This window comes from Aethina tumida, chromosome 6 (genome assembly GCF_024364675.1).
Source record: "Aethina tumida isolate Nest 87 chromosome 6, icAetTumi1.1, whole genome shotgun sequence".
NCBI classification, from domain to species: Eukaryota; Metazoa; Arthropoda; class Insecta; order Coleoptera; family Nitidulidae; genus Aethina; species Aethina tumida.
The window spans coordinates 1,768,219-1,826,666 of record NC_065440.1 but is presented as its reverse complement, the minus strand read 5'-3'; the positions used below and the strand labels follow the sequence as shown (position 1 = coordinate 1,826,666).

General features: G+C 37.0%; 1 long non-coding RNA gene across 1 annotated transcript; it reads left to right on the top strand.

Annotated features, from left to right (window-relative positions):
- Nucleotides 1–37,170: 37,170 nt before the first annotated feature.
- Nucleotides 37,171–37,898, top strand: LOC126266045 (uncharacterized). Its single transcript, XR_007548519.1, has 3 exons — nucleotides 37,171–37,355; nucleotides 37,410–37,542; nucleotides 37,611–37,898. It is a non-coding gene; the product is annotated as an uncharacterized LOC126266045 (long non-coding RNA).
- The last annotated feature ends 20,550 nt before the right edge of the window (nucleotides 37,899–58,448 follow it).

Here is a 58,448-nt window from a genome sequence, read left to right as displayed (position 1 = left end):
AACAAGATGAATTATTAAGTGGTTAGTACCAATTATTTATTTGGTATGTGAAGCGTTCAAACTTCCGATAATGTGATGTAATAATGAATTGTATAGTAGTATTATAGTATTGTAGAATTGGTTAAGGTGAGAAAGCCTTTTCGAATTAGATTTAAGTTCAATACGTCGGGTAAACGATAATTTAGAATGCGATGTGGAAGTCGTTGCCCGACAGAACCAATAGTTATTGGACACTAATTTGTTGTTAGTTCACGATTTCCGTCTTTAGGGATGAGGAGGAGCCGTGATGATGGGTGAATGTTGTTGTAAAATATTGAGTTAAATATAACTGCCCAATATAAAAACAAAGAGGTTGTCTTGTCCAGGAGCTGACCAGTGCCAATTTATTCTAGCGTTTTTGATGTCGTTACAATAATTAGGATTGGGTACGGCGGACGATTTCGCGACAAACGACCCTTTAGGAGCGTGGTAGTGGTCTTGATTTGTGAACCTCAACCCCCACCGACGCCCCCCAGTCACATACGGCCTCCATGTATACCACTCCCTTCTTCTCTCTCCAATCTATTATCACCTTCTACCAATATCAGCAAATCGTCCGCATACACGACGAACTTGGCTGCCCTGAGGGCAGCCACGCATCACATTCCTCCATACATTCCGCTGAGGACCTATCAAACATACCTTCCGACCTCGAAAATAACTCATCCACGTCTCCATCTCAACCACTCCAATCTGACTCAGTCTCTCTAACACTCACTCACTTCAGAATATCAAACGCTCTTTTAAAATCCACAATTATACCTAGCACATACCTATTCTCCGACACATCTACCTGGTCGCATAATGCAAACCAGGCGTCCTCTGTACCCCTGTCATACACAAATCCAAATTGCCACTGGTTATAACTACCATACATATCTATCATCCTGCCCACTAGCACCCACTCGCACACTTTCGCCAACGCACTAACTAGGCAAATAGGTCTATATGATCTCAACTCGCTCCTGTCCTTGTCACGTCCCTTAAGGAGAAGTACCACTCTGTTAGACTTCTAACACACTACACTTCAGAACGGGCCATTCAACAACAGTTTCTGCTAACTGAGTTTAAAAATTCCATTATATAATCCATATTGGAAACAAAATGCCCCCATAAATGCTGCGCCCAGCAGAGCGTCAGACATGTCCTAAACATCCGAGTGTACTGGGAAAGGCGCAATAACGAAAGGCATTATCCAATGTCACCGTTGCCAGATGTGGGGACCCGCCACATCTAACTGTAGCAGGGTATTCAAGTACCTGAAATGTGCCGGAGATCACGCAACATACAAGTGTGAAAAATCAAAGGATATCCCGGAAAAATGCTCAAATTACAAACGGGATCATCCCGCAAATTCTAAAGAATGCCCTATTTATAGGAAAAAGGTCGAACAGCTAACCCAGAAGACACCCCCAGCAACGAAGACACCGGAATGCCCAACACAATCAATCCCAGCGCCACTCCCCAGAAAGCAGGCGTGGACCACACGCAGTCTAGGACACTGAACATCGAGGAAACAAACTAATTTACACAGATTGTTTCAGAGAAGCACTGAAGAACCTGAACAGCATGCTAGTCAGAAACCAGTTCCCCTCCCAAAAATTCTCCGAAACAGCTATGGATTATAGATCCCAGGAAAAACTAAACATCATCAGCTGGGACTGTGGATCTATAAGAAGTAGGCTGTCCACACTGATCCTTCACAAACTCATAGATGTTGACAAACTTGTTGTCAAGAACTATGTTGTTTATCAACTTGACGCAACACACATAGCAAGACAAAGAATAGATGAGGTTGCAACATTAATAAAAAAATGCATATCATACACATGGCTAATGAACGTCAATTGCCCAGTGCAAAACTTAACAGTTAAACTGCACAACAATATTCCGAGCTCGGTCCCGTGCCTTGGCCTCCCGCGGAACCGTCTAGCTGCGAGGCCCGGGGTGCGCTCGCAAGGGCGTCCCGGTGTCCTCTTCGGCCGCCATTCAACGGTCAGTTCAGAACTGGCACGGACCGGGGGAATCCGACTGTCTAATTAAAACAAAGCATTGCGATGGTCTCAGCGGGTGTTGACGCAATGTGATTTCTGCCCAGTGCTCTGAATGTCAACGTGAAGAAATTCAAGCAAGCGCGGGTAAACGGCGGGAGTAATTATGACTCTCTTAAATGTTGTCAAAGTAGCTTGACGTGAAAATTTGTGCTCTGTAAAATTTGTCATGTTTGTTATTTACATTAATATTTTACAGACTGAGTGATTCTACAAGGTTAAAAAGGCAGCGTTTTATGGTATTGATATTATTTTGATATGGAAGAATAAGAAGAAAAGTAATTTTGATATCTTAATTTCTGACAGAAAGTGAACCGTCAATAATCATTGATTATGAATTATTGATTATAATCTCAAGGATAGTTAATTAACTATAATGAACTGATGGTATATGGTTCAAGACAACTCAACTTAAGAATAGTTAAGAAACTATTAGAAATTGATATTTAAATTGACATATAAATTGACAAGTGAATTGTCATTACTTAATTATTATTAGTTATTTATAAATTCATTGGAAAAGGTTATTTGATATCAACAACTTATTTTGACATTATAACCTTGGCGATATTAATGGTTTTAATATAAAGAATAATCAAATCAAAGTTTGATCAAAATCTAAGAAGATATACTAGGAATTGATATATTTTGGATACTGTAAGAAGTTAATTCTTAATATTATTTTGAATTATCGGTTTATTTGAATACGGTATCCTAGCTACGTCTTAATTAGTCACTGTCACCTTGATTACTTTGGAAATTTAGGTTATATAAATAGTTAATAAATATATGTATATATATATATATATATATATATATATATATATATTGCATATGTTTGCTTAAATTTCTTTTCTTTCTAACATTTTCTAACTCTTTCTCAATTTCTTGTTTTTGCTGCCTTGTTTTTGACACATTTGAGTCCTCCAACTTAAACATTAGTTTAGTTGTGTTTCTTCATTAGTAATTAATAAATGAAGAAATATATATATATATATATATATATATATATATATATATCACTCCCTTGTTAATTTACAGCATGATTAACTTCAATTCTAATAATTCAATTTCTGACAAGCGTAATTCTGTCGGTAGTAATCTTGCGAATATTAACAATGATCTAACTTGTACATCTTGCTCCAAACAATTTACTTCAAAATCTAAACTTCAAAAACACCTTTCCTCTCGTGAATGTGGTATAATGTAGTTTTTGTGAAAGAGAATTTAACACCTTTTCTGGAGTGCGACAACATGAGCAACGTGCTCATCCTATTGAATATACTACTGGTCTTCAAAATTCAAGTAATTGTTGGCCTGAATCCAAGTACCTGGAGACCTCGGCTCTCATTGAGGCAAATAACCCAAAAGTTTTCATTAAAAAAATGACCGACATCACGGGGTTAACTACAAATCAAATCAGGTATAAAAGACAAAAAGCAATTTATCAAGATTATTTAATTGCTGCACGTAAATCTATAAAAGAAAATGGAGCGATTCATTCTCCTCAAAATAATTGTAATTCCAAATCAATCTCTAATAAAATTTCTATCAATTCTCAAGTCGAACATAAAATTTCTATTCGTGATGACCAAATTGCTGGCCCTTCCTGGCTTGATGTCCCATTGATTGATAATAATATTTCTAATAACATGCTTGATTCCAAACCGGAATCTTTAAATTCTAAATTATCTTCTCAATTATCTAATCCCCAATTAAATGACAATAACTCATCAACAAATTCCTTTGACAATAAATTTAATAGTAATGAGGCTCTTGACTTTCATAATCATTCGGGTAAAGTATTATTCTCTCCAATGAGTTATATGGACCTTGATGAAGATGGTGATTCAATTCTTTTACATCCATCTATAAATTCTACACAAATTCTATTACCACATTCCAATTCCAATTCTCATTTAGCTAGACCCTCATGTCTTTCTTTACTAAAGAACATTCTTTTTCTTCCAAATTTCTTCTTTCCCCTGAACCAAGTAAGACCATTTATTCTATCAATTGTAATAATTCAATTGCCGGTCCATCTGATAATATGCTTAACATTGAGTTTAATGGAAACAAGTCGGTTCCTGCTTCACCCCCTTTGCCTACACTGAATGTTAGAAATTCTGATAATCTTAGTAATGAGGAATTCTTCATTCTTCATTAAATTAAATGAATTCCTTCCTAAATCCGACAAGCTTATAGTTGAAATTAATAAATTTGTAATTGATAATTTTTTAAACCCTAAACCCTCTCAATTTTTAGAGTTAATTAATTGTTGGTTTTCAAAAATTTCTTCTGGAACTAAAGTTACATATTCTAAGAAATCTAATCCTACTAAATTTTATAATCAAAGTAAAACTGGTTCAGGTGCTCGTGCTGCTTTATATAAAAAAAACACAAGATCTCTATAAGAAGAATAAGTCAACTCTGGTCGATTATATTATTAACGGTAGGTCCCTTGATAATTCAATCTCATATCCTTCAATTAAGAACATTGAAGATTTTTATAGACCATTACTAGAATATTGTTCTATTATTGATAGTGAGCCCTATAAGGAATTGACAACCAAAGAGACCTTTTTGCCAATTTCAATTGACCAGGCAAAAAAAGGGTGGCGCAAATCTGCCCCTGGCGTTGATGGCCTTACCACCCATAAAGTATGTTCAATTCACTCTTCTGTTTGGTGTGTCATCTTCAATTGCATCTATCTTTATAATATTCATCCTCCGTTGTGGTCATCAAAGGGGTTTTATCCAATCTGATGGAACATTAATTAATTTAATGATCCTTGAAGCTTACATACAAAAAAGATTAAAGGAAGGTAAAGCTTATAACGTTGTTTCTTTGGACGTTAAAAAAGCTTTTGACACCGTTTCGCATTCCAGTCTTTACAGAGCACTGTCCAGGTTTAACATTAATCCTAATACAAAATCATATATTCTGGACAGTCTAGCTAAATCGTCAACATCCTTTTCCATCAATAATATGTCTTCTAGTCCCATTAAAATTCGATGTGGTGTTAAACAAGGGGACCCCCTCATCCCTCTCCTTTTTAACATGGTTATTGACGAACTTTTGGAATCCCTAAACAATAAATTTTTTGGTGGCTCTCTCCCCGGCTCAGGTCATTGCTGTGCAATGGAATTTGAGGATATTATTATTTTAGATGATAACGTTGCTAATATTCCTATCATTCTTAATGAAATTGCGGACTTCTTTAAAAAACGAGGCAGGTCTTTGAACCCTTCCAAGTCGACTTCAATCTCTGCCATACCTCGTTTTGATAATAAAATTCAAATCCCCTCTAAATCCTCAATTTTTAATATAAATAATATCTCCATTAATATTACTGATCATTGTTCTTCTTTTCGATATCTAGGCCACGAATTTAATTATTCTGGTATTTGTAAACCAAGCCATTTTAATTTAAATCTATGGTTGAATAATCTTCAAAAGTCTGCCCTCAAACCTGATCAAAAGATATTTTTACTTAAAAATTTTGTAGTGCCTAAATTAATTTATGGTTTACAAAATCCCAAAATTAATCGTGTAATTTTAAATAATTATGATCGTATTATCAGAAATTTTGTCAGAAAAGCCTTGCACCTTCCATTGCATACACCAAACTCTTTCATTCATTCAAGCTTGCGTGATGGTGGTCTTGGTATTTTCGAAATTTTACATACCATTCCTTATTTGTTTAATAAAAGGATAAACAATCTAATGTTAAATTCCAATGATTCTATTTTTATGTCCCTTATAGAGTCTTCTTGGTTCAACTCCTTCCTTTCTAAATTAAATTCACTATCAGGCCCTATTACTCCAAATTTGCTATGGAAAGACAAGCTGGGTACCGGTCCCATGACCAAGGGTATTTCCGCTTCTTATTGGGACGCTTCGAGTCGTATTTGGTTATACGATAAACCTAAATATTGGATTGGGAAAGATTATGTGAGAGCTGTTCACCTGCGGGGTAACCTACTGCCTTCTAAAGGTCTACCTTCAAATCCTCCAGACCAACGTAGTTGTAGGGCGGGCTGTAACAGATCAGAATCACTATCGCATATTCTTCAGAAGTGCCCCCTTGTCCATTATGAGAGGATAAAGCGTCACAATGACATCGTCAAAATTATTAGTAAAGAATGTTTTAATGTGGGTGAGACGTTAGTTGAACATCACATCCGGCATGGAGACGAAACCCTGTTCAAGTCGGATATAATTGTACACTTAAATGACAAAGAAGCTCTCGTTATAGATATTCAGGTCTTTTGGGAAGGTGATCTGGGTTTAGACCGGTCGGTCTCGGGCTTGGCCGCGTTTCGGTAGCCGTTTAACGCTCCCGTGTGATCCGATTCGAGGACACTGCCAGGCGGGGAGTTTGACTACGCATAAGGACTGCGAAAGCACGGCCTATCGATCCTTTTGTCTTGGAAGAGTTTTCAGCAAGAGGTATCAGAAAAGTTAACATAGGGATAACTGGCTTGTGGCGGCCAAGCGTTCATAGCAACGTCGCTTTTTGATCCTTCGATATCGGCTCTTCCTATCATTGCGAAGCAGAATTCGCCAAGCGTCGGATTGTTCACCCGTAAAAAGGGAACGTGAGCTGGGATTAGATCGTCGTGAGACAGGTTAGTTTTACCCTACTGATGACCGGTCGTTGCGATAGTAATCCTGCTCAGTACGAGAGGAACCGCAGGTTCGGACATTTGGTTCACGCACTCGCTCCAGTCTGAACGCCTCTAAGGCCGTATCCTTTCTAGTCAAAGGTGGCAACGATATTTCTTGGAGTTCCGAGAGTCGAAAGGCTCAAAACAATGTGACTTTACTAGGCGGTCGACGTTCGCGTCTATCTTGCTAAGTTCGACCAGGCTTCTTGGCGGTTGTTGGAACTCGGAATTGTCTGCAGACGACTTACGTACCTGGCGGGGTGTTGTACTCGGTAGAGCAGTTTCCACGCTGCGATCTGTTGAGACTCAGCCCTTTGCTTAGGGATTCGTCTTGTCGGTTAGACGAGACCCCGTGTTACAGTTTTTCTGTTTTTGTTTTTAACATAGCAAAACGAAAAACTAACTATATATAACATCATCCATCACCGAAATTATTATATTATTATATGTTTCGGTGTTTGTCAGTTAGATGGGACCCCGTTCACATCGCGTACAGCGAAATGCGGCGGTGGCGACGTGTGTACGTACGTTATTCGTTCGTGCACGGACCCAAGTACATGGAGTGACGGTCTGTGTTTACGGAGGAAACAAAACGGCATGCGACGTCGTCGTCGACGACGATGGCGATAATTATTATTCGGGGATTCACCTTGTAGGTGTTGTTGCATTCTTTGCCAACATCATGTGCGCGAGATCGACGAATTATATGAAAACAACAACGACACACGTCACACAAAAACTAAGAACTATTATGCATTTTGGAGATTCGTCTTGTAGGTTAGACGAGACTCTAAGTTTTGTTGTTCCCTTTGACACACACACACAACACACATCACCACAATTATTTTATTAAATATTATGCTCAGTTGTTGTTGTTGTCGTTGATGATGTTGTGTATCGCAAAACGAAAACGAAAAGGTATTTATGGTTTTTCCTTTTTGTTCGAGGATTCGTCTTCTCGGTTAGACGAGACCTCGTTCGTGTTGTTGCTTTGTTTTTGTTGCATCTTGGCCCGCATCATCACTGTGGTTGAGAAACACCACACGTGCTCTGATGTGTGGCGAGATCCATCGACAACATAACACACGAAACACCACAACAAACGAGAAAGAGGAGGAGAAGAAAATTATTTATTTTTTTTCTCTCGGGGATTCGGCAGGTGGAAAATAAAAGTTAATGACCAAAAAACTGAACTAATTAACTTCACGAAAAAGTTCACTAACTCAAAAATACTGCAACCACCTGTCATAGGAGTCAGCATCGTGGAAAAGAACTGCGTCAGCTACCTGGGAATCAAACAGCACATCAATAAACTAAAGTCCAAAGTTTTTGCCCCGATAAGGGCAACCTACCCTCTAATCAACAAGTTGATCCTTTACAAATTGCTATTCCTACCAATTATAACGTACGGTTGCTCGATGTAGTGGTGCTCCATAACCAATACAAACATGCTAGTTCTTCAACGAATTCAAAACAAAGTCCTAAGACACGTTAAAAACGCCACAAGTTACGAAAGAGTTGAAGAACTACATAACGACACAGGACTGAAAATGATAGACGAACACATAACTGACATAGCCAACAAATTTTACAAAACAAAATTGCACTAACTAATCCACGAAACCCTTCCTTTATTTTATGAGCCACCATAACCTTCCCATCCTTCAATCTCAAATCCATATGACCAAAATGAACAATTTGTGACACACACAACATTCTCACAGAAATCAATAATCAGAGATTGAAAATGGGTTTTTTCATTTCCTTTTCCTATACCCCCACCCCCAATATGCTGTTGAGCCTAAAAACGTAAAAAAATAATATACCAAAGATACCTTAATGATAATTATAAACTGAAGGCCTTCTAGAAACACTCTCTCCGTCTGACGTATGAAATATTCTGACCCGACCATCGACCTACGTGTTCTCGGCGTCCCCGCCGGACCAATCTCATTTTATTTTATATACATATATAATAAATTGTGTAGAATGTATTGTTTTGTATTAGTAACGTTTAAAAAAATGTATTTTAGTTTTTTAGTCGTCGAAGCGGGCCAAAAATTTTTCAATTACAACCTGCATAGCTCCGCGACGGCACATCCGTACTACTCGGCGGTCACAACGGAAGAGTCTCTCAAAATGCAGTCGGATCAAACACTTTTTGATCGATATATACATACACAAATTAAGTATACAAAGTAAAATTTCTTCACGCACCATTGGTAGTCCCCCGGACCAGCGGTTGAGAATAGCTGTACTACCAAATTATAAATAAGTATTCACTTAACGAAAATCTTTTAAAGAAATTTAAATTTTCAATAGAAAACATTCAAAATAACGAAATTACCTTAAAATACACCTGGACGTCATACTTGACAAGAAACTCAGTTTCTCTTCCCAGGTCGCTTTGGTAAGGGGGAAAGCTCTAGCAGCCTTTGTTGCTTTGAAATCTTTCTTCCTTTCTAAACGCCTTTCCTCTTCTCTTAAGCTGCGCGTTTTTAACGCGACAGTCCGCTCTCTCTTCACCTATGCTCTCCCTATATGGGGCACCGCCGCTCCTTGGCTATTAGGTCCCTGCAAGGGACCTACATGAGACTAGTGAGGTCGGCCCTTGGGGTCCCATACTATGTTCGTAACAGACAAGTCTGTTTCGAATACAACATTTCCCCTCTTTCGGAGTTACGGCGCAAACATGCCCTCAATCTCCAGATATCTATCTTTCAACACTCTAATCCGGAGATTGCATACTTGCATGATATCCAACCCTGTGAATCCGACAGATGCAAGAGACCTTGTCTCTTGGCTGTCTAGGCCTCTGGGTCTCTTTGAGACATCTATTCTTTACTATGTTAGCTGTTAGCTGCAAACCTCTTTAACTTTTTCCTTCTCTCTATTTTCCTAAACCTATATGGTTCACTACTCTTAGGCCATGATCTTCGGATCGGTGCCCGGAGAGGGGTTTTTAGTCGGTTAGTCCGACACTGCCTTCAACTTCCACCAGAAGGCGTCTTGTAGATTTTCCCCTCTTTGATCCAATAATAATAATAATAATAATAATAAACCTTAAAAAACACAATCATTGAACTATTGAACAATTATGAAACAAAAAACATTTCTGAAGAAATTGAAATTTTAAAAACGAAAGATCTTTATAATCAATTAATTTTGATGTACAATACAGTTTTAGATATTTTAATTGTAAAAGAAATTCCAAAACAATGTCATCTACGATCAAAACATTTTATAAGCTGCCGGTTGCCTTCATACAAGGATATCATCTGGAACCAGTAAATATTAAATCAATATGTTGGATGGTTTCATTCAAATTCAAATTCAAATTGGAATTCCTGATTAGAAACAAACCATTCAAGCTCTTAGAACCATTTTGGAATATACGACCAGTGTTCCCGTTCTCATAAAACAACTAAAGAAAAATATCAGGATAGACAACTAATACATTTTGGATGTACGCAATCATTATCATCGCTATTGGTTTTCTCGTAAAAGCTTATTTGGTCAAGTCACATAATCCAGACGAACCTGAAGGACTCAATCCTCAAGGACCAACAAACCTTCGCCTACTACTCTCCGAGTCTTTTTCCTAAGGAGGGACGAATTATATTGTAATAAAAGACAACACCAACAAAAAAGGAAGCTGTCATCAGCAAATGGGCTCCGATTGCAAGGCGACGTTACTTTGTGTCGAGCATGGTAAAAACATTCATTCTATTGTAAGCAGAGCTGTATTAATCAGGTAATCCAATCTGTGTTGAAACTTATGTTATATAATAATGATAATAATAATAATAATAATAAAATTTGAAGTATTCAGTTAAAATTGCTTAAAAACGATTATTGGGATAATTGTGATAACTAAAATTGTAACCGGAATATTGCAGTCCCTTCCTTTTTTGCATTTTTGAATTTGTCCTCACTTTTTTCATAGACGTTAATTTTTGTGTGACTTCCAAAGGTATCATGCGTTAAAGGCAGCTGAAAACCTCTCCAACAAATATTCTGATTAGATAAAGAAGTCGTATTCAAGACTAGGCGCCGTTCCCTTTTACAAGGACAGCAGCATAAAACCGAAAGCAAAAAACATAAACGAAACTGAATGTATAAAATCCGACTTTATTAACATTTGCTCACCAAAAATACCATTTTGCCCGACAACACCCGGAGACAGGGTTTGTAAATCCAAACAAAACTACAAGCTATTTTAACAATTGCTGGATGTCTAAATATTAATTAAGTGCAAATTTTTGATATCTTCAATTGAGTATTTGGGTAAAGAAATTTCTACAGAAGGAATACGCCCAGATCAACGAAAAATTCAGGCCTTACTTGCCATCAACGAAAAATTCATGCCAAATAGTGTTAGTAGACCTTGCCGAGTATTTTTGAAAATTTGTGCCAGATTTTTCATCGAAAACAGCTTGAATAACCCAGCTTACTAAGAAATCAAACCTTTTGTTTGGGCTCAGGGCAAAATGAATAAGATGAAAGATGCATGAAAATAGAATGCGCGTGGTAGCATACTACAGCCACAGCACAATCGACAGCGACAAAAACTACCACTCGTATAAGTTAGAGATATTGACAATCTTTCAAGTTCTCAAACACTTCTAGTATTACCTTCTGGACTTTAAGTTTATCATTATGACAGACCGTAATTCAGTGAAGTCGTAACAAAAGCAGAACAGATAAGACTTTATCCTGTTGAATGGACCATTGACTGTGATATGGGGTATTTTTTGGATATTCTGGAAGGTGAGATAGTATAGTATTTTCTTTATTATTGTTAAATGTGTGTTATGGCCGTGTTAACATTTATAAAATTTAAGCTGAAGGACATGAAAATTATGTGTGACTAGAACAAGATTTTGAATTTGTTGAATGTTTGGTTGCAATTATGAATTATATTAAAGGTGGATGAGTGAATCCGGGTTGTGCAATAGGTCCACATGGAAATGATTATTTCATTTGTGAAAATATGAATCTGAGTTGTACTGTAGGTCAGTGTGGCCATTCAGCAAACCGGGTTTTTCGGGTCTAAGACGATTTTGGAGTGCTCGTTTTCGTTCATCACGTTCGGTTTCCGAATCGAAACGCGACTGCCGTGGATACGCATGCTGTTTTTAGTATCAGTTTTTTCCAATTTTATATTTACCTGCAAAGCGTTTTAAATAAGATTTGCGGTCGGCATTAATTGACGACCTTGCATTATTAGAATAAAATTTTGGAGTCGGTGTGAAATTAATAATATAACTACAATTATAAAATAAACAATGATAATAATGTAATAAACAATCAATATTTATTTATGGTTAAATTAATTGTAAAAATATATTATATAATTATTAAAATAATCTTATACAATAAAATTTCAAACACAAATGTGTTAATTAACTACCCGTTTTGTTAATATTAATATTGTTCACCGTACAAATTGTTCATTAAATTCTAAATTATTTAATACAAATGTATATTTAATATAACTATTAAAAATAATTATATATACATTATTGCAGATATCATCTTATTCGGTTTTAGGACTATAAAAAACGACAAACATTTATTTTATATCTAAAGTGTGGAAAATAATATTCAATTATAAAATTACTGATAAATCTTAAACATTGGTACTTTTTAGAATAAATTTGGTATAGATTTTATTAATTCCACAGCACGACTCGTTCAATAATAATCATAATAACAATTTAGTCAGATTAATGAAAACCAAAAAAAAATTTCTTTTATATTTGAAGAACTTCAAATTATTTACTGAATTATTAAGTTTGTTTAATTGAACTGATTTCAAATATTAATATTAAAAAAATATGTTGATTAAAAATAAATGTTGTATTTAATTTAAATATTAAACGAAAACTTTAAATTAATTTGAACCATACAATATAATTAAATATAATTATTTGACTTTTTTAAGAATCATTTTATAACTTGAAATAATTTACTTTTATTATAGTGGAAATGGAATACATAAAGATAAAATTATAATATTTATAATATTTTATTTTACTGGTGGAATATTCTCCGTATAGCCCTTAATTTAGCAAGCTTTTAAACACTTGTTTTGAAAGTACTACGTTGGGGTAAGATGGCAAAGTGCTTTGAAAATTGGTTCACATAAAAAATTGTGTCAGTCTTCATGGAGAATATTTTGAAAAACAAGAAACAATTAAATTTTGTTCATATACGTGTATCTCGAAACTGATCGAACATCCAAATGTATCTTCTGGCAGTCTTAACTATCATATTTGTCCAATAATTTAATAGTATTTGTACTTTGTTTGATGTATTTGTAATATGAATATTCCGAATACTACATTTGTGTACAAACTTATAATAAATATTTAATTTTACATTTGTTGTGTTATTTAGGTCCAAGATAGTTTTATTATTAAATTAAATATCATGTAAGACGTAGTTTTAATACTAATATTAAGCTACCTTAATTACTTTAAAGTTTTAGATATGTTTTATAGTTAGCTGCTGAAAACTAAAAATTTTATTAAATATTATTATATACAGTATCAAAAATGATGAACGTGTCTACTCGCGTATTGAGACGGAACATCAATACCCCTCTGTAAACAAAAAAGAAAGATATACATGCAATTATATTGGGCGGACCGGACTGACTGGAGGGGATCATTTGGTTTTGCTGCGTTTAGCATGCGGTTCGTCTCCGCAGACGAGTCTGTGTCTTTGAACACTTTATTTAATTATTTTTAGTTTTTTTTACTTATGCATTTTATTTATTTTATTTAATTTTTGGGATACATTTTTATTTTGAAAAAAGAACTTTTTTTTTAGAATACTTATTTTTGTTTTTAATATCGCATATGGAGAGTTATTAAATGCATTTGCAAAGATTAATTTATATTGTGCGCAAGCGCGCACTAGCACGGCGCATTGTCTCTGAGAGTGGGGATTCCTACTACCGGACAAAATTTTTCTCTCTTTGTCGTGCATCCATATCTTACAACATCCAGACACGAAGAGCATTTTTGGCGCTGTATATTATATTATTGTAATTGCTCTGATTTGTGATGAAGCTCGTGTTAAAGAAAATTCTGGACTATGATACATTTGTGTAGATCATTAGTCGTTCACTGAATAAGCGGTAATAGTATTGTGTTTTACTTTACTTTTAATTAATATTGTTAGTAATAAACAATAATTATTATAATGTACTTAAATTTTACTCAAGATATAAAAATATAATTTTAATCTTTATATACCATTTTATCATTGAAGTAAATTAATCTTTAGTAACGTATAATAGATAATTTATGTATAAATTAACAAATGTTTTATGGTTTTTACTTTCTTAAAACATAGTTTTTATTAAGAACAATTCAAACAATTCGTCAAAATATATATCAACAACAATGTTGAAGATTCGCATCGACTTCCATATATTCAAGTTTGTGTAACGCTATAAGAAACAGACAAATCTCTTGTTTACTTCGCTGCTAATGTATTTATTATAAACATGTGGGTCCAAGCAGTTCCGTTCCGATTCAGAAACCGAACCGTGCCGAGTCCAAAGGTGCCGAACGTGTCTCACAAAAATATCAAGTTCAGAGGGGTACGGTTTACTGAATGGCCACACTGCTGTAGGTTCCCAGAGAAATGATTATTTTAGTATGGATTATGTAACAGGTCAAAAAAGAAAATTCCACTCAGTTCCTCACACAACGTGTTGGTCAGCAGTATGAAGTTGACTGATCCCCAGAGAGCAATAAATTTAATTGCTAATACTCTATTGCTAATGAATAGTAGATTCTGCTTAACTGCAATTCGGCCGTCCCACATGAATGGATATATATCTTTCTTTGTTGTTTATCTTGTTGATGTTTTGTTTCAATCCGCGAGTATATCCAAGCAATTGCCTCATTTCTTAGTAACTAGTAATATTGTCGCTGAAAGAGTGACCAAACAGTTTCAAAAGAATATCGCTCCAAAATCGTTGTATTAAAATACCGATATATCTATATAGCAATCGAAGTGTACTACTCAATTTCTCGCTTGTCCTTTTGCAAGATACAACCTCAATTAACAACGTCTATATATAAAATAGAAAAATTGTAACCAATCAGAATCAAACACAAAGTGGACCCAGTGGATATTTAACCCCATTAGAATATAGGGCGTTAATTATATTAGGTGAAGGTGGACTAAATAAAGTCCCAGATTGTAAAGGAATTCCTGTAACTTCAGCTAATGAAATAAATCGATGACAATAAAGACAAGGAAATTACAATACAATAATAAAATGTAAACACAACGACAGCCAAACACCCAATCGTAAATATTTAAGAATTCATAAGATTTTCTAAAAGCTTTAGGAAGCTCAGGAGTGCAAATTGTAAGCTTATAGAAGTTTATAAATTCATTTATTGATATACACAGAATTGTCGTATTATTTTGAAAAAATAACGAATATTGTCAGGGACAAGGAAAAGGAAAAGTTGAAAGAAATGCATGACTAGCAGTTCAAATAAATCAAGTTATTTTCCGTTTAGGAAATGATGAAGGAGTGGTAATACATTATAGTCACAGTATATTAGTATCATTGGTCAATTTAGAATGATGGTTTAAGAAATAACTCAGCCAACAAATCATGTCGTTTTTAATGGATGCTTGAAATAATTGTCAAATAAACAACCCCAATGTTTGTGGAGAAACAGTTTATAAACCTTATTTTTGACAACAATAATGTACTCAATAATATCTTGATTTTAATATAATTTAAATAACATAAATCGTAATTTATACGTGTTGCTTAAAATATTACCTATTTTAAGTAACATCCATAATTACTTATTATTTTAATTTTTAAATTGAAGTGTCTAATTTTCAATATCGAGTACACAGATACTAAAAACTCATTCTCAAAAATGTTGATGCAGCAGAAGTGTATTCGTGTGAGTAGTGCAGAAAGTTAGACTCGTGACTCTTCACTGGAGTGTTCACAACGAACTTCGTACAGATCGTTGTGGTATTGGTAGTGCAGAATCTAGCTAGCTTTTAACTTTTACGCTATTAAGGCCTTTCAACGTCCAATGCAACTGTTATATTTCGCAGAAGCGCGTTAGGCACTGTATCCGTACATGTTAATGTTAGTTCATTACATTATAACATAAAATTTTGTTTTTATTCAGTGTGTAGCTGTTTTAAAATAGGATGCAAAAATAAACAGTATTATATTAAACATCAACAACGTGATTTGTTACTACTACCTTTGGTACATGCTTATATAATACCATACCGTCTATTGCGAAATTATTGCTACCACCTCAGTACAAATATATCACCACTACACCAATCTTATGTGAATGAAGCTGACACTGGCTGTACTTGGTATTTCTTTAATTAAGCAATGTATAGAATGGACTTCATCCAAAATCTTGTGACAATGGCTGTAGAAAATCGATACTGAATCCTTTCATTTAGACAGCTTGTTATAATACCTAAAATATAAATATAATAAAAGCATGCACAATGAAATTGTCATATTGAATCATCTTTCTATAACTGAAATATTTAAAATTGGAATAACAACAAACAACATAAAATATTTGTCTAATAATACATAGCTGAGACTATTGCAAACTATTGTAAATGTAAATATAAATGTAAATGTGAAATGTGAAATATGAAATGTGAAATGTGAAACGTGAAATGTAAAAAGTGTAAAGTGTAAAATGTTAATATAAAATGTAAATGTAAAAATATAAATATTTTTATATACCTAGAATGTCGGGAGTGCCTATTACATATCAACGCTCACAAGTTTAGAATAGTGATGAAGTTTTTGTCCAAAAAGGGCCTTTTGTTTTATAACATCCGCCATATCCGCTAGATTTACCACCAGCAGACTTCTGGCTACAGAAGAGATTCAAATTACAGTGATGAAGAAGTTGATTTCGAATAATATTAAATAATAATTACGATTTGTTTACCCGTTTCGCGTATCTGACATCCAAAGTCCTAATTTTTGAGATAGACTATGTATACCTTAAATGTATTTTAAACTAAACGAACTAAAAGTAACTATTTTACTGACCTTTGGTTTCACTTCTTTCATATCAGATTCTCTTTGATCATTCATATGTTATGAGGAAATTGAAACATTCTGGGAACCTCCTGTGTCCTATCGTCCATAACTAAAATAAAAAAATAAGGTTGAATATAAACAAAATATTAAACACCAAATAAGATTCAACATATTTAATAATCATTTTAAATTCTTTAAATAGTTAAAAATGTTTATAATAAAATAAGTTATAAAGTAAAACTCTTATTTACTAAAAATAAAGAAAATTGTTTTATAAAGTTTGCTAGAATATTCACGAAAGTGAATAATATGTTGCCAATATTTTCAAAAAGTTATTAGAGATAATTTATCAAAAGTTGTTCAAAACATGAATGAATGAGTTAATTAATTTGAAACAACTTATAAATATTGGGCAAAAGGTACTGCTTGTAAAATATTGTTTTTCAACTATTCTTCTAACATTTCGATCTTAATTAAATTGTTTGCAATACATTATATTGGTGGTATCATTTTATGGTACTTACATATATGTAATTATCTAATTTTTAGTCACAAAATTATTTACTATCAACAAATATTTTTATGATATCTTTGATTAATAAAATATTTCTTACAATTCATTTCTCAAATTACCATAATGTAATTAAAACCCGTGTTTCACATTATTAAAATTAAAGAATATTGATCAAATTAGTTAACGTTTAATTTTAAAGAGAAATCCAATAAATTGAATGTTTACACAAACTTAATGCGTAGCGAACCTCATTTCAATTATCTTTTTTCGTATTATTAAAAAAATACAGCAAAAACTGGTTCCAGGACTAGAAACCTTAGTAATTTTATGTAAAATGAATTTTAACTGAACTAAATTTAAATCTATACATGCCTACTTACTGTCCAGGTCCTTTCGACGTAAAAAAGTCATTACACATACTGATATGCCATAATTAGTTAAATATTTATTATTTTCAGTAATATTATGTCATTCTATTAAAAATTGTTTTTAACATAACAATTAAATCTCTTCATATATATTAAAATATATATTTATATTGGTTTATTTGAAAATAAAATTAAGCTTCGTGAACATTCATCGGTGGACTAAATGTAATTAATTACAGCTTACCGCACTTAAAATGAGATAAAGAAACTAGTATAATTTAATTCCTATATATAAGCAAGTTAACATAGGGCTAAATATATTCAATTGTTTAAATACTAGTTTACATTAATGAATATAAAATTATTTAATAGTAATGTGTTTCGTTAAACTAAATAAATGTATTTGTGTATTATGTTTCTTAAATAATTAAATGTAATTGTTACTAGTTTTTAAATAAAGTATAATTAATTGTGTGTGGGTTCGAAGAAAACACAATTCTTAAACACTAAAGTTTTTGCACCGACACGTGGTCCTTGGTTTTCCTCAGTTTAAATTAAAAATCAAACAAAAAACTCACAAACAGGAACACTCACTGTCTCCAGGATAATCAGTATTCCAGGGGATGACGAAGAAATACTAGAAAAGTTCCCCGACTATCCTCGTGCTTGATCCGATAACAATTGACATAAGCTATGTATCTTGTGCGGTATACGTTGTTTATGAACATACGACAAATAAATCTCGTTTCATTATATCTGCTTCCTTCTCCCTAACACGTTGAACAGAAGCTACACTTCAACGAGAGGAAACTTATCAAAATGTAACTAAACAATTTTAATAATAAAATATCAAAGATTTCATTAATTAATTAATTTTTAATCTGCGCGGTAGCGACGGCGGCGCATATTACAATCTCTATACTCTGTTGTGATTAAGAATACAACAGGTAAATCGATAAATCCCCAAAGTTCGTATATATATACATTGTGCAGAATCGGCTCTGCGTTCAACGTGTAATTACAAATTATACTAACAAGAGTTTATAGTAACAAAAGATGCTCAAAAGTTCTTTTAAAAAAGGATAATCCAATTCCAATGTATTACCCGCAAAGGAAAAAATGTCTGAAAAACATTTGAAAAGTTAACCAGGTTTGTAAATGTTCTATACAAAGCAAGCAAGATGTTTCATAACTCAATATGGAATATAAATATTATACATTTTCAGACCAATATGGGTAGCCCATGCTGAAGTTCAAAAACTTTTCTTTTTTATTTATTTTGTAGCCTATAATTAAAAATACAATTGTAAATATCTAGTTTGGAAAGTACCAATGAGTACTATTTTCAGGGTCTTCCGTATTTGTTGACTTGACAAGTATCGCCATCCAAATCCGTCGAGCCGAAAATTTACAAATAAACATAAAGGTTCAGCTTTTATTTCTAATTTTTTTACTTCATATATCTCTTTTACTTTAACCTTTAATTTTTAATTAAAAATAAACTAATGGAGAGACATTTTACTACGAATTAATCATAAACAAGCTATCGCAAAGAGGAACCATTGCTAGAACAAAATGGTTATCAAGCAGAACAAAAAAAAATAAACAAACAAGTAAACATGTAAATTATGTGAAAATATTGATTTTATTTGTATTACAAATATACTAATGCAAAAATATTTAAAATAATTTCGGATGATCAAATTTTCAGCATAGACAGTAGTAGTCAAAAGTATGGAATAATTTTAAGAAATTGATTATTTTTTTAATCTTGATTTATTGAAAATTCGTTATACCGTATTATGATACAGTAATTCAAATAATGTTAAAAAGTGGTCAACATTTTTATCAGGTAGTGTGCATTTCAATTTTAATCGCATTTATGTTTTTGTCAAAAATATAGTTTAGAAGAAATTAATTCAGTTTTCATTAAACATCGGAACCTTCTGTGTGTAGATATGGGTAAAAACTTGAATAGGCGAAAGGAAGATTTTGGGAATGATGAAAATAATCATTGTAATTGTCTGTGTCTGGAGTCTAAAGTGGAAATTTTTAAAGATAACTGCTAATAATTCTTAAACAACCAGAGAAAGATGCTAGAGCTAATAATGGCAAATATTTATTTAAAATTACTAAATGGAAATTATCGTAGTATTTCGAAATCTGTAATAATTTCTATTTTTGATGTTATTGTAGAGTTGCAATACTCCAGTGAAGATCTTTTAGGCAGATCTTTATACATCTGTCTATAACTTTTAGTATGATAAGAAAAAAATTAAAATTTATTAGACTATATGCTAAAAATTTGCTTATCCACATATTAATGAAAATTTATATTTTTATAATACTAAACTGAACGCTTGTAATTGTACTTATAAAAACACACAATCGATATGATAATATGCAAAATTAGTTTATAGTAAATATGAGACTGACCTTTTAAATTTACGTTTTTGATTCATTTTATTTCCTTTCCTCATAAAATAACATGGCAATTTATTTTTTCATTTATCCTAAGGAACTTAAAACTTGGTTGAATGCTGAAAACAAAAAATTGAAATTAGTTATCCAATTTATTAAAATAATTATATATAATAGTTAACATAAAAAATATAATGTAATATAATTTATATACTAACTTATTGTGAATGTAAAAGATTGTGACAACATTTAAAGCAGAAAAGACACCTTGGAGGTAACTTGTGACAAGTGATCATATTTAAATAACTAAAAATAATTATAAATATTTTTATTAAATATATGCACTACAATTTTGAACAGTTAAAATTTGTAAGATAACCTTTAGTACAATAAGATAAAATTTAAAATTTATTAGACTATATGTCCAACATTTACTTTACTTATTTTTCCAATACAAAACTGGACTGACTGCACTTTTAAAAACACACAATCGGTATGATACTATGCAAAATTCGTTTATAGTAAATATGCAACTGACCTTTTAAATTTACATTTCTGATCATTTCCACATACATTTCATGTCATTACATGCCAGGTTAAATTTTCATTTACCCTAAGGAATTTTCAACATGGTGGAAAGCTTTTAAATTTCTTGGTTAAATGCTGAAAAGAAAAAAATCAATATTAGTTATCCAATTTATTAAGATAATTTTAGATAATACTTAGTTATACATTAGACTATATGTTCAGCATTTGCTTATCTACATATTAATAAAAATATATATTTTTACCACACAAAACTGAACAGTTGCAATTATACTTTTAAAAACACACAATCGGTATCATACAAAGCAAGATTAGTTTACAGTAAATATGAGAATGACTTTTTATATTTATGTTTCTGATTCATTTCATTTCCTTTATAAAGTTTCATTCCAGTTTAATTTCTCTTCTTGCGCCGATGCTATTTTCAGTTTATTCACCGAACATAATTTTACAACTGGAACTTTTCGAAGCGTGGCTTATAACGGCTTCTTTGAACTTAACCTTCACTGTTAAACAGCCATAGTAAACCTAAAAAGTAAAAAGTACCAATTCAATGTTATAAACAAGAAACATTATATAGAATACAGATATCTTTTTGTCCATCTGTCACTTTCTATTTAAAATTTATATTAAATGAGAATAGGTTAGGTTTTTCTGATATATATATATATATATATATATATATATATATATAAAAATAAAACAATTATATATTTTGTACAATTTTATTATATATATTCATGATAAAAACAAACAAATTAAATATTAATATATATAAATATAATATAATATAAATTTTATAATAATATAATATATTATCACTTTGACACTCATCTAAACTAAAACTGTAATATAATAATTATAACTAATATAACTGCTGTAAAAGGAACTTTCTGTATTTTGCAATAACTAAACAGGAAGCAGGAAATTAATTAACACAAATGAATCTGTACTTCAAATTCAATTAATGAAAATAAACGAACATATTAACTTTACGGTTTATAAAATAATATAAAATAACAAACACAAACAATTAAATTATGTAAGTTGGTTATATAAAAAGTTTCTTAACAGAAATATATTTTCTTAAAGCAAAAACATGATCTGACCGTCTTCTATAACCTAAAATCTACCAAGTTATAGCGTCCATGATTCACTATTTTGAAATCTAGTAAATTATTTTCTCTAACTAAAGACACTAGATATTCCTTGCTCATCTCGACAATTTTGGGGATTTTCTATTACCAATTTATAAAATCAAATATTAAAATCGCTAACTCATCCCGAGACAAAAAGATCGTGCCTTTTCAGCGATTCCGAACGTTTATGATCGGCTCTTGCCTCTCCGTCCCTATTTGCTTGACCACCCTGTAAACAGCAGTTGTGGCAACCTCAAACTGGTTATGCAACCCAGTTCATCTTCGTGTCGCCACAAATATTACAATAATATTGTCATTAAAATCACCTTATAGTTTGTAGTGTTTGTAGGCAAAAAATGAATAAGGTTGGTAACAATGCAAAACGAATTTATTTATTTATCGTAAAATAGTCGTAAAATTGTACAAAGTTTATTTTAAAATATTCCTATCTTAATCTATGCGTTACTTGATTTTTAACATAACGGATCCCTCATCAAGTGCCAGGGTGTTGCCGCACAGTTGGTTCGTAGTTTAAATGGTTAAATTTTATTTATGTAGAACTATTTAATAAAATATTCTTAAATTAAAAGATTTAATAAAATACCCCTACTTGGAATCTTAGAGAATTATAGTTTGATATTTGGTAAAGTTGCAGAATCCGCTACTCTAAGAAAAATTTTCTAGCGCATGCGCCGAGAGGCGCTGGTTTCGCGCTTATGGAACAATTTGCATGCAGTGTTGTCGCATTGCAAAATATTCGAATTATTCTTTGTGGTTGAATTATTGTTAATATTGTGTATTATACTTTTTATTTTTTTGGTAAGTATATTATTTCTTCTAATTTGATAATTATTACTCATTAATTAAAATATTATACTTTACAGATTATATCCTCGTGGCGTATTTAAAAACAATATATTATCCCTATTCTTCTGGTAATTACATTCTTAATATATTTTACTTTATAGATCATTCCCATTTTTAAGATATTATACTATTATTTTTTTAGTAAAATCATTTTTAATTTGTTGGCAGTCATTTTATCTTATTTTGTGTGCTGTATTTATTATTATTATTATTATTATTATTATTATTATTATTATTATTATTATTATTTTTGGTACAATATTAATTTATTTATATGGGACATTAATTGATTAATATATTTTACTTATTTAATTAAAAATGTTTTTAATTTTTATTATTTTTTAACTTATTCCCAATTTATTAATAATTTTATACTATATTTGCATTGTGCAATTTATAGTATAAAAGTTATATAGACCATGGCTGTTCCTCGGAAGATCTATTTCCAACGCACCTCTACAAATTCATATGAAGAAATAAGTTTATAAATCATAATATGTTTACAAACATTTTAAATTGTATCAGGGAGTATCCAGTGGAATAGATTTTTTTTATTTTAATTGATTTTGTTGTCTATTATAAAATATATAAATATATGATAGATTAGCGACTGTTAATCTGTCTTTTTAGTTTGATTAAACCACTAAATTCACAGTAATACGCTTTATTACAACAAGTACGTTTGTTGTAATAAAGCGTAACCCTCGACATCTAAAGCTTGACTACCTGGTTCTTTCTTAAGAACTGCCCCGATTATCAAATATAAACAAATCCTTCAGATTTGTTTAAAAAACAAAATAGTTTAAATAGATGTGAGCCCGTCGTATCGGTCCATCGGTGAAGATGATGACGTAAGCTAACACGGCCTTCCTCACATTGGGGCGTCCTCGCACCTTGCGCAGTTTTTGCAAAGATTCACCTGACACCGGTAATCTGTAAACATTATAACAGCAGTACAAGCTCAAAATATATTCGAAGAACTAAGCCTAAACTTTATTTCATTTAACAAAATAGACTGTTCTGGGGCACAGTTAACAATCACTAGAAGCTCAGAGGCGGCTCAACCATCAACAGGTCTGTTACACCCATGTCTCTCAAGTGCTCAAAAGATACCATATTCTAGGCAGGAGCTCAGAGGCGGTTCAACCATTACCAGGTCTATTACCCGCTTGTCTCACAGACCCAGAACACAAGAATCTAAGCCTGCAGAGCAGGGACCTTAAAAATAGCCTGCCAAGCAGGGACCTTTAAACATAGCCTGCAAAGTAGGGACCTTAAACATAGCCTGCAAAGTAGGGACCTCAAACATAGCCTGCGACGCAGGGACCTTTACACACATCCACACATCAATCTTATTAAATAAATCTATATCCATCATACCTTATAGAATTTCTGTATCTGGCCATGTTCGTAACTGTTCATGCGCTGCTACTGTAGTTCTACCTCGGCTGCCAATCCTTCGGAGAGCGTACCTCCAATTTTCCTCCATTCGACAGCTGACTATTTTCAACAACAACTTTATCATCATACCAACAGCGTATGATATTGCCGACACTCTTTTCTTGTTAAAGTTTGTAATTGTTCTACTGGTCACTTCGCACACGCGACTGTGAACTTGTTGCCTAAATACTTCAGCGTCCACATCACTTGACTGTATTTGCACACCATTTAACAGTTCGCTAGTTGCTCTCAGACGTCGATTTTCACCAAACATTAATATCCACGGCGCGAATCCTGTCGATTTGTTCACAGTTACATTAAAATCGTCCTCTATATCAGGTAGCACTTTTGTCCATTTATTCTCGTCTTTTTCATTCAAGACAACACGCATCACATTAAACAAACTTCTCATAACGCGTTTCACTGGATGGAGGACATTATTTAAGTCTTTTTGCATAAGTAGGACATCTAATCCTAACGAACTCGCATCTGTAAGTAGTTCGGTTGACAATTCCAGATCAAAAATGTTGAAAATCGGATAAGAAGTCAATCATACATTTTCACATTTACATGTCCATTCAAACGATTTTCCCTCACGTAACAGTGCAGATATCGGTGCTGTTAAAGTTGCAAAGTTTTTCACAAGATGTCTAAAATATCCAGCCAGTCCTTTTTCGATCACACCTAAATATTCCACAGATGTTTAGAAAAAGTTACATTTTTGTATATTTAAGGGCGTCAATGTCCTTTCTAAAGTTCTTAAGACGTTCTTGAATGGGTCGAGCAGGGCACAACACATCATCAACGTAAACAAACACAATATCGTCTTTAAGTGGTCCAAGGGCTTTATCGATGGCACTCTGATAATCTGATGGAGAGTTTATGAAATCAAACGGCATTCGGTTGTTCGTTTATTTCTTTCGTAACCCACTCGTCTATTCCTGACAAATTCAAGTCATATTCCTCAAATGAAATTTCTAAATCTTACAAGTCGAAACTGCGCTGCAGCCACACTTGAACCTTCTGCGCAGCCATCTTCAATGTTGCTTGAGTAGTTTGGGCGTTGGCCATTGTCGATAAAAATTTCATGTTTCGTTTTTGGAATCTGTTGTTACTTTCTTGCTGCATTTTGAATAATAACGCCATATCATTGTCTTTGTCCGATGCCTTTCTGTTCACAACGTTCGGACTCACTGCGCGATCGCGTTTTTCACTATTGTCTGCCATTGTTCGCTCACAAAGAAATACAAAAAAAATTACTTTTTTTAGGTCTTTTCTTCCGGAAATAATTCACGTAATCTGTCTTTTTAGTTTGATTAAACCACTAAATTCACAATAATATGTGATTTTGTTGTTTAAAAAACAAAATAGTCTAAATAGATGTGAGCCCGTCGTATCGGTCCCTCGGTGAAAATGATGACGTAAGCTAACATCTTTATATATATAAAACTAGGTGACCCGGCAAACGTTGTTTTGCCATATAAATAACTTTCAAGTAATTTCTAGTGTAGACAAAAAATAGCTTATTTATTGTAAATATGTATGTATGTTAGAATGTGTATATTGTATGTATGTAAGAATGTGGTATACGCGTGAAATAATATGTATGTCAGAGTGTGGTATACGCGTGAAATAAGCATGGAGGGCTGTGAACGATAAGGGAATATAAAAATAACTAAAGGCAAACATTATTTTTAAGTTATTATAATTTATTCCTTAAAATTATATATCATTAGTTAAACAATTACGATAGTAACAGTAACAAACAATATCAATCTCTTAATGCTATAGCCTGAACAATATTTATTGTTAGTCCATCTTCAGGTAACACAAACAAACTGGATGGTTTACCCACTCGAGAGCATGCCACGTATAATTGTCCATGTGAAAAACATGGTGTTCTCAAATCTAAGCCACAAATAGACATCGTTTGACCTTGAGATTTGTTGATAGTCATTGCAAATGCCAATCTAATCGGAAACTGAATACGTTTGAATTGAATTGGCACATCTGTAGGTATAATAGGAATCCGTGGTATTAGTATATTTTCACCTCTAAACTTGCCATTTAAAATGCTGGTTTCGATCACGTTTTTCATTAATTTTTGAATGACTAATCGCGTACCGTTGCACAGTCGGGCGGGTTCAAATTACGAAGCAAGATAATCGGAGATCCAACCTTTAATTGTAACTTATGCGGTGGCATGCCTGGCAGTGAGTTCAAAAATTCTGTGGGAAAATTTACTGCTTCGCTGTCGTCGCAAACTGTATCAATAGATTTATATGATACCAAGTTCCCTGGCAACAACATTCTGCAAGCCACTCATGATTTATGTACTGTGTGTGTACATCGGGAAATATTTGTTCAATGAGAGTATCTTGCGAATCAGCGATTGTGCAGAAATCGGTCGGTAATTTTACGTATCCAGTTTCATCTATAGCAACTTTTCCATCACCGATATCTAAGAGTTGTTTTGAAAATGTTGCAGCGGATGGATCTTGAAGCATTTGAACGCGCATATTTAATTTTTCAACATTACGCCACAATGGAGATGATTTTAAGCAAGCGTTGATCTCATCAGCTTATGTTGAACGTGGAATGACTGGAAGTGTTTGTCTGAAATCACCTGAAAGGACCAACAGAATTCCGCCAAATAGTTTGTCGTTTTTAATATCTTTCAATGTCCTGTTCAACGCCTCAAGCGAATGTTTGTGTGCCATAGTACATTCATCCCAGATAATAATTTTACACCGTTTCAGCACAGTGGCCATGGACGATTGTTTCTTAATGTTGCATACTGCGTCAGGGTTATTCTGAATATTTAGTGGCAGCATAAATACTGAATGAGATGTTCTACCTCCATCCAATAAAGTTGCTGCAATGCCCGATGATGCAACGGCCAATGCGATGCCATTATTTGATCGTATTTCAGCAAGAATTAGCGAAATAACGAATGTTTTGCCAGTTCCACCCGGTGCATCCAAAAAGAAGAACCCACCTTGTCCAGCTGAAACTGCGAACATAATACGATCATAAATGGTTCTTTGTTCCTCATTCATTAGTGGGACATTGCGGACAACAATCGCTGCCATTTCTACAGTACTGTACTGCAGTTCACGATTCATTTCAGTATTCATTAAATCAGATGCAGTTCGATTTGGCGAATTCATACCGAAATTACTAAGTGGTAAGTTGGCAATGACAATGCAAAGATCCTCAATAGCAATCAATGCTTCATTGTACATTGCGTCGCTGAATGTTATCGTTAGATCGTGGCACCGTATACGTTGTGATGCAATATATCATCAGTCATTGAATCTTTATGATTATCGCATAATCTCTGAAAAATACACGCTGACCGTTTTCAAGATGGACGAAAACCAAAGATACGCCAAGCAGCTTCATTGGAGCTGATGTACCGACCAATTTGGTAAAGCGTTATTTCATCGTTTTTATTCACTGGAGGAGCATACACATTAGTATTTTCCACTCTAAACACAGCCATATCACTGCCTTTATGGACATACTTGCAAATGTATTTGATGCTCTTCACAGAACGGCAGAACTCAACAATAATATGAGCATTATATGTTTTGCTCAGCAGAGGCGAATATGGCACCACCCAACGATTGTCAATATCAATGTCTGTGTTGATGATATTTTTAATAAATGATTGTCCGCCATTATCAGGTCGACGATCTTCGACGATATATTGGGTATCCGTCGACATTTGTGACCGTATCATTGGTAAAATCTTTAGGGAAATTTTTAGTACATTTTCCATTTGCCATGCAAGGCGATGAACTATTAAGAGTACCACGTGGATCATGAATTATGTTTGTTGTAACAATATCAAACAGCAGTTGGTCAGTGGATGGATCTGGAATTTCCGCAGAAATGATACTATCGATTTCTTCAGGACGGATTTTGTCAATTAACCATACCAAAATGTGTGCATGAGGTAATCCTCACTTTTGCCACTCAACCGAATACAGCCAGCAACGTGTGGGACCGAATACATGTAATTTAGTAATGAAACTTATTAAAGACTTCAACTTTTGTCTGAACATACGTGCTGTAATGTCATGGCGATGTATTGCATTTTGGCCAGGAGTAGCAAAGATGCAATCTCTGGCCATTTTGGATTACATGTGAACGTAATAAATAAACATGGTCGTCCATATTCGCGCACGAATGTCAGAGCATCCTGTATATATTCTTGCATATGACGTGGACTTCCTACGTACGATGATGGTAAAATGACATGGTTACCAATTTCGGCCACGTCGGCGTTGTTGTTGATAGCGTCTCGCAAATGAATGTACACTTCCGCGCGCAGCTTTAGTTGATTATATCGTAAGTATCGTGGTCGTTCGCTCTCAATCTTCGCGTACATGTCGACCATGAATTGTTGACAAAGCTCACGACATCGTAGAATGACTTTGTCCAGGCCACGTCTAATCATTAATCGGTACGCATAATAATCCTTTGAGCTAACGTTCTTGTTTGTTTCAGCTCCTGTAATATTTGTTCATAAAAATTAATTTAAATTTATTACGTTCAATAATTTAATTGTTTTGTTAAATGATTAATGATCAAATTCATAATCAATGAAGTACCTGATACGGGATCCCGTTGTTTTATGTTTATACAATATCCGTCTTGTCTCTTCCAGAACATTAGCGGATATTGGAGAGCGTCATATGAACGATGTGTGTCAGTAATGAACTGAAGATTATTATTTCTTCTACGAATCACAATTTCTCGTGCAGCTGAACAATCGCCAACCATGATTCCAGCAACATCATCAACAACTGGTGCATTGATTCTACGAATATGCTCTCCAGCTGGTGTTTTATCAGGATTAATGACGATAGCGTGATTATCGCTTTGTAATTGGTGCATATGTGATTTGAATATTTTCAACAATTCGTTGTGCTCGTTCAATAGAGCATCTAGCTCGCTGACGATGCGTCTGGCATAAAATGAATCAAGGTTATTATAATCACAACGTGCATTCACGCGATTGGCAAGTGCGCTTCCGGAATCCTCGCCGTCCATAAAGTAGATTTGTAAGAATTTATGTGGTTCGTTTGGCATTGGCAGCAGTGAGCCCATTTTATGATAAACTTGGCCTCTGATTTTGAATGTAGAATTGTATTGTTGACCATTTGCATTAGTATTTCGAACTATTTCCGTTGCTCCGAACGATGTCATTTGAAATAATAAATTGAATGTTCGAATTGACTTCAGGAACACGTTAGAATCTGGATCCGTGCCGATAAGTAAACCGTTCGTTCAATGGTTCAGGTGGTGTTTCAATTTCAGGTAGTTGCACTTTTTCTGACGCGCAACACATCCCAGCTGGCTCATTTTTGAATTTCAGAGCAAGACAAAGCGGACATTCCTTGTCCATAGCACCAATTACCACTTTTGAATGAGCATAATATTCAATATCGGGCTCATACTGAAATGCTAGACGCAGGAATGAATCAGATATAAATGCTCGATGTACCAGTTGTCGTTGTTGGTCATTTGTTCTGCATCTATTCACTGTGAAACGGCGTGATTGTCGTTGTTCTAATCTTCTGACTTCATTGCGTTCAGCTCGTGTAACTTCTGGCTCTACTTGATGCAATTGCGCCATTCTCTTATAATTTTTTCATACAACCAATATTTCCATTGACATTTCAAAATAAACATTCATAATAATTGATTCAAATTTTCGGAAACTATGAAAATCTTAATTGTTCAATAACATTTTTTTAACAAAATTAAATTAAAATTACATTTTTATAAGATCAACAACATTTTTGATATAAATAAAAAAAAGTATACTTACAACACAAAAGCCGTTGTTATTGGAAGCTCGTGCCACGTGTTGAGTACTTTTGAGGATATAAAAATCACTTGATTAACCAATCGTGCAAAATACACTCAAAATTGATAATTTTATTATTATTAATAAAATAGGAATTATTAATAGTTAATATGACAGTTATTGATTGACATTGATCAGTTTCGGTTCGAAACTCGTAACTCATTGACAATCTTGACAACTGTCTAAAAAATAAAAAAAAAATTTAGGGGTGGACTACCCCTAACATTTAGGGGGATGAAAAATAGATGTTGGCCGATTCTCAGACCTACTCAATACGCTCACAAAATTTTATGAGAATCGGTCAAGCCGTTTCGTTCCCATACTCCTCCGAAACAAATTTGAATCAATTATTATGAATGTTTATTTTGAAATGTCAATGGAAATATTGGTTGTATGAAAAAATTATAAGAGAATGGCGCAATTGCATCAAGTAGAGCCAGAAGTTACACGAGCTGAACGCAATGAAGTCAGAAGATTAGAACAACGACAATCACGCCGTTTCACAGTGAATAGATGCAGAACAAATGACCAACAACGACAACTGGTACATCGAGCATTTATATCTGATTCATTCCTGCGTCTAGCATTTCAGTATGAGCCCGATATTGAATATTATGCTCATTCAAAAGTGGTAATTGGTGCTATGGACAAGGAATGTCCGCTTTGTCTTGCTCTGAAATTCAAAAATGAGCCAGCTGGGATGTGTTGCGCGTCAGAAAAAGTGCAACTACCTGAAATTGAAACACCACCTGAACCATTGAACGAACGGTTTACTTATCGGCACGGATCCAGATTCTAACGTGTTCCTGAAGTCAATTCGAACATTCAATTTATTATTTCAAATGACATCGTTCGGAGCAACGGAAATAGTTCGAAATACTAATGCAAATGGTCAACAATACAATTCTACATTCAAAATCAGAGGCCAAGTTTATCATAAAATGGGCTCACTGCTGCCAATGCCAAACGAACCACATAAATTCTTACAAATCTACTTTATGGACGGCGAGGATTCCGGAAGCGCACTTGCCAATCGCGTGAATGCACGTTGTGATTATAATAACCTTGATTCATTTTATGCCAGACGCATCGTCAGCGAGCTAGATGCTCTATTGAACGAGCACAACGAATTGTTGAAAATATTCAAATCACATATGCACCAATTACAAAGCGATAATCACGCTATCGTCATTAATCCTGATAAAACACCAGCTGGAGAGCATATTCGTAGAATCAATGCACCAGTTGTTGATGATGTTGCTGGAATCATGGTTGGCGATTGTTCAGCTGCACGAGAAATTGTGATTCGTAGAAGAAATAATAATCTTCAGTTCATTACTGACACACATCGTTCATATGACGCTCTCCAATATCCGCTAATGTTCTGGAAGAGACAAGACGGATATTGTATAAACATAAAACAACGGGATCCCGTATCAGGTACTTCATTGATTATGAATTTGATCATTAATCATTTAACAAAACAATTAAATTATTGAACGTAATAAATTTAAATTAATTTTTATGAACAAATATTACAGGAGCTGAAACAAACAAGAACGTTAGCTCAAAGGATTATTATGCGTACCGATTAATGATTAGACGTGGCCTGGACAAAGTCATTCTACGATGTCGTGAGCTTTGTCAACAATTCATGGTCGACATGTACGCGAAGATTGAGAGCGAACGACCACGATACTTACGATATAATCAACTAAAGCTGCGCGCGGAAGTGTACATTCATTTGCGAGACGCTATCAACAACAACGCCGACGTGGCCGAAATTGGTAACCATGTCATTTTACCATCATCGTACGTAGGAAGTCCACGTCATATGCAAGAATATATACAGGATGCTCTGACATTCGTGCGCGAATATGGACGACCATGTTTATTTATTACGTTCACATGTAATCCAAAATGGCCAGAGATTGCATCTTTGCTACTCCTGGCCAAAATGCAATACATCGCCATGACATTACAGCACGTATGTTCAGACAAAAGTTGAAGTCTTTAATAAGTTTCATTACTAAATTACATGTATTCGGTCCCACACGTTGCTGGCTGTATTCGGTTGAGTGGCAAAAGTGAGGATTACCTCATGCACACATTTTGGTATGGTTAATTGACAAAATCCGTCCTGAAGAAATCGATAGTATCATTTCTGCGGAAATTCCAGATCCATCCACTGACCAACTGCTGTTTGATATTGTTACAACAAACATAATTCATGATCCACGTGGTACTCTTAATAGTTCATCGCCTTGCATGGCAAATGGAAAATGTACTAAAAATTTCCCTAAAGATTTTACCAATGATACGGTCACAAATGTCGACGGATACCCAATATATCGTCGAAGATCGTCGACCTGATAATGGCGGACAATCATTTATTAAAAATATCATCAACACAGACATTGATATTGACAATCGTTGGGTGGTGCCATATTCGCCTCTGCTGAGCAAAACATATAATGCTCATATTATTGTTGAGTTCTGCCGTTCTGTGAAGAGCATCAAATACATTTGCAAGTATGTCCATAAAGGCAGTGATATGGCTGTGTTTAGAGTGGAAAATACTAATGTGTATGCTCCTCCAGTGAATAAAAACGATGAAATAACGCTTTACCAAATTGGTCGGTACATCAGCTCCAATGAAGCTGCTTGGCGTATCTTTGGTTTTCGTCCATCTTGAAAACGGTCAGCGTGTATTTTTCAGAGATTATGCGATAATCATAAAGATTCAATGACTGATGATATATTGCATCACAACGTATACGGTGCCACGATCTAACGATAACATTCAGCGACGCAATGTACAATGAAGCATTGATTGCTATTGAGGATCTTTGCATTGTCATTGCCAACTTACCACTTAGTAATTTCGGTATGAATTCGCCAAATCGAACTGCATCTGATTTAATGAATACTGAAATGAATCGTGAACTGCAGTACAGTACTGTAGAAATGGCAGCGATTGTTGTCCGCAATGTCCCACTAATGAATGAGGAACAAAGAACCATTTATGATCGTATTATGTTCGCAGTTTCAGCTGGACAAGGTGGGTTCTTCTTTTTGGATGCACCGGGTGGAACTGGCAAAACATTCGTTATTTCGCTAATTCTTGCTGAAATACGATCAAATAATGGCATCGCATTGGCCGTTGCATCATCGGGCATTGCAGCAACTTTATTGGATGGAGGTAGAACATCTCATTCAGTATTTATGCTGCCACTAAATATTCAGAATAACCCTGACGCAGTATGCAACATTAAGAAACAATCGTCCATGGCCACTGTGCTGAAACGGTGTAAAATTATTATCTGGGATGAATGTACTATGGCACACAAACATTCGCTTGAGGCGTTGAACAGGACATTGAAAGATATTAAAAACGACAAACTATTTGGCGGAATTCTGTTGGTCCTTTCAGGTGATTTCAGACAAACACTTCCAGTCATTCCACGTTCAACATAAGCTGATGAGATCAACGCTTGCTTAAAATCATCTCCATTGTGGCGTAATGTTGAAAAATTAAATATGCGCGTTCAAATGCTTCAAGATCCATCCGCTGCAACATTTTCAAAACAACTCTTAGATATCGGTGATGGAAAAGTTGCTATAGATGAAACTGGATACGTAAAATTACCGACCGATTTCTGCACAATCGCTGATTCGCAAGATACTCTCATTGAACAAATATTTCCCGATGTACACACACAGTACATAAATCATGAGTGGCTTGCAGAATGTTGTTGCCAGGGAACTTGGTATCATATAAATCTATTGATACAGTTTGCGACGACAGCGAAGCAGTAAATTTTCCCACAGAATTTTTGAACTCACTGCCAGGCATGCCACCGCATAAGTTACAATTAAAGGTTGGATCTCCGATTATCTTGCTTCGTAATTTGAACCCGCCCGACTGTGCAACGGTACGCGATTAGTCATTCAAAAATTAATGAAAAACGTGATCGAAACCAGCATTTTAAATGGCAAGTTTAGAGGTGAAAATATACTAATACCACGGATTCCTATTATACCTACAGATGTGCCAATTCAATTCAAACGTATTCAGTTTCCGATTAGATTGGCATTTGCAATGACTATCAACAAATCTCAAGGTCAAACGATGTCTATTTGTGGCTTAGATTTGAGAACACCATGTTTTTCACATGGACAATTATACGTGGCATGCTCTCGAGTGGGTAAACCATCCAGTTTGTTTGTGTTACCTGAAGATGGACTAACAATAAATATTGTTCAGGCTATAGCATTAAGAGATTGATATTGTTTGTTACTGTTACTATCGTAATTGTTTAACTAATGATATATAATTTTAAGGAATAAATTATAATAACTTAAAAATAATGTTTGCCTTTAGTTATTTTTATATTCCCTTATCGTTCACAGCCCTCCATGCTTATTTCACGCGTATACCACACTCTGACATACATATTATTTCACGCGTATACCACATTCTTACATACATACAATATACACATTCTAACATACATACATATTTACAATAAATAAGCTATTTTTTGTCTACACTAGAAATTACTTGAAAGTTATTTATATGGCAAAACAACGTTTGCCGGGTCACCTAGTATATACCGTATCAAAAATGATGAACGTGTCTACTCGCATATTGAGACGGAACATCAATACCCCTTTGTAAACAAAAAGGAAAGATATACATGCAATTATGTGGGCGGGCCGAACTGACTGGAGGGGATCATTTGGTTTTGCTGCATTTAGCATGCGGTTCGTCTCCGCAGACGTTGTTTTTAGTATATTTTATTTAATTTTTGAAATACATTTTTATTTTGAAAAAAGTAGTTTATTTTTAAAATACTTATTTTTGTTTTTGATATACCCTCAAAAAATATTTCATTTTACAGATTGAAAATTATACAAAGTTACGGAATTTAAATGGAGCATCCGAAGAACTCGAACTACATCCCTGCGCATACGGAGAGTTACTAAATGCATTCGCAAAGATAAATTTACATTGTGCGCCGGCGCGCACCAGCACGGCGCATTGTCTCTGAGAGTAGGGATTCTTACTACCGGGCAAAACTTTACTCTCTTTGTCGTGCATCCATCTCTTACAACATCCAGACACGAAGAGCATTTTTCGTACTGTATATATTTTTTTGTTAATTTTATATTAATGTATAATTTTTTTATAAAAATTATTCATTCCCCTTTGTAAATTTACCTAAATATTTAATAAATAACTTTTAATTAGATAGTTAAACTACCAAAGATAGAGTAAATAATAAATGAATATACTATTTAATAAAGTGATTAGCCGAATTTTATCTCTTTTAGATTTCAACCACATAAATGATATGTCATACATGAAAAACATAATAAATTATACAGATTATACAGATTTTTCTAATCACAATATTCTCTACATATTTTGTTAAAAATGAGATCTGGCAACTATGCTGTCTAAAATCTCCGAAACAGATGATTTCAAATCAAGTTGACCCATGGGCTAAAAGTATTCCTTAGAGTCGCTGATTCTGCAATATTACCTGATCTTTTTATTCATGTTTTTTCAATATTAATAAATTTAGTGAAATGATTTTTACATTATTGAAAATATACAATTCTTTTTCCAAAAATATCAGAATTGTAATTGTATTGAAATAATGTATTGTATTTTACTTTGAATTGCGTTAAGGTTTTTGACAAAATACATTATTATTTAGATTAGGGTTTCTTATAGGAAAAACTTTTAAATTAGTTTGGCAACAATGTTGAGAAAACATTTGTTTAGTTCATCTGATTAATTGAAATAGGTTGGTTGGAGACATTCTGTTTCTTAAGGGACTTAAGTCACTTATTGTTTGTCAAATCAATTGTTATAATATTCGTTAAGTTTAACCTTTTTGCAAAGTGTTTAAGTTAATTTTAAATCATCGATCGTTTTCTAGACGGTGATCTTGAGATTCCAAAAATTCTTGAGCCCTTAACAATGAATGACGCGATCTATATAATTGTAATCATTCATTCCTCTCAGAACTACTCTCATTCGACCTACACATGGACATCCGTAATCTGCAATTTGTAAGACGACTTTGTCTATCTTGTTCAGATTCATTTTCACGTCGCAATCTTTGGCTTTTGGCCTTTCTCATGTTTTTAGAGAGATTTGACTTTCTTTTAGGCATAACTAAGTATGACAAAAAAACAACTATCTACGTACTAACTAAATAAAATAACCTATAAATAATTTATCATTTTCATTGTAAATCTGAATATTAAACACAAATGTGCTTAATTTATAATTATTAATAATTATTACTTAAAGGTAAAAAGGAAAGCAATAAAAATGTAACAAAATATTTTGAATTAAGATAAGATAAGATGGAATGATAAAAGATACCTATCAATCAAATCAAACTATCAATCAATCGTTGGTGGGAGAAGTGTGGGAGGCACTTGACGGGACGGCCCAGTGGTGGCATGCGCGTGAGCTGAGCGTGGTAATGGACAGTACTTGGACATTGCAACATTACTTTATTTTTCTAAAGTAAAAGAATTTTTCTAAAATAAAAGTAGCCTAGGTTACTTCTTATTACCTCAGCTACCTGCCAATAAAAGTCTCGTCAAAATCGGTCCAGCCATTTCAGAGATTAACCGGAACAAACAGAAAGATAGACAAAAATTATAAAAAATGTTATTTTGGTGTATGTACTGTATTTTTATTCATATGCATATAGTAAAAAACGGTTATTTCAATATTACAAACAGACACTTCAATTTTATTTATATGTATAGATTAGTTTAGATAAGTAACGAAGTGATGCATCCATAAGTATTTATTTGATGTATTATGTATCATTTATATATAGTGTTTTTTTTTCATTTTTTTGTTTTTATCATGAATATATAATAAAATTTATGCAAAATATTTAATTATTTTATTTTTATATCCTATCAGAAAAACGGAACCTATAGTCTTTTAATATAAATTTTAAATAGACAGTTTCCCACCCTTTATAAAGTGACAAATGGACAAAAAGATATCTGTAATCTATAAGAAATGGCAACACCGTGTTCAACGTGGCAACATGACCTCATCGCGAAGTCGTGCTCAGTAATGTTTCTTGTTTATAACATTAGGTTGGTACTTTTTAGTTTTTCTATGTGGGTGTTCTGTGAGTGTCACCAGTGTGGTCATTCCGGAAACAAAGTGTGTACAAAGTTGCTAGTGGAACAACCACGAGGTGGTTGGTTAATTTTCCAGGTTTTTCTTCGTCATCCCCAGGGATACTGATTGTATAACGTGTGCTATATTTGTCCTAATGACGGTGAGTGTTCCTGTTTGTGTATTTTTTGTTTACATTCTAATTTATGTACTGTAGTTTGAAACTGAGGAAAACCAAGGACCACGTGTTTGTGCATAGAACTTTAGTGTCTAAAAGTTGTGGTTTCTTCGAAGGCACCCCATCTGAAAGTCTTCTGGCGCCCTAAATTAAGAATATGGAGAGATTCAACGTAATATAAATTGTTTTGGTTCATATTAATTTATCAATTTGAATATGTAAAATTGGTAACAATTTTAGGTGACGATGGCAATGGAGGTTTAAAAAAATCATTTCTAGACGCGATGCCATAATGCTGTTTTTGCAATTTATGCAAGGAACGAGATGAATTATTGAAGGTTAGTAACCTTTTCTTTATATGTATATGACAAGAATATGTTCTTTAACATACATTTCAAACACAAAAAACAAAGTTAAAAAATATGTTTCTGTTTAATTACTTAATTTAAAAACTGGTAATAATTATATTTAAATATTTAACTTTAACAAAACATATTTCACTTTGAAGTTAAGCTAATTACTATTAAATAATTTTATATTCATTCATGTAAACTACAATAGTATTCATGCAATTGAATATATTGTCTGTGTTATGTAATTAGTACAAATGTTAAATTACACTAATTTTTTTAGTCCAGTTTTCGTATTATAGGTGGCACTCACCTGAGGAAATTTATACCAACAGTCACCTAAGTTTTGAGACAATTCTATATAAAAATATTTATACTTATTACTTACGATTCTTCTTTTGCGGCTCGTTACATTGCTCCTTCCTTAATGACATTTCGTTGCTTCTCCAAGGGTGGCGATATGAACATGATGAGCCATTTCTACAGTATTCTTTCATGTAGAAATAGCAGTTCACAGTTTTGTAATTGATGCTCCCTCTAGGTTGGTAGCAGCTTACTAGGATCTCGTTGCCACTGTTTTCGAAGACGGTTTTGAGCATGTTTGTGATGGTTTTCCAGTCCAACCCATCTAAACTACATGCCAATTTAGGAATTGCTAATTGAGTAATTTTCTTGGCCAACAGGATATTCTTTAATTTTATTAGGCATTTCCACACTCTTTGATAAGTTGACTTCGTTAACAGGTAAAAGAAATTCCTAGTATGTTGATTTTCGCTCTTACTTCTCAAATATAAAACATCTTCAACAGTTCCGCCCTGCTTTCTTAGCTCTTCGACTTGCCCAAACCTCTTTTTAAAGGTATAAACAATTCCTTTGGATATTCGTAGGCCTTCCGCCACACAATAAGCCAAGGCGTAATCGATAGATGTCTTGAAAGGATCTTGCTGCTTTACTCTCGTAACAACAAACTTGGACTCTTTGGAAGTTGCAACTTTGCCGAAATGTCATCCTCTTTTGCATCGATTTAACTTTACAAACATCCACGTTGTCGGTTTCCACGTATTTGCTCAATCGATTAAAATGAACAACCCTTGGTTTTCCTCTTGGTAGCTTTCTAATTCGGTATATGACATAGTTGATCGGGTCAACAACTTCATAGGGTCCCTCCCATGGTGTCTGGAGTTTCGGAGATAAACCTCATCTGCGTCTGCTTATTGTCATAAGCCTTCAAGTCACATGGCAGCCTGAGTTCAGGTCCCATTACAATGCTCGCAGGTGATTGGGCAAGTAGAGGTCCCAATCTCTTTAATGGTCGGATACCACCTTGGACAGATATCTGATAATAGTCCTATCCATGCGTTCTACCATTCCATCTGGTTGCGGGTGCAAAGCATCGTCCTAGTTTTCTTAATTTTCAGAATGTCGCACACGGTTGCATAGGAGTTCCATAGGAGTTCCAAAACGGCAAATCCACTCTTATACCAATGTTTCTGCAACAGTGACTGCTTCCCAAAATGACCTCCTGTTGTTCCACAATGGATTTCTTCAAGGATTGCAGGCACACGCTTCATCGGTACGAGGTTGTTTTCTTTCTTCCCGTCCTTCTGCTTTTTCGATTACACGATTCAACAGTCCATCCTCCAACACCAACGAATCCCATTTTGCCCACAATGTCTTAATACTGGGCGAATATTGTGCGACAACGTTCCAACCTGGCCTTACTTCATCTTTCTTCCACCTAAGAAGATGCTTCAGATCAGGGAGATCTTCTTGATCTTTTAGAACCTCTTCGGGCTTCCAACGATCGTCAATCACCGTGGTTCTCCTAACGGCAGCTTCCATTTCTTCCGCTCGACTGCAGTGTCCACAATTCTTTGGGCATGGACGTCTGGTTAAAGTATCGGCATTTCCATGACTCTTTCCAGCTCGATGTTCAACAAGAAAATCTGTTGGGGCATGATTGATACGGATCTACGGTTGCCTCCTTTCATCGACCCGATCTAGTTTTCCCACTTTGGTCGAGATTCGGAATCCTTCAACTTCTTTGTACATTGACTACGAATATGACCCAACTTCCCACAATTCCAGCAACGAATTTGTTTCTTACTCGTGATGTCCTTTCGTCGCTGTGGCAAAGCTTCCTCCGGTTGTTCTTCCTGGTTTATTATGCGAACTCGATCTACACTTCTGGAATTTACTTTAGCCGCCTCGAATTCCAAAACTCGAGCCAAGGCATCCACAAGGCGACGGGGACGGTTTAGAATCAAAGCCCTGCTAGTGTCTCGGTCCCTTAATCCATCGATGAATGCGTCGACAGCCAAACTTTCCATTATTTCTTCCGTTGCAGAAGAATAGCCTGCGCGAACAAGCCTAGCCACATCAGCGCTAAATTCTTGAAGAATTTCATTAGGATTTTGATAACGATTTTTCAGTTGACTGCGATAAACATACTCCAAATGTGTTTGCCCAAATCTCATTTCTAACCGCTTCACCAAGTGTACATTGGCAGACATTTGCAATAACACATCGGCAGCATCTCCCCGCAGTGCCAGAATTAGCTGTGTTGTTTTTTCAGCGTCATTCCATTCATTTGACAGGGCTGCCGCTTCAAACTGTAAAAGAAATGTTGCCCATGGAGATTTACTTTCAAATGTTGGTGGTTCAACAAGTTTCTTCTCAACATCCATTCCCTTAAGTTTTCCGGTTGCTTCCTAATGAGAACATTGTTCGTCATGCCTCAATTTTATTATCCTTTTCCATATCCAGAACGCTCGTAGAAATTCGTCTTACTGGGAGTTATTCTAACTGTTGTGTGATTTCCTACAACCTTTGTTGCAAATTTTGAACAGGTTCGTTTATTTGCTGAGAATTTTCTAATATATTTCTTTCTAGTTTTTCCATTAGATCAGTCTTTAAATTACTAGTGTCTTCATCATCAGCCTCTCTTTCATACTCTCCAGTAATTTTTCTTCTAGGTTCATGGAATCTCTCAGTAATTTCTTTTCTAGGGTACTTTCTAGATAACTGAAATTTTCCTGTAATTTCTTTTCCATATTACTTTCTAATTGTGATAACATGGTCTGGATATCACACCCAACATTAAACAACTTGGACATAACAAACAATGATGGTACTATTAGCTTTGTGTATGACCAAGTCAGACTTGAACAAGTGGCCGTTATGATGACGTACATACGGCTCAATACAACCCCTACGACATTTACGGCTTTCTGGTGGGTTAGATGGTATTCCCACAATGGGCAGGCAATTAGCGCGCAGCACGCACAATGTCCTTGCCTGCCCATCCAAATGGTTTTTGCGTCAGCCAAGACCTACTAGAAGAATCGTGGGCTGAGTGTTCAATCCCCGATGTCATTGGGCCACTACGAATTGCGTTCAACCATTTGGAATGGACGGGAATACTACCACCAAGCTTAGACAAGGGATTCATGGAGGTAGTATATCTAACGGATCTAATACTCGACACGTTGTTGGGTCAATTGAATTTTCAAACAGATTTTGAAGTCGGGCCAAAAGCTGTTGAGGGATGGCAGTTCTCAATTCCATGATCCCAAGTCCTCCATCCCGAATGCGCACATACTGGAATGCGTTCGGAATGCATCGAAAGAAGGAGAATTTTCTTAATATCTGTCCTAATTATACTGTCAGCATTAGATAAAATTTTACCATCAATAATAGGATTCTGCAGACCGTAGAGAACCTTTGGAATCAGAAATTGCTTCAACAATACAAGCTTTTGGTCCGGCTTTAAAGGAGTTCTACCTAGTAACAACGTCCACTGTTTCAAAGTATACAGCGATGGCTTATTGATGCCGGTGGTTCCAAACAAATGACCCAAATATCTAAAAGAACAAAGGTTACCAACAATAGGAATTTTGGAACCGTCGATAGAGAATATAGGTTTGGTGGATGGAATGGTGACTTTCCGTCCACCAATTGGTTTCGCAGAGATGGAGACCGACTTAGACGGGTTTAGGCTCATACCTCTTGCTTTGAGAAACTTTGAAGTTTCAATGAACATTAGCGGTATCTCCACCTCTGCGTCGCTAATTAAAACAATGTCATCAGCAAAAGCCATCGCTGCAATTTTAACCCCGTCAGCAACAGTACCACCAGAGAATTTCAAATTTAATTTCTCAACTAGTTCATCAATTACTATAGTAAATATAAGAGGACTCAGAGGTCACCTTGCTTGACACCACGCCGGATGGCGATAGGGCGTGTAAATGAGTTGCCTACTTTAATAGTTGTTGTGGCATTAGATAAAGATCTCATTATATAATTATATGACCTTAGATCAACATTCATCAGGCGTAGTGCCCGGGGAATAGAGTGATGAGACACAGAGTCGAACGCTTTACGAACATCTAGAGAGACGACATTATAGGATTTTCCAGTTGACTCTCTAGAGGCAATATAATTGTCCAGGATAGCAGTATTGGCTAGTGTCCCATCAACCTCTAAAAAGCCACGTTGTTCTCAATGCAAGTTAAGTGCGCCTCTGAGCCTATTATTCATTCATTTTATTATCCTATGTAGTGGACGTTGGAAAGCAGATCCAATTGTTATTGTCCTCCAATTGGTGGCTTGTCGGCGGTCTCCACTCTTAGACACGAAAACAGTACATAGATTTGCCTAAGATGGAGAATGAACGTTGCGGCCCAAGATAATAAATAGAATCACAGCTCAGGTTAGGTTGGATAGCAGGAACTTTTTTGACATCTGGTATTGAAAGACCATCTAAACCTGGAGCTGATATCTTCCATCATGACGTTAGTACGGTGACTTCGTCCTCAGAGACTAGTTTAAATATATTAGCTGGATTTTTTTGATAAATGAATCGTTGTCTGGTGAAGGTCTCTCAAAAATTCCACCATATAACAGGGTAATACTTGGTAGATCCGGAGAGTCATATATGCTTTTTCCTTCAAATAAAATATCATCCAGAACAGGTCTATTTTTATTATACAGATCTTGAGATCCAGTAAGAAGAACTACAGATAGATTTTAACCATTCTTCAATTTGAGATATGAGATCATCGTCACTCCCGGAAATGGCAAGGTCAATAATTTTAAGGATATTATCTGAAATCAGTTTGCTACGAGTCTCTCTCAAAAATTCTAAAAATTGTGGTTCTAAGTTAGGAGACGAGAACGAGATTTATATATAGCTTTGGATAGTGACGATCGGTCAGATGAAACAGCCTCATGTCTATAGTGAGGACCAGGACTAGATGGTTAGTTATGATATGACGGATTCGTCAGTAGAATTCATAATTAAATGTTCGTAGTGAATTCCTGGAATCGATGAATTATAAGACGGACCAGCAACTTGGCTGGTATGAAAACCAGGACTAGAGGCAATAGTCTTAGGTGGGGTTGGATATACAGCTACAGAAGAATCACTAACGTCAGACGATTCCTTAGCAGAATGTTTATAATCAATTTTAGGAATCGAAGATCGGTGTCACGGACCAGCAACCTGGCTGGTATGAAGCCCCGGACTAGAAGATATATTCTTAACCGGAAATGATGTTAAATTCGCCGTTAACTTTGATCTGGTGGAGTTGGTGGTGGTTACACAGGTTACAGGAGAATGTATTTGAAGGTTACATCTAGTAATGTAGCATTATCTTCGGGGGCAGATTTTAAATATTCAAGGAACAGTGGACTCCCACGCTTATATCTCCTCTTGTCGGTCAAGCGCTCATTTATTTATGTCTTCAGCCGGAATATTCAATCCCAATCGAGACTTCGACTTCGATTTCGCACGTCGTATGTAACGATCATCGGCAGATCGTTCCGTACCTTTCTCGATTTCTCTGGCGCGTTGATTTTCTACAGCCACTATCACAAGTAGATTAAAAATGAAGACAATTCTATACATTGCATAAAATACCGAGTACAGTCAGTCTCAGGAAGACTATATTAAGCTTTATTCACATAAGATTGGTGCAGTGGTAGTGAATTTGTACTAGTAGAAGTAATTTCTAAGTAAGTTTTCGCAGTAGACGGTATGGTATTATACAAGGATGTACCAAAGGTAGTTGATGTTGAATATAATTACTGTTTATTTCCTCATCCTATTTAGTTTAAAACAGTCACACACTGAATATAAACAAAATTTTAGGTAATTTTAGGTCTTCTAAAGAAATAACATTAAATAAACATTTACAGACACGGTGCCTAACGGGCTTGTGCGAAATACAACGGTTGTATTGGATGTTGGAAGACCGTAGCGTGTAGCGTAAAAGTTAAAAGCTAGCTAGCTAGGTTCCGAACTATGAGTACCACACCAGTCTGTTGTGTAGGTTGTGAACACTCCAGGGAAGAATCAATAGTGACACCAACTTTCCGCACTACACACAAATACACTTCAACTGCACCAACGTTTATGTGAATGAACTGTTAGTATCTGTGTACCAGACATTGAAAATTACTCATTTATATTTAAAAATTAAAATAATAGGTAATCATGTATGTTACTTAAAATAGGTAATATTTTAAGCAACAAGTATAAATTACGGTTTATGTTATGTAAATTATATTAAAATTTAGGTATTATTGAGTATATTATTGTCAAATATAAGGTTTATAACCTGCTTCTCCACAAACACTGGATTCGTTAATTTGACAATTATTTCATTAAAACCGACGTGGTTTGTTGGTTGTATCGTTTCTTAAATCATCATTTCAAATTGATAATTGATATTAGTATACTGTGTCTATAGGGTATTACCAGTTCTTCATATATTCCTCAACAGAAAATTATTTGATTTAGTTGAACTGCTAGTGATGAAGGATATAATTAACTCTCTTATTTTTGTTGTTTAAAAATGGTATTAGAAAACAAAACTGTTTCTGGTTCATTTTGGATTTGTCCCACACAATATTCATTATTTTTTCAATTAACACGACAATTCTTTGTACCTATATCAGTAAATGAATTTGTAACTTCCATAAGCTTACAATTTGTACTTCTGTGCTTCGATTTGTGCAGTTGAATGTTTGGCTGTCGTTGCGATTTACACTTTTTGTATTTTCCTTGTCATCATTGTCATCGATGCATTTCATTAACTTGTTACAGAAATTCCTTTACAATCTGAGTCTTGCTTTATTCCGTCCACCTTCACCTCAAATAATTAACGTCCTATATTTTAATGGGCATTACAGAAAATGAGGCAGAATTAGAGATGTGTCGGTAATTTAATATCGCGATTTTAAAGCGTTATTCTTTTGAAACTGTTTGGTTACTCTCAACGACGAAATAACTAGTTACTGAGATATGAGGCAATTGCGTAGACCCAGCTACTCGCAGATTGAAACAGAACATCAGCAAGGTTATCAACAAAGAAAGATATACACATGTGTGTGTGTGCCGGCCGGACTGTATCAATCAACTTACGGATGTTGATTTCGTTGGTCATTTTTGTTGTTGTTAGCGTTGACTGGTTCTGCTTTTAATCGTGGTTCGGGAGAAAGGGAATCGAGGTGAACTCCAAGGTACTTGTCATCCTTGGACCATGCCACCTCGTTGCCGTTCACCGCTATGCCGACCGGAACGCCAAGCCTTCTCTTTTGAAAGAGAACTGCTTGGAATTTCCCCGGGTTTAGCTTAATCTTCCATCTGACACACCATTTCTGGATTTCATCCATTGCAGCCTGCAGTCGCCTGGAGATGACGGAGGTATTTCTATTGGAGGTCACAATAGCTGTATCATCAGCGTATTGTGCCATAAGGACGTTACTGCCTGCCGGCATGTCAGACGCAAAGATGCTATACAGCATGGGCGATAGTACAGCCCCTTGGGGCACTCCAGCCTCAATTTTACGCGCACTTGCGTGCGCACTCCCAACTCTCGTGATGGCTTCTCTGCCATTAAGAAAGCTCCTTGTGAGCTTAATTATGTTGCCAGAGAACCCCAGGCTGCACATTTTGGCAACTAAGCCATCGTGCCCTGTCAAACGCTCGGGCTACATCTAAAAACACTGCGCCGGTGGCCTCTTTTCTGTTAAATCCAGAGGCAATCTGACTGACCACTCGCAGCACTTGGTGCTCCGCTGAATGGCCAGCCCTGAAACCAAACTGATGGTCTGGAATCACATGAAGCGCCTCTGCCTCATCCGTCAACCTCTTCAAAATCACCCTTTCTACAACCTTACTCAACCCAGGCAGGAGACTAATGGGCCGGTAATTTTGCGGAAAGGTATGACTCTTCCCAGGTTTTGGGATCATCAAGACTATGGCTCGCTTCCACACCTCTGGCAAGTAACAGAAACGCAGGATACTGTTAGCTATCTTGACTAGGTGACACAACGCCTTCTTGGGTAGGAAACGGATCATGACATTTGTGATGTCGTCGTATCCAGGACTCTTCTTCTTGCTGAGTCGCATAACTATCTCCTTGACCTTCTTGAAGGAGGCAGGTTTGAGGCCACCTAATCTCGGAGAATAGTTATCGACTCTCTCACACTGTTCTTGCACCCAACTTTGATGTTTCTCGTCCTCGTCTTCTTCGGAGACAGTTAGCGAACACTCTTCTGCAAGAGTTTCCGCAAATGCCTCCGCCTTATCTTTGTCCCTGTATACGACGCCAAACACTCCATGAATAGGAGGGATTACCGTTTTCTCCTTCCTGAGCATTCTCTGCATTTGCCATGCAGAGCAATCACGTGTGGACAGCTCTTCTATTCTCCTATTCCAAACTTCAAGCCTGAAGTCCCTGAGAGCTCTTTTCAGCTGTTGACTGTGCCTATTTAAGGCAAGTCGGTCCCGGTCTAAGTGGCTTGAAGTATACCTCCTTCTTAGCCACCTATTCTCCGTGATGAGTGCTCGTATGTCACCAGGTACATCATAGCGATTTTTAATCCTCCTTGGTGACAGTTTTGTGGCATTGTCGAACGCTTCAGAGATGTTATTCTGAAAATCTATCACAGCTACCTCCAATTCTGCACACGAATTGATCTGAGGCACTGCCCTCAGGCTTGCGTTCAACGCAACCCGGTAATCCCTCCAGGCCGTTTTCTTCTTAAACAGCATCATGTTCGTGTCACGATCCGCCGTTAGAGTGAAGAACACTGGATTGTGATCAGACGTACCATGATTAATAGCCTGGAGATCTACGTCTATCTTGACATTTTTTATAACTGCAATGTCCATTACGTCCGGCAATCCTCTGCCGAATGGGACATAAGTAGGCTCTCTCGGGCCCATGACGACTGCTTCAAAGTCATCAGCCCATTCCTCTAGCCTCCTCCCATTGGCGTTCGCCATACGGCTGTTCCATATGGGGCTTTTACAGCTAAGGTCTCCCAGCGCTATTGCTGACACGTCTGATCCAACCAGCAATCGAATGTCCTCTCGCTCAAGCTGTTGTAGTGGTGGCTTATAGAGAGAGGTGATCTTAACAGGGCCGTCTACAGTGTTCAGCTCTATGGAGATGTTATCCATCGTGATTCGCGGATCCGTCCCCAGAAAACAGTGGGCAACTCCTGGCTTGACTAGGATGGCCACCCCTCCATGAGGAGTGTCCCTGTCATACCTATAGGCATTATAGCCTAGAAGCGCCATCCTGCTATCCGAGGTGGTTTTAGTCTCCTGCAGACATAAGACGTCCGGAGAATACTCCACTATGAGATCCTTCAGATCCGTCTTTCTCGTCTTAAAACCGTTTACGTTCCAGGTTTGGTCCTGGACTAGACATTATTATCATAGTCTCGTAATGCCACCAGGATCGCCTTTTGGATCTCTGGCATGATCTTACTGATAATGGTTGTGACAAGCCCTGTGCACTGGCTTGTCACCCTGTCTGTAGACCTTGAGCTACTAATAGCTCTTCGGCCGGACTTCTCGACCGAGACACTGCGCCTGCCGTAGGTGTATTTGGGACACCCACGATAACTCGCCGGGTGCCCAACCTGACTGCAGTTTGCGCACCTGGCATTCCTCTCTCCTTCTTCCCTAGACAATGTACATTCGCCCGCAGAGTGGCTACCTGCACATTTCACGCATTTCTGCGGAAAGGTACTCAATCTCAATTGAGTGTGCCCAAACTGCTGACACCTGTAGCATTGGTTAGGCATGCCGGACTTTCTCTTCGGCTCCACCCTAACAACCAAGTCCATCATTCTATTGATTTTGTAAACTTCCTTATTCTTGGTCCTAACCAAGAATAGTGGCATGGCCTCCTTATTACGGAAGCTGGTCATGTGAGACACTTCGCTGTCCGTAATGCCTAGGCTACTAAGTTCTTCTTTGATGTCATCTACGTCTGCTGTGATGGGTAGCCCTCGCACCACAGCGTAGATCTTCTTCTCCTCAGGCAGCCTGTAGGAGTAGTATGCTCGATGGTTTGTTTCCAGGAAGGCCGTAAGCCTCCTGAAATCATCCGCGTCTTTGACATAAATTTTTACCATCTTACCAACGATCTTAGCCTTGACTATATCTGTATTTGTCTCCTTTATTTCTTTTCGCAAGGCAGCCCAGTCGTCCGGATTTTCTACCACAATTGGTGGGATCTTAGCGCTGTAGACCGGAGCCGAAGCCACTTTGGCATACGATATCGGCTGTGATGTGGGAACTGCCCTGCTCCCCGCTGCCTGAGGAGTCTTCGGTTGACTCAGCTCACTAGGCATAACAGGGCATGATGCCTACAAGGAGGACCCCCTTTCATCTGTTGCCAGCTCTTGGGAGACGCGCCCCTTCTTCCTTTTCGGGGAAGACACCCTGTTCGGAGAGGCCGAACACTTCTCCTGCAGCTGCTGAATTAATACCTTCAAGGCATCAATCTCTTTATTTTGCTTTACTATCTGGCTTCCTTGAGCCTTCAGCTGAGTTTTTAACTCTTCACTTTCGTCCAACAGGGCAGAGACTTGTCTTTCCAACTTTTTCTCCGCCTTAGATCTGGACTTTACTCTACCCCTAGCCTGTTCTTCTTCATTGTCCGGGCTAAGCTGTTGGTGAGCCTTCATTCTATACAACTATAACTACTAACACAAAATGTACACAGCGCACCCCTATCGGGGTGCAAACAAAAACCACTTACTACTGCCAAGCAGGCAGGGACTTTCCCTCCTATACCAACTCACCCCCTGGAACACACTTCAAAAACTTAACTAACACGACTAACCACTAACTGTCTAACTATTTTTTTTAATCATTTAACGGAGAGCAAATTTAATACGTCAATCTATTTTGACAATTAAATATACCTTCTACACTCTTCTCCATACACACACCCTTTTGTACACGCCTCTTTCTCCTTCTCTCACTCAAATTACACTCACTACTCGACCCATCATCCAATTTTCCACTCTCACACCCTGACATGACGTTAAACGTCAATGTCAAAAAAACTTAACCTAATAAAAATTAATAAACCTTAATTAACTCAAATTATTACAACTACTTACTCCTAAAAGGACCACCCTGCAAACCTCCAATATATCAAGATTCACGCACTATCAAAGAACAACTACTAGTCGCGAAATATATATCAAATAATGCAATTTACACGGAGCACAAAAACACACGTCTTATCACACAAGTGACATAAAGTGGTACAAACACAAGTCAGGGTATTTAACGTGCTTTTCCCGCCTTCCGGCACCAAAACACGGCCTCCTATGAGACATGGGATTGGGATACGCCCAATCATCGCACTACGACAAGCGTAGCTACCGAATGCCTTTGAATATGCACTATTCTCCAGCCTCTCGGTGGGAACGGAACCTATCTAAATTCCTCCCTTACATAGCGCGTAAGGTACCCGAGTTGATTCCTGCGCAACTCACACGCCACGTTGCTCGCGACATGAGCACCACTGCCACTACGATTGTCCTTCCCACTGGGTGAGGCAGTGCCCGGAAATACTGGGGCCCCTCACCCACCCGTAGCACCAATGTTTACATCACTGGTATGATGTTCGCATACAAGCACACTGCAGTTTAGGCGTTCAGTGCTTCACCAGGCCCTATGTAGCCAGCTCGGGTACACATGGTCGCCATCCATGAAACATGAGTGAAATCCCCTGAAAACATCCTCATAGCTGCCCCAATGTTCGCCCATTTTCCTACCCACATGACCCACTACAGACTGGAAGGTCCGACCCCTCCAAATACTGTAGCAGGACCATTGGCCAGGTCAGGAACGCAACACGGTTACACTACAAGTCCGAGTGCAGTAGATCTCAACACACATCCCCTACGCACCGTAAAAGCCCCAACATACACACATACTACAGCTACCATTAGCTAAAGAGTTCCTGACACATTGCACATATTCACAGATACATAACATACAAAGCAAAAACACACAACATACACCCCACCTCACCGCACTACGGACGATGACGTAACTCTCTAGCCGTAAACACATAACGCGCAAAGGCACTTAGTGCCTCAAATCCATTCTGTGTTTCAATGATAGCTGCCCAATCTCTCACATCACCTACTCTTACACCCAAGTTGTCCCCCAATAGTTCCCTGTCATTCCTATAAAACATACATTCCACCAGTAAATGGTCCACACTCTCACGACCAGCACCACAGTCACACATCTCAGTCTCACTTAAACCCCTTTCATACAAAAACACATTCAAACTACCATGCCCAGTCACCAGAAAACCCAAACTTGTGCTGAGCCAAAACCACTCATTATCACTGGCCATCCGTACATTCCTAACAAATCGATATGTTGAGCGACCTTTAACACCGTTATTCCAGCGATCCTGCCAGCTGGAAAATAAATGGTCAACAAAAACACTCCCAACCCCCCTATTCAAAACAAAATCAGCATACCAAACGGGCGGTCGTCCCCTCCCAACCCTAAACCTAACCCCCCTCCGCACAGCCTCAAGGTCCCATGGCAGCACCCCCATAAGCACTACCATAGCATCCGTTGAGACTGTACGGCAAACATTAATGCAAGCATATAATACCGCCCGCTGGCAACGCATCAAACATACCCTATTCCTAGCTTTCGACAAACATTCAAACCACACACCACATGCATACAACGCACACGCCACAAACAAACCCCCATACAAACTCCTAACAGCACTCCTTTTCAACCCCCACTCCCGACGCATCACCCTAGAAACAGTTCCAACCACCGCCGAAACTTTGGCACGCAAGCTTACAACATGAGGAGAGAAATTCATGCGCTCACTCATCCACACACCCAAATATTTTACCTTTCGCGCATACCTCACATGCCAATCACCCATTCGTATCCACGGCGGACGATTGTTAGACAGACACCCTTTGAGGAGCGTGGCAGTAGTTTTGGTCTGAGAAACCTCAACACCCACCAACGCTCCCCAATCACAAACAGCCTCCATATATTCAGTACCCTTTCGCTCAATCTCCAGCCGACTCTCACCTTCCACCAACAATAACAAATCGTCCGCATACGCGACGAATTTGGCTTCCAGTCTTTCTAACGTCACAAGCAGCATGTCCATCATCAGGTTCCATATGAATGGACCACATATAGAACCCTGAGGACAGCCACGTGTGACGTTCCTCCAAACAACACGCTGGGACCCAACCAAACAAACAAAAAGTCAACGAACACACCCAACTCATACTTACTTGCAGATACATTCACCTGATCACTTAACGTGAACCAGGCGTCCTCTGTACCCCTACCAGACACAAATCCAAACTGCCACTGATTAAAACCACCATACATCTCTAGCATCCTATTCACAAGCACTCTCTCACACACTTTCGCCAACGAACTAACCAGGCAAATAGGCCTATACGACCTAACGTCCCTCCTGTCCTTATCCAGTCCTTTTAGCAACAAAATTACTTTGCTGGACTTCCAACTATCAGGAAAAACACCACTCACAACACAATCATTAATCAGGGCTACCATATATTCCGGCGCAACATGCCACAAACACTTCACCATGCGCCCAGTAATCCCATCCAATCCAGGAGCCTTTTTATCATTAAGACGAACAACTGCACATTCCACTTCATCCTGGCTTACAGGATTAACCTGATTCACAGGCCCAGGACAAAGGAAATTACAGTTGTCGTCAGGGAAGAACTCGTTCAACAACAGATCAACAGATTCACCCCAGGTGTCCGCAACAGCCGGCACAGCCGGTTGATTCCGTCCCCGCCGACATATGCGATACACCCTTCCCCACGGATCTCTATTACCATCCTCGGCCACAAACCTCCTCCAATCACCCTCCTTAGCGATACGCAACGCATCCTTATACCGTCTAATACTAGCACGGTACTCCTCCTCCCTGTTTCCAACATCACGATCCCCCCTGGATTTGGCCTTCTGCCACAATCTACGCAACCGCCTAGCTCGTTTACGCAAGTCCGTGAGCTGGTCATTCCACCAACTCACGTCCTTACGCCTACCCGTCCCCCTCCTTCTACACAATCTGTCATTAACTGTATTGAACGAGTCCATTATAAGCTTGAGCTTACCAAGTATAGACATGCTGCTAAAAGCAACAATGTCAACCCGAGCAAGCTCAATACCTATAAACCTATGATAAAGGACCTAATCAACATCACGCACACACCACCCATTCTGTATACCGCCACATTCATTCACATGGACAAAGTGATCCAACCCAACATCAATGCGGAAAGGATTATGATCACTCACGCACCTTTCCGCATCTAACCACCATCTATGAGTATACGGCCACACTGCCGAATATACCGTCACATCAATATCACTTTGCCCATTAACCGTACAAAAAGAGTAAAACTCACTCCATTCATTCATCACACTCAAACCACTCCTTAACAAAAATTCTTCCACCTCTCTACCCCTCCTCGCACATTCACCATCACCTACATTCTTACTGTGCCACATCCGCGACACAGCATTCGCATCCATACCAATTAGGAGTGGTTTACCTCTCACACGATGCAGCACCCTCTCAATATAATTGAGATAAGGCACCAAATCATCATTAAACTGGCAGTATATACTAACAACATACATCTCAACACCCACACACTTAATCCACAAACATACTCCATGGCTCCAAATTAACTCATTCATTTCCATCACTTCCATACAATCATCATCCACAACAATGGCACACCTACATTCAATACCCGGTACAGAGAACACACGCATACCTGCAGGTAGCCCTATCACACCATGCTGATTAGCATAGGGTTCTTGCAATAGTGCCACCTGCAACCTATCATTCCTCATCCATACACCCAAATCAATCATACAACTCCTACTCCGTTGACAATTTAATTGTACTAACTTAATCATTCTGAATCAGACACTCTACTCCTCATACGCAACAATTCCCTTTCATACAAGGGGCACACCCTACTCATAATTGAGTGGTCACTCCTTTGCCCCCTTATTTTGCAATTAAGACATACACTCACAGGCCCAGCCTGACACACATCCTTCCGGTGCCCCTCACCACCACAACTACAACAAACTTGGGCTTTCTTGCATGTGGCCGCTATATGACCAAAGCCCAGACACCTATAACACCGTGGTACATTTTGCCAATCACGACACCGGAACGCATGCATACCTATGTACACCCTACCTGTGTCCACTAACAATTTCGCCGTAGCGTCATCCATCTCAATAATAACCATACCATTATTACCTTCATTTTTCCCCCGAACCCTCTTTACCAGCTTTACTTTCTCCGTAAATCTAGCCACATTCATGCTAGCCAAATTCTTTAACCGCAACTCCGACATAAATTCCTCATCCTTCATGCTGTTCGGCACGTCGTGTACAGCAACCCTCGGACAGTACGACTTTATTTTCCCTACACTAAGGCACGCTTCCTTAAATGCTGGGATTTCCCTCAATCTCTCCCTCTCCGCCTTAATGACCGTCTCAATCTCCACTCCTGTTTTTGTTCGCCAAACCGCCTTAACTCGTATGTCCCCTAATTTCGCACAAGTGACATAAAGTGGTACACACACAAGTCAGGGTATTTAACGTGCTTTACCCGCCTTCCGGCACCAAAACACGGCCTCCCATGAGACACGGGATTGGGATACGCCCAATCATCGCACTACGACAAGCGTAGCTACCGAATGCCTTTGAATATGCACTATTCTCCAGCCTCTCGGTGGGAGCGGAACCTATCTAAATTCCTCCCTTACATAGCGCGTAAGGTACCCGAGTTGATTCCTGCGCAACTCACACGCCACGTTGCTCGCGACGTGAGCACCACTGCCACTACGATTGTCCTTCCCACTGGGTGAGGCAGTGCCCGAAAACACTGGGGCCCCTCACCCACCCGTAGTACCATTGTTTACATCACTGGTATGATGTTCGCATGCAAGCACACTGCAGTTTAGGCGTTCAGTGCATCACCAGGCCCTATGTAGCCAGCTCGGGTACGCATGGTCGCCAACCATGAAATCCCCTGAACACATCCTCATAGCTGCCCCAATGTTTGCCCATTTTCCTACCCACATGACCCACTACAGACTGGAGGCTCCGACCCCTCCAAATACCATAGCAGGATCATTGGCCAGGTCAGGAACATAACACGGTTACACCACAAGTCCGAGTGCAGTAGATTCCAACACACATCCCCTACGCACCGCAAAAGCCCCAGCATTCACACTCACATACTACAGCTACCATCAGCTAGAGAGTTCCTGACACATTACACATACTCACAGATGCACTACATACAAAGCAACACACACCCCACCTCACCGCACTAATGGCGATGACGTAACTCCCTAGCCGTAAACACAGAACGCGCAAAGGCACTTAGTGCCTCAAAACCATTCTGCGTTTCAATGATAGCTGCCCAGTCTCTCACATCACCTACTCTTACACCCAAGTTGTTCCCCAATAGTTCCCTGTCATTCCTATAAAACATACACTCCACCAATAAATGGTCCACATTCTCACGACCAGCACCACAGTCACACATCTCAGTCTCACTTAATCCCCTTTCATACAAAAACACATTCAAACTACCGTGCCCAGTCACCAGAAAACCCAAACTGGTGCTGAGCCAAAACCACTCATTATCACTGGCCATCCGTACATTCCTAACAAAACGATATGTTGACCGACCTACAACACCATTATCCCAGCGATCCTGCCAGCTGGAAAACAAATGGTCAACAAAAGCACTCCTAACCCCCCTGTACAAAACAAAATCAGCATACCAAACGGGCGGTCGTCCCCTCCCAACCCTAAACCTAACCCCCCTCCGCACAGCCTCAAGGTCCCATGGCAGCACCCCCATAAGCACCACCATAGCATCCGTTGAGACTGTACGGCAAACATTAATACAAGCATATAGGACCGCCCGCTGGCAACGCATCAAACACATCCTATTCTTAACCTTAGACAAACATTCAAACCACACACCACATGCATACAACGCACACGCCACAAACAAACCCCCATACAGACTCCTGACAGCGCCCCTTTTCAACCCCCACTCCCGACGCATCACCCTAGAAACAGTACCGACCACCGCCGAAACTTTGGGACGCAAGCTCAAAACATGAGGAGAGAAATTCATGCGCTCACTCATCCACACACCCAAATATTTTACCTTTCGCGCATACCTTACATGCCAATCACCCATTCGTATCCACGGCGGACGATTGTTAGACAGACATCCCTTGAGGAGCGTGGCAGTAGTTTTGGTCTGAGAAACCTCAACACCCACCAACGCTCCCCAATCACAAACAGCCTCCATATATTCAATACCCTTACGCTCAATCTCCAACCGACTCTCACCTTCCACCAACAATAACAAATCGTCCGCATACGCGACGAATTTGGCTTCCAGTCTTTCTAACGTCACAAGCAGCATGTCCATCATCAGATTCCATATGAATGGACCACATATAGAACCCTGAGGACAGCCACGTGTGACGTTTCTCCAAACAACACGCTGGGACCCAACCAAACAAACTTTCCTTTCACAAAAATAACTCATCCACACGCTCATCTCAGCCACACCAATATCAAACAGTCTCTCCAACACACGCTCCCATCTCAAATTATCAAACGCGCCCTTAAAGTCAACGAATACACCCAACACATACTTACTTGCAGATACATTCACCTGATCACATAAAGTGGTACAGTGATCTTTTAACCCCAGTTCATCAAACGGTTGGATCTGGGGTTTAAGTCAAATTTAATTGGTCTCTAGGGGATGTATGGGGACCGCCAGTCGCCGAATAGGACGCTGAGTATAAAATCGTCCCCTGTATGGGTGCTGTCAATTTACAATAAAATATCAAAATACAAGTGTACAGTTGACAGCCCTTTTGCAAGTTCTATCAACATTAACAATTAAAATTTAACAATAAAATTTGTACAAGAATTGTAAAGGTACAAATCACAGAGTATAAAGTATAAACATACAGCCTTTACAATTATAAGGTGTGCGGGAGTGACACAGCTCGCCTAATCCGGCTCCAAGTATCCCCTGTTGCTCATAAATGTCCTCATTTTGGTCACTGGGTTGTAGTTTAGTATATCATCCAGTACTGGGTTAGTCTCTGTCTGTATAGCAGGGTTTGTGGACAGTCCGTTCCCCAACATTCCAAGCGTCTAAAGTCTTGCGGTTAATTTCTCTCTGGAGGAGTCAAGGTGGGCCTACTCAGTTGAGTTTTTAATCCAAAATGATTCCATTTTCGAATTTTCGCCTGCGTTTTGTTGGGATTTACTTTGAGTCGTCTGCGATCCGCCGACTCCTCCATTCGCTCCAGTTGGGCCTGTACGAGCGTTTTGACGGAAGGTAGAAGTGTAGTTGGTTTCTCTTATTAGCCCTGAGTGTTCTGACCAGCTGCCAGAAGCCCCTCGAGTCATCCTCCAAGGAAAACAGCTTCGTGATTCAGCTTCTGTGTCCTTCATTTCCTTTTTGAAAAGCATTCACTATTAAGTGAATATAGTGAAGGATATTAATCCTCTCTACTATATTTTCTTTATTTTTCTTTTTTCTTTTAATATTCTTTTGAGTGACGAGATGAGGATTTGTTCAGCATTGAGAACTCTGGACATTGTACTTTTTTATGTTATTATGACGGCTTCTGTGTCAGTGATCGGGTCATTCTGTCTAGATCGTTTGTATTGCTGCATGGAACAACTTTCCTGTGTCTTTGATTTAGGAACGTGGTCAGATAATGTACCTGTATAAGATAAATTTAATTTTATGCCTCAATTGTTTCTATATAATTTGTAAATTGCGACTTTATGTTTTTATGTCGTAGTTATCAAGTAGATTTCATATATTTTAGCTTACGTCATCATCTCCACCGATGCACCGATGCGACGGGCTCACATCTATTTAGACCATTTTGGTTTGTAAACAAATCTGAAGGATTTGTTTACACTTGATAATCAGGCAGTTTTTAAGAAAGAAGAAAACAGTTAAGCTTTAGATGTCGAGGGTTAATGTTCGTTTGTTATAATGAAGCGTATTATTGTGAATATGTTTTAATCAAACTAAAACGACAGATTAGCAATCGCTAATCTATTATATGTAACTAAATTATAAGAGTTTTTCAATAAAGTATTAGTAATTGCCACCAAAAACTAACAAATGTTGAAAGGTCAAACATTTTTAGAAAAAAAAATATATATAACTAAACAGAATTTTTACTTAAATTGGTAAATTTACCTGGGACGGCCCCGAATTGCAGTTTAAGCATTACTAAAATTGGTAGGCAACACACTTGCCGTCTAAGCACTACGGAATTTATTATTGATCTTTGTCAACGGTATAAAAATATTTTTTATAACGATCGGCTTATCGGCTCCACTTTCATCTTCTGTCACAACTAAATATCATATTGCGACTAAAGATGAAAATTTAATTTATACTCCGCTGATGCGTATCGAATATGAGTTTAATTAGAATTGGAGAACTCAAAAAAAAAACAATTATGATTCCTGGAGAATTCACGCACAAGCCATGTTGATGAAAAATGGTGTGTGGGGATATGTTAGTGGTTCTAAACCTTTGCCGTCAATTAAGCTAGATGATCAAGCTTAAGAATCTGATCGTCAGAATTGGTTTGAGAGTAATTAACTTGCAAAAACCGACTTAATATTGTCAATTGGACCAGATGAGTTATATCATGTTGGTGACTGCGGAACGTTTAGAGACGTGTGGCTCAAATTAGAAGCTGTTTTCGCTCCTCAAGGCCCTCTTAGAAAAGTGGAATTATTAAAGACTATTTACGAAATTAGAAGAAGGTGGCGATATACGAGAGCAAATTTACAAATTAACTGCAATGAAAATAAATTTTCATCCAGATGTGATCTCTGTAGCATTACAATATAGTTTGCCAGCTAGTTTTGAACAGTTTAGATTGGTACCGTCATTTGATATACTTAAAGCTAAGATATTGGAACATGCGGAAACTCAAAAAAATGACGATATTGTGCAAGCTGCAGGTGACATGGTTACAAAAAATAATTTTAAAATAGTTAAATCAGTCAAGTTGAATAATAATGGGAAGAAATACAATCTAAGTAAGATACGCTCTTATAAGTTTGGAGCTTTTGGATATAAAGCATATCAGTGAAAAGAGCAAAATAAGGGTAACCCTTCTTATAGACGTAATTCAAACAAAGTGCCAATGCAGTCGATGAGTCATTTATTGTATGTTTCAATGCTGTTTTGGACAAAATTGTGGATAAAAAACCTTGGATTTTAGATAGTGCATGTACCAACCACTT